The sequence below is a fragment of the Pseudopodoces humilis genome, chromosome 28 (assembly GCF_049639895.1).
Source record: "Pseudopodoces humilis isolate 2021_Gansu_Grassland_sample_001 chromosome 28, ASM4963989v1, whole genome shotgun sequence".
NCBI lineage: Eukaryota > Metazoa > Chordata > Aves > Passeriformes > Paridae > Pseudopodoces > Pseudopodoces humilis.
The window spans coordinates 4478712-4548459 of NC_142227.1; the positions used below are offsets into that span (position 1 = coordinate 4478712).

Here is a 69748-nt window from a genome sequence, read left to right on the forward strand (position 1 = left end):
GGGGTGCCCAGGGCTGTTTCCCTTGTCTCAGAGCACACGAGGAGCCCCATGGTTTTGCCAGCTCAGGTTGTGGTGGTGGCTGATTGTCTCTCCTCCTCTTGGCTGCACTTGGGATTTGACCCACAGAGCTGGATAAGGCAAAAAAAAACCAAACCCAAAAACCACAACCCCCCCAGCAAACAAACAGAAAACACGAAGCAGAGCAAGGAGCCAGACCCAGGGGGGAGGCAGCAGGGATGGATGGGCACGGCAGGGTCCCGTGGCCCAGATTCCCTTACCCTGTTTGCTGGGCACGGGGCCAGGCTGTGCCCCCCACCCTGCCTGGGGGTCCCCCAAGCAGCCCCCGCCTCCCCCTGTGGCTGCCAAGAGATTTCCAGGGTGAGGAAAGGAACAAAAGAGATGAAGGAAGAAACCGAGGGGATAAATGATGACTTTCCCGTGGTTGTGAGTTGGAACAGAACCATGATCCATGCAGAGAAATCTTCATCAACCAAAAACTCGTGGACAAAAAAAAGCACAGTTTGTCCCCTCCCGCTCCCACCCGACCTCCCCTCCCCCAATAATTATTACATTACTTCAAGAAAGAGTATATTTTTTTCATGCATAAATCAAATTCTCATCTTGTCTTTTTTTTTCTTTTTTTTTTTTGTCTTCTTTAAATTACATTTGAACACAGAACACATATAATAAATACTCTTGTACGACATGACTCAGAGAAAAGTAACACATCTGAACGCAAAGGTATCATCATTATTAGTTTTTCTTTTTTTTTCTTTTTTTTTTTAAAAGGACTTGTTTAAATATGAAATCTGTAAACTCCAAGGGTCCTTTTTTTTTTAATCTTTCTCTCTCTCTTTCTCTCTCTCTTTCTCTCTCTTTTTTTTTTTTTAAATCGTGAAACTATCCAGCTTTCATTTCCTTAACATTCAATATGTCTCCCATTGAACGCATCAAAGAAATAAGAACATGCCGTCTTCTGCAAAATTATAATTTAACAGTATAAAGCTTCAAGTCACAAATTCCAAAAACTAGCTAAGTAATTTTTTTTTTATCACATAAACTATACATTAAATATTTTGAGGTATTTCAGAGAACATTGTCAAAGGCTTGTAAGGTCTGTGCTGGGTGGCAATGAAGGCTTTCTCCTGCATAGAGAACGTCTTTGGTATCACAAGCCAGGTGGGGACTGGGGACAAGGGGGTGGCGTGGCCAGTAGACCAGGCAAGCCCTGGCCAAGGCAATAGTGTGGAGGGGTACAGGGGGGACAGGGAGGTGACAGGGAGCTGTCAGGGAGCTGACAGGCTCTGGCTGGCCCTCTCAGGCTGCCAGCAGAATGAGGAACTCTGTTGGGGTTGCCCTCACCAGAGGTGTTGGAATCCTGGAATCCTTTGGGACCCCCAAGGATCACCAAGTCCGGCTCCTGGTCCTGCACACGACAACCCCAAGAATCACACCAGGGTTGGCCCTGGGCAAGTTTGGTCCAACTCAAAGGAGCTGCCTTGGCCAGAGCCTGAACTGGGCAGGTATAATTCCACCCAAGTTTTCCCTAAACTGGGCATTCTGGGGATTGCTGGGGAAGAGCATCTCTGGCAGGTTCTCCTGCTGCCTCCTGCTGAAGCCAAGGGGCAGAATGGAGCAGACCTGGCTGCACACATCCTCCCCAGTGAGCCAAAAACGCTCCTCTGGGGACAGAGAAACAGCTCCTGCTGAAAGGATTCACAGCTCCAACCCGTTCCCTAAAGGAAGAGTTCGGAGAAAGCTCAGGGTGAGGCTTTCCTCTGCTCCTGCCTTTGTCTTTCCAAACAGAAATGCCACAAGCTGTGCTACCAAAAGTGGGAACTGAAACTCAAATCTGAGCTGAGTGAATCAAGAACACCCTGTGAGGAAACTCAACAATGTCACCTTGTGAGGAAACTCAACATTGTCACCTCGTGGGCTTTTGCAGGGTCCAGCACTGAAAGGCTGGAGGAGGACACGGAGCAAAGCCTTTCCTTGGGAGCAGTGTCCCTGGACAGCAGATCTGTGCTCCTGGGGCACGAGGGGCTGCATGGAGGGACCCTGGGAGCCAGGTGGGGGGACACAGGGACATCTGAGAGGGGGGACATGCTGGGGAACCAGCACCTTTCCCTCAGTGAGGGCCATGTTTTCAACTGGGACAAGGGTTGGGTTTTCTTTCCTTCATCCCAACACCCAGAGACTGCGAGAGCCGTGGGGATCTGTCCCTGTGGAGAGCTGAGGTAACGCTGAGTCTTTAGGATCAAAGCAGAGGAGCGAAGAAATGGCCACACACCTTTGGTACAAGAAAAAGGCACTCATCTACCACGCTGCCATCCCGGAGTCGCTCGCTCGCCTCCTCCCTCGCTCTCTGGGGACTCGACAGGGCTGGGGCTGGGGCTGGGGCTGGGCTGGCCGGGGGCTCTGGCTCGGGCTGGGGGGCTCTGGGCTGGCCCGGCCATGGGGAGCAGGGAAAGTGGCGTTTCCAGCACAGACCAGACAAGGCAACAAAATCTTTGGTATCAGACGTGATTTTCAAATCACAAAAATTGAAAACTCAAGTGAGGTAGCCTTTAGTCTCGGGTTCTCACTAGAAATGTCTTTGCATCCTTGAGGGCCTGTGGCATTTACTCTTTTTTTTATCCTTTTCTTTTCTTTTTTTTTCTTTTTTTTTCTTTTCCTTTTTTTTCGCTTTTTTTTTTTTTTTTTTTTTCCTGTTGTGTTTTTCACTTCCCAAACCAAGGCCCCCTTCCTGGCTTTTCAGCCCTTGAATACTACTCGATGGGGTTCAGGAATCCACCACCATCGTCACCACGTCACGACAAGACGAAGAAACAACATTAGGGGAAAAAATCAGTGGCGGGGAGCGGGGTCCTGGGGGGATGAGATTCCCGTTAGGTTTTGGGTTCTGGTTGGCAAAATACGCTGTGGCACCTGCCCCTTCCCGCTCTTCCCTCTCTCCATCCCTCTCTCCCGCCCTCTCTCCAGCAATGCATTGGTTCAGTTTGGTGTGACCGTGTCCAGCCTGACACCCCCCAGCCCCTCCACCGCCCACCTACCCCAGCAGCTCTTTGGTTCAAGACGTCTTCTGACCCTGCCTGCTCAGGGCTTCGTGTGCAGGGGTTTTTTCTTTCTCTCTTCATTCTTTTGTCCTTTCTTTTCTCTATTTTTTGGGGTGCTCTTTTTTTTTTTTTTTTGGTTTTGGATTTTTTTTTCTTTTTCTGAACACATACCCTTTTCTTTCCTTTTTTTTTTTTTTTCCTTCTTTTCCACAAGGTGCCTTCCTGTGACACAACTGATCACTCTCAAAGTAAAGTGAATCGAAGAAACCATAGCACTAGAACACAGATGGTACTTTTTACCCGCATAAATTCAAGAGTGTCCCGTTTTGGTTTGTTTTTTTTGGTTGGTGGTTGGTTTTCTTTTTCCCCAAGTGGTGGGGGAAGAGGGGGACCTTGCCTCCCCCTTCATCCCCAAGCCTCTCCCAGCCCTTCCCCATCCCCAGCGGCACCTCCAGCTCCTCCCGAGGACACCCTGGGCTGGCAAGGAGCCCTCGGGGGGCTGGGAGAGGGTTGATTGTAAGGGTTTGGCCTCGTGATTGCTTTTTTATATGGCACAAGTCACCATGGAGAGCTCGGAGGAAACGATCCCTTTTGAAGCTAAGTACCATTGCTCCAGAAATTCGCGTTTAAGGCAGGTTGTTAATTGGCACAAAAAAAAAAAAAATCTGGCGTCTTTTTGATAAGTTGCCGGTCTTTGTTGAGCTTGTTTGGTTGTGGTTTCTGTTGTTATTCCTTTTTTTTGGGGGGGGGGGGTTGGTTTTTTTTTCCCTTTCAATTTTTTCGGGGAGTTTTCCCCCTTCTCACACCCAGGGCTGGATTTTGCCACCAGATCCCTCGGATTTTTCTTTTCCCACCGTGCACCGACGTTGGTTCCCAGGAGGGAATTTTTTTGTTGTTGCTGTTGTTGCGTTTTTGGTTTCGTAATTTCTTTGGTAACAGAGATGAAGAGGGTGATGGGAGGGGGCAAGAGTGTGTGTCGAGGGGTGGATGGGGCGAGATGCAAAGCCAACAAATCTGCTTTGTCTGTGTCCATTCCTCAGCCAAAAAGTGAACCAGAAATCCAGAGGTTAAAGGTGGAGCCAGTCACCAGGAAAGATCAGATCCTTCGCTCCAAGTCTCTCCTCCTGTCTCCTTTCAAACAATTGTTATTTTTAAATACCCGATTTCTGTAGCTAAAATGTGCTTCTTTGACCTGCTGGGGCGCCCGGCGACGCGGAGCAGCTGGGGTCCCCTTGGGATGGGGTGCTCGGGTCCATGGAGGCAGGAGGGGACTCCTTCACCGCGGAGCTTCTCTGGGAGGGATCTGGGAGCGGGGTGCTCTCGTGGGTCGGGGGCTGTGAGTGCATGAGGGGCCTTGGGGTGTGGGTGCTCCTCAGAGTGCCTGGAGGGATCAGAGGAAAAAGGGAGGGGACAGGAATGTCCTCAGCCAGGTTTCCAAACCCCTCCAGAGGTGGAAGTGTCATGTGGTGCTGGCACAGAGGGTCTGGCTGCCTTGGGGAACCCACTGCACCTCAGCAGGGGAAAACCTCCAGCACCCAGAGACCTGGCAGGGCCCAGGAGCCCTCCAGGCACACTGGGAGCGCTTTCCTTGCTCAGTCCCCTTTGAACCGTGGCAGGTCTTGCCCTGGTCCAGCGGGGCTGTGCCAGAGCCCAGCCTGTGACAACAGTTCTTGTGTCACCCCCACCTCTACCCCTCCCCTGTGGGAGCCGTAAGGATGGCTGTGACTGAGATCAAGGCTGGTTCAGAGGTCAGAACAGGCCCCTCTCCCCAAAAACCTTCATGGGCAGGGGAAGACAAGGCTCTGTGATCCCCAAGGACCAGGGATGTTTCCTTCCAAACACAGCCTTGCTCCTCCCTCCATCCCACGCCACCCCTTGCTCCCCAGGGTTTCCTCTGAGCCCTCCCGGGGACAGAGGTGACCTGGTCACAAACCCTGTCCCTGCTCCACGAGCTGGCAGGACGTGGCAGCAGGACGTGGCAGCAGGAGGTGGCAGCAGGAGGTGGCCTGAGGCCCACGTCCATGGGTGACACCCAGCTGAGGGCTTGGGAGGCTGATGGACCCACCCCAAAAGCACCCACCCTGGTCAGGCCATGCGTGTGAGTCTGGGGTTGGCTTTGTCATGAGGGGGACATCCAGGAAGGGGCAGGGAGGGCTGGGGGACATCATGCTTTGGAGAAAGTGCTTGTAGACGACGAGGGGACCCCAGGGTTGGCACCTGGCTCCTCCTGCCAGCGGTTCATGCACCGCCGGCGGGCATTCATGAAGAAGTTGCTGACGGTGTTGAGCTCCAGGCCCAGCTGCTGGGAGATGGTCATCTGCATCTCCTTGGATGGGCGCTTGTTCTCCTTGAAGATGGCGATCAGGGTGCGGCGCTGCAGGTCCGTGAAGACCAGGCGCTGCTTCTTGGGCTGCAGGCTCCGGTCCTTCTGCTGCTCCTGCTCCTTGCGTTTGCAAGCTGGAGACGTTGAAAAGAGAGAACAGGGCTGTTAATTGGAGCTCCCCACCCTGGCCCTCTTGCAGGTTGCCCGGCTGCCTCCCAAAATCCAGGCCCTTCCCTCTGGGAAACTCGCTGGCTCGTGTCCCTCCACTCCCTCCTCTCCTCCCTGTCCCTCCTGAGAACCTGCTGGGAAGGGACAACGGCCTCTTGTGACACCAGTGTGACAAAAGCCTGGGGGAAGCCCAGAAAATCTCAGCATCTCCAGCTGGCCCTGGGACTAAAGACTGAGGAAAGCCCTGGACTGCTCTGCTCCCGGAGACTGGCCATTGGGATTCATCCCTAAATTTTGGGGGTTATTCATCGGCCTCCCTTAGCATGGTCTCACTCTCCTCATCACCTCTGCGGATCATCCTGGAGGACTCAGGGAACCGGTGTCTCTTGGCCACCACATCCAGCTGCCAGCTCAGAAATGCAGGGAAGAGCTGGGGACAGGGACATTAAGGATTGGTCACTCTGCAGCCTTAATCTCACAGCATCAGCTTGGAAGGGCTGATCACAGAGCCACCTGCCCTGGGGAGAGCTTTTCCTGCCTGAGTCACTGGAGGTCCCAGGAAATTCTGTGTCCCCTGTGTGCCTTTGCTACCGGATCCTCTGGCACATTTGTCAGCAATGAATTAAAAGCCTTCCCTACAGGTTTGGCTTGAGCCAAAGGTCGGCACAGAGGGGCTGTCATGTGGGGAAGCCAGGAAAGCCCCCCTGACTCTGCATGAGGGCAGAGGGGGAAGTCAGTAAAGTAAACAAATATATGAATTTTAATTGTGGGGATATCAAGCACACTGTTGGTGGAAGAGATGGGAAAAGGGGACCTTTGCTATGTTTTCCTGGAAAACCACAAAGTGGTGGAGGTGGCTGATCCAGCTCAAAGCAGGGCCGACCCTGAAGCTGTCAAGGTTTGATCTGTCTGCTCAGGGATTTGGCTGCTCAAGACTCAACCAGACATGGAGCTACAGGAACCTGAGATGCCCTGGGCGAGGCAGAGCATGGATCTGACCCTGCATGGCTGGGGACAAAGCATTTCCTCCTGGGAAGCTCAGAGAAGAAAGAGGAAACCGTGGGCTGAAGACTTCCCAAAGGAAGTCCTGCTCTTTCCCGGGGCAGCAGTGGTTTTCAGCTTTTGGGGTTTCTTGGTTCAGGTCTTCTGAAGGATTTTGCAGGGAAGGCATGGCTCCCTTGAGTCATTTGCTGTCTGGGTGGCAGATTCCACCTTGCTCCTCTCAGGCTCTGCGGGAGCTGCAGGGATCAAAGCAAGTTCCAAGCTCCAAGCACAGAGCTCGGAGGGGCTGGAGCCAAGGCTGAGATGCTGCAGGGATGGGACAGCACTGGACCTTGGGCTAAACCCCTTCCTGCTCTCCAAACACCTCCACAGCCAAAGGGGAGGTGGTGCATAGCCCAGGAGTAGTGGGAGGGTGTTTGGAGTAATTTCTTCCCCACTGGAAACAAGCAATCTCCTCCTCCTGTAGTTCCTCAGCTGCCTCCACTACAAGCCCTCTTCACATCACCTCGACCTGAGAGGAAGGATGATATCCACCCCTTCCCCTAGAGCTGGGGAAATCTGGAGCTCACTGGAGCAGACAATTTATCCAGCAGATTTAGCTGTGTGTCCCAGCTGCTGGGCTCTGTCCTGGCGCTGTCCCCACGTGGTGCTGGGAGCCACCAGCTCTGCTCCCACTGCACAGGGGACGGGAGGCACCGAGCTGGACACCACCAACCACTCTCAGTCCAAATCAGCCACCCCTGCTAAAGCCAGTGGAGAATCTTCCCCTCCCCTTCTCCCCCCCAGGAGGGTTTGGCTGCTCACCACCATCCTTAGGGACAGAGGGACAGTGAGTGATGCCAGGGGACCCTGTCCCAGGGGTACCTTACTCAAACAGCCAGCAGAGAATGTGGAAACCTACCCTATGACCATCAGATGCTTGCAAAAAGAACAAACAAAAAAAGCCTTTATAGAAAATTTGACTTTTTTTCCCCCAGACATGAATTTTTTAAAAAAACAAACCCAAAGCCCCCCCAAGCCAAACAACAAACAGAAAAATTCCCCCCACACTTGTGCCCCTTGCCCACCCTCCCCGCATCCTCCCGGCACCCGCGGCATGCTCAGCTCCTCCTGTGTCCAAGGTGGGCTCCTCACACTCCACCCACGGGGCTTTTGCCCTCCAGGATGGCACTTGCAATGCCTCCCATGTCCCCACGGGACCTGGGGATGACCCAGCTGTCACCCTGCCATTCCAGCCTCTCCTGTCTGCTGGCACCCATTCCCACCACAGTGCTGGACACCCAGCCCGAGATTCAGGCTTTCAGCTTTCCAACCTCCCTTTCCTTTTATAGGAGTGATTATTACAACCCAGTCTCCCATTAATAACTCTGAGCTCCGAGGCAAACACAAACCACCAGGGCCTTGCTGTAAAACTGGGCTCCTGCAGTAAAACCAGTGCCATTGTTCAGGCAGGTGACATCCCGCTCCTCAGCCCTGAGCCCCCTGCTATTTTGGGTTATTTTTGGTCTGCGCTGCTGCCGGCGGCCACATCCCACATTTCCTGTGCTCGTTTGTTTATTTATTAATTTCCCTTTCTGCTGACGCAGCCCAACACCCCTCTCCCCCAGCTCAATCTAATTACAGCTCCGCACAGCAGCGATCGATGGGGACGCTGCTCAGATCTATTTACGGCAGCCATCAACCCCTCAACGGAGGATCTTTTTCCCATTCCCCATCCCCTGGGCGCTGCTTTCCCAGGCAGGCTGGCGGTGGCTGTCCCCACGTCCCCGCAGGCAGCAGGGACGAGGGGCAGCGGGAGGCACGGCTCTGACTCCCACCCATATCAGCTGTGGGTGAGGTATTTTCTTTGTGCTTCAAAATCCCTTTTCCCCCACCCCAAGTTTTAAGATCCAAATAACCCAGTTTTGGTTTGATGTTGTTTTTCCATCGTGTCCTTCCCGGCGCTCTGGGCTGGGCTGGGGATGGGAACATTTCCACCCCGGCCTCTGCATCGTGTCCCCACAGGACAGGGTTTGTTCCTGGGCTTGTCCTGCTCCTCCTGGGGCACACAGGACCCTGGAAGTGGCAGGACTAACCATGGGAGAGATGGATTGATGTCTCCCACTGCTGGGGGATGCTCTGTTGGACAATGAGGGGTTAGGCTCACCCACAATGGGGATTTCTCCTCCCTCAACCCCTCCCCAGCTCATTTCATGCCCTCCAAACCCAACCAAGGAGCTCAGAAGTGACAAGGAGGGGACACCAGACGCAGAGGGACGGAGTGACGGCACGGATCCCTCCACACACCAGGCACACAATCCAAACAACCCCATCCCGGGGCAGCTCTGACCCCGCTGCAGAAAAAACACAAGGAGCAAAGACAAGGAGGAACCTCGGGCAGGGAAAGCAAGAGGAAAGAGCCTCAAAAGCAGAGGCATCCCACCCTCCCTGTGGAGGATTCTGCCGAGGGTTTCTGCCTCCCGGGAGCCTCATGTCAGAGGGAGCGCATTTTCCTTGACTTAACCTTGACAGCTCCGAGCGAAACATCTCCCAAATCATTTCAGAGGGGACATAATAGAGACAATCAAATGGCTGCTGCTCAGGAACTGCAATTATGCCTCGCAGCGTGAACCCCGCCAAGCATTTAACTAATACCTGATGGCTTTGCAGGCTCCCTCAGCCTGCCAGTCCCTGCTTTCTCTATTATACCAGCAAACCTCTGGTTTTCGGCCCCAGCGTGCTCTCCCTCTCCATTCACTTGCAATACAACCTGTAATTTTCTGCCCACTTTGCTTAAGTGCTGGTGATTTGTTGAAATCACAAAAGACAGCCAGGGGCTTTCAGAGCCAGCACACAGGCTGTAAGCAAGGTTAGGGGGGAAAAAATCAGCACAAAACCCACCAGTTTCTCTCTTTTTCTCCTTGTCAAATCATCTCCCAGGGGTGGAAGGGGACCGAGGAGCATTTATGGGCTCAGAGAGACGTGGAGGAAGGGATGGAGAGGGGGAAGCTGGATGTGGTTGGCCAGGTGGGGCCAGGTGTCCCTGGTGCAAAGGTGGGATGGGCTGATTCCACCAGCAGGCATGGGGTGGGAAATGGCCCTGAGCAAAGCTAGTTTCTCTCTGTGCCTTTGAGATGGGCCCAGCCCCTGGACTGCCTCAGTTTCCCCTTCTCCTTGAAGGGGCAGAGGGATCTGAAAGGAGGCTGTGGCCAGGTAGGGGTCAGACTCTTCTCCCAAGTAACAAATGACAGAAGGAAATGGCCTCAAGCTGCACCAGGGGAGGTTTAGATTGGATATGAGGGAAATTTTCCTCATGGGAAAGGTTGCCCAGCCCTGGCACAGGGTGCCCAGGGAAATGGTGGAGTCACCATCCCTGGAAGTGTTCAAAAAATGTGTGGATGTGGCACCTGGGGACACGTTTGAGCAGGGAACATGGGAGTGATGCTGTGTTGATGGCTGAACTTGATCTAAGAGGTCTTTTCCAGCCTTAACAGTTCCATGGCTCTGTGATGTCAGTCCCTTTCCCAGAGAAGGGGGCTGGGTGTCAGTGGTTCAGCTCCAACCCCGCTGTTCTGGTTTTGGGAACTTCAGCTCTGAGCAAACAGGAATGAGCCCAGAGCCTCACCCAGGGTCTGAATGAACCTCACGGCATCTGCTCCCCCAGAGCTGGAGCAGAGATCAGGGAGCTTTAACTCCAAACCAGCAATCCTCTGCTTCACAGTGGGGCTGGCTGGGTGCTGGGGCAACTGTGAGAGCTTGGTTTGACTTCTCTTGGCACTGCAGGAAAGGAGGCCAAAGAGATTTGTCACAGAAATTCAGATCTTCTCCAGCTGGGAGAACACAATGCTGACAGGACAGGCAGCGGTATTGAACAAAGGAAAAGCACTCAAAAAACAAACCTCAACTTTCTTTTTTTGCCTTTTTTTTTTTTTTTTTCTCCCCTGAAACCCCATTTGGTTCCAAACACAAACAGATGGGCACAGGGGATGTGATGTCAACCATGCAATGACAGGAGCAGGGCCTGCCCTGCAGTGCCCATTCCTGGGATCCTCCAGACCTCAGCAGCACATGAGAAAAAAAAAACACTTTTGGGGCTCCAAAACTCATGGGGAATTTTGTGTGCCATGATCCCAGAGCATCTGAGCCACTCTGTAATGAAAGAAAAGCCATCAGAAGCCATTCAGAGTGTGAGAGATGTGGTCAGGAGCTGTGATGTGTCTGCCTGGGTAGGACTGGCCTGACCCAGCCGGGGCTGGCAGCCCCACACGTGTCCCTCGGTGTCCCCATGGCACATGTCCCTCGGTGGGGCCAGGCTTCCCCTGCTGTCCCTGCAGCTCAGGCAGGACGAGGAGAGCCTCTGGTCATTGGTATGCAGCCAGAGCTGCAGGGGGAGCCTCTCCCCGAGCCCAGCAAATTAAATCTTCCTCTGAACGCTGCAAATGAGGAGATGAGATGAGATGAGACAAAGCGCTGCCGCCTGCACTTCCCTTCGCTTCCCTTCCACGCCGAGGATTCCGTGGCTCATCCCAGGGAGCAGCTCTGATCCAGCCCACCCCACACATTCCCCAGAACCCAGGGGCTCCCAGGGGTGGCATCTGGAGGGAAGGGACTGGAAAGGGAAGCACAATCCCTCCATCCTCTGCTCAGGTGACAAGGGTCCTTCCCAAGGCGGGGGGTCCCATCTCTTCCTGATTTGGGATCATCAGAGCTGTCCCAACACACAGAAGAGCCCCAAAGACACCTCATTTCCTCTCCTCCACTTCTCAAACTTGGCCTGTCCTTCCATGGGTGGCATTTTCAGCTTTCCCAGCACTGAAGCAGACGAGTTTGTCTGGTTTGAGGGCGGCTGAAGTGACACAAAGGAGCTGTGGCTGCTGCAGCCAGGCTTGGCTCCATCCCTCCACATTTGCCCTGGTTTTATTCTTGTCCTTTCCAGGTGAGCTGCTCTGGCCCTGGTGGCAGCCACCGAACCCCTCAGGGACACTGAGACAGTTTCACATGACTTAAAAAGGTGAGTTTGTTGTTAAAAGCATTTCCTTTCTGCAGAGGTTTCATTTTCCACTTGCTTTTCCAGACACCTTTGTGAAGGCAGACCTGGTACCCCGTTCCTCTCTCCCCGCCACCCAGGGGAACCGGATCAGCTCACAGCCCTGTTGGGGAGTCACTTCCCCCCATTTGTTCCATTTCCTCCTTTTCCAGGCCTTTTCTTGGACCAGGATCAGCTGCTTTTATTGTTCCGTGGAGACCACGGCCATGGGGAGCTGCTGCCTGGGACCGGAGCAGCTGCTCCAGTGAGCCAGGGCCGGGCAGGAGCCCTGGGAGTGCTGGCGGCTGCTGGGTTCTCCCGACTCCTCTCCCGAGTCAGCACCACTTAGCGTGACGAGAGCAAATTGGTGCTAATGAAGTGCCGGAGTCAGGCAGCAGCGGCAGCGCCCGGAGGGATGGCAGCGGAGCAGGGGATGAGGTGGGGATGCGGCTGGAAAACCTCCATCCCCTGAAATAAGTTTTCCTTGGAGTCAGCAGGACTTGCTTGTGCTCAGCATTGCTGCAAGAGCCCCAAGTACAGAATCTGGGGGGGAAAAGGGGAGTTTGGGGTTTGATTTGTGTCGCAGCTGCAGGAGGGGCTGGTGTTGGGTCAGACATTGGGGAAAGGTTCTTCCCCCCGAGGCTGCTGGCACTGCCCAGGCTCCCCAGGGAATGGGCCCGGCCCCAAGGCTGCCAGAGCTCCAGGAGCGTTTGGACAGCGCTCTCAGGGATGCTCAGGGTGGGCTTGTTGGGGGGTCTGGGCAGGGCCAGGGGCTGCACTGATCATCCCTGAGGGTCCTCTCCAGCTCAGGATGTTCCAGGATTCTGCCATTCTGTGAGAACAAGGTAATGCTGGACAAGGAGGCTGTGATGGGAATCTGGGGTGGCATCGCTGTGACACTCATGGCTGAGGGTCCTGTGCATTCCACTCTGTCCTCACCCCTTCACACAGGAGAGGAGCAGCAAGGATCTCCCTTTGGCATCAGGGATTCCCAGCAGTCTGTTCCTGCCTCCAGCTGCTCCTGCACCTGGAACTTGAGCAGGGACAATGAGCAAGTTCAGTGTCAGTGACAAGTCTTCCATCAGAGTGTGTTGGACCTGTGCTGGTCTCAGCAGAGGCGGTGTCCAGAGAGGGCCCAGAGCCATCATCAACCACAGAACATGTGCTGGAGAAAGGGAAAAAAGCAGTGGAGGGGAAAAACCCAAGAGTTCCCTCCATTTCCTGATTAAATCTGGTCCTGGGCGCATTTCTCAGTGTGAGATGGGAAGGTCCCTTGGGGCTTGGCCGAGTCAGTTCCCAGTGGGCTGCTGGATTTCTTCCTCTGTGGTGCAGGGAAAACCAGGACAGTCTGTAATCCTCAGGGTAGGGCACACAAGGTTTGTGTCTCCAGGACCCTCTGAAGGTGGGCAGGATGATCTGCACAGGGACATCGGCTGCTCTGGGTTATCCCTGAGCCCCAGCAGCGCATGGCAGGAGGGAGATGCAGACTGGAGCCCCTCCAAGGTGTGCCCTTCGAGGCTCTCCAGGGAGTTCCCAGCCCTCTGGCAGTCCTTGTCACAGCCTGGCTCCAGTGTGACCCCAAATCCCAGGTGTTCCCACCTGGCACAGAGCCAGCACAGGGGGCAGGTGCCCAGCCCAGCAGGGTCTGAGGAATCCCAGCCCTGAGCACAGACTGGGAGATGAACTCATGGAGAGCAGCCCTGGGGAGAAGGACTTGGTCTGTTGGTGGGTGAGAGGCTCAACCTGCCCCGGCCACGGGCACTGAGCCCAGGAACCCCCCTGTGCTGGGCTGAGCCCCCAGCGTGGGCAGCAGGGGAGGGGGGATTCTGCCCCTCTGCCCCTGTGCTCAGGTGAGACCCCACCTGCAGAGCTGCCCCAGCCCTGGGGAACAACATCAGGAGGACGTGGAGCTGCTGGAGCCAGTCCAGAGGAGGCCACGGAGCTGCTCCAAGGGCTGGAGCCCCTCTGCTCTGGAGCCAGGCTGGGAGAGCTGGGGGTGCTCACCTGGAGAAGAGAAGGCTCCAGGGAGAGCTCAGAGCCCCTTGCAGGGCCTAAAGGGGCTCCAGGAGAGCTGGAGAGGGACTGGGGACAAGGCCTGGAGGGACAGGACACAGGGAATGGCTCCCACTGCCAGAGGGCAGGGCTGGATGGGATATTGGGAAGGAATTGTTGGCTGGGAGGGTGGGCAGGCCCTGGCACAGGGTGCCCAGAGCAGCTGGGGCTGCCCCTGGATCCCTGGCAGTGCCCAAGGCCAGGCTGGACGGGGCTTGGAGCAGCCTGGGATGGTGGGAGGTGTCCCTGCCATGGCAGGGGTGGGATGGGATGAATTTAAGGTCCCTTCCCACCCAAACCATTCCATGATTCTGTGACAGCAGTGGGGACAAGACCCCGTTCTGCTGCTTGGGGCTGGGGGTGGCCCCTCAGGTGTGTCCCCACCCTCTGGCACAGGGTGACACCGGCGCCTCCCGGGCACGGGCTGGGGGTGAGTGGGGTCCCAGCCCCGAGGGGTCCCAGACCACCCCCCCGCCCTTTCAGAGCGCTGGTCCCGCCCGCTCCCCCCGCAGCCGGGAATGGTTTGTTCCGCCCCGCCCCCCCAGCCTCTCTGTGCCGTCTCCGCCGCTCTGGCGCCCCCCTGCGGATGGCCGGACGCACTCCCCCCGGGGCGGACACAGTGGTACAACCCGCCCCCTCCGGCTGCCCGATGGTCCGGCCCTTGCGCCCCCCTCTCTGAGCACCATGGGCCGGTCCGGCCGCTCCGCGCACACGGGATGGAGCGGTCCACCCGCGCCCCGGGGGGGGAGATGGACTGGGAAGCACCGGGAGCCGCGGGAATGGCACTGGCAGCCCGGAGAGGGAAGTTCCATGTGCCCCATCTCTGCCCTATAGCTCCCCATCACTGCCCATCGCTGCCCCATCCCTGTCCATCACTGCCCATTGCTGCCCATCACTGCCCATTGCTGCCCATCACTGCCCCATCACTGCCCCATCGCTGCCCCATCGCTGCCCCATCGCTGTCCATCACTGCCCATTGCTGTCCATCACTGCCCCATCGCTGCCCCATCGCTGCCCCATCGCTTCCCCATCCCTGCCCATCACTGCCCATCGCTGTCCATCACTGCCCATTGCTGCCCATCACTGCCCCATTGCTGCCCATCACTGCCCCATCGCTGCCCCATCGCTGCCCCATCCCTGTCCATCACTGCCCCATCACTGCCCCATCGCTGCCCCATCGCTGCCCCATCCCTGTCCATCACTGCCCCATCGCTGCCCCATCGCTGCCCCATCGCTGCCCCATCGCTCCCACACACATACGGGACAAGAAAGCCACCCAAAAGTCCCCACACAGCCACCACCCCGAGCCCCACCGGGACCCCGCTGTCCCCCCGGGATGTCCCCGGCTGTCCCCCCAAGCTCGTGGGGCGGCCGTGGCGTGGCCGGCGCTAAGCCAGTGACTCTTAATACACCGGGCCGGCGTTATTAGTTCAGCTCCCAAGGCATTTCCCGCAGTAATTGCACTGATCTGCCAGGGATTATGCGCTGCCACTGTAACGATGGATGATGTTTTAATTTGAGCTGGGCATCTCCAGGGAGAGCAGGGCAGGACCGAGACCCTCTGAGCTCTGGGGGGGACTCGGAGCCCTTTGAAAGTCCCAGCGTGGGGTGAAGGGGGGGTTTTAGGGTGAGGGGCAGCCGGAACCTGCAGCCAGCAATCGGTGCCCTGGCTGGGAGCTGAGCCAGCTCTCCAACCCAGCGTGGGACACCAGTGATCCCAGCTGGCTCCAGCTTCCCCTGCGTGGCTGGGGAGGGCCGTTCCCAGCTCTCAGATCGCTGCTGGGTGGGGGTGAATGATCGCTGCCCACCGGCTGCTGCTCCCGGCCCCGTCCTGCTGGGAGGGAAACCCACGGGCAAAGGGCTCCTGCCTCCTCCCGTCCAAAGGCGGCAGAGAAACTCCCTCCTCAACGTTACCTTTAAAAATTACCCCCACCCCGCGCTGTTCCTTCTGGTAAAGCAGCAATTAATCACGGCAAGGATGGGATAGATTTGTAATCAGCTCCCCCCTCCCACCGCCCCCATTTCGCAGCCCTGGGTGTTTTTCCTGGGCCGCCCCCCCGTTCCCCCGCCCCATTCCGGGTGGGGATGGGGCCAGCGCAGCCCATTGATCCTGCCCGGTCGATTTTATTGAAACTCCCACGAGTGGCTTTAACTGCGTGTTGGATATTGCTGGCACATCACTTTGATGGCGACGTGACCGGCGGGAGCTCGCCGGCAGGTTTGTGGGGAGGGCTGCGGGAAGGGGGATTCATCCCCAAGGAGCTGCCCCATCCCCTGCCCCATCCCCTGTTCCATCCCCTGCCCCATCCCCTGTTCCATCCCCTGTTCCATCCCCTGTTCCATCCCCTGCCCCATCCCCTGTTCCATCCCCTGTTCCATCCCCTGTTCCATCCCCTGCCCCATCCCCTGTTCCATCCCCTGCCCCATCCCCTGTTCCATCCCCTGTTCCACCCCCTGCCCCCTCCCCTCTTCCATCCCCTGTTCCATCCCCCCTTCCACCCCCTGCTCCATCCCCTGCCCCATCCCCTGTCCCACCCCCGGTTCCTCCCCCTGTCCCATCCCCTGCCCCATCCCCTGCCCCATCCCCTGTTCCATCCCCTGCCCCATCCCCTGTTCCATCCCCTGCCCCATCCCCTGTTCCATCCCCTGTTCCATCCCCTGCCCCATCCCCTGTTCCATCCCCTGTTCCATCCCCTGTTCCATCCCCTGCCCCATCCCCTGCCCCATTCCCCGGGCGGGAGCTGCCCGTCCCCAGGGCTTTCCCCCGAAGGTGGGACGGTGGAATGTGACAGCACAGCTCAGGGAAGGGGCTTGGGAGTGGTTTACAGGGAATTGTTTCTCTTGGGAAGTTGCTAGGAAGGGTTTGGGGGGTAAAATGTGTTGAGAAGGAAAGGAGAGAGTGAACGGGGGAATAGGGGGAAAGAGAGCAGAGAGAAATGAGTCAGAGGAAAAGGGAATAAAGTGAAGAAAGAGAGAGAAAAGAGAAGAAGAGGAACAGGAGAAGGAGATGCAGAAGAAGAAGGAAAAAGGGAAAGAAAAATAAATTAAAAAATTAGATAAAAGAAAAGGAAAAATACAAGGAAAAGAAAAAGAGAGATAGGGAAAGGGAAAGAAAAAGGAGGAAAAAATGAAAAGATAAAATAAAAAGAAGAGGGGGAGAGGGAGAAAAAGCAAAGATAAAGAAGAAAGAAAAAAGGAAAAAGAAAACAAGGATGAGGAAGAGCAAAAGGAGGAGAGGAGGGAGTGAGAGGACCCGCCAGGTGTCACAGCTCTGCCCGAGCCCAGTCCCCAGCAGCACCTTTGTTCCCCACCTTCCGTCCCCCTTTCCATTCCTGCCTCTTTTCTCCCGTTCTTGCACAACAGGAGACACTGCCGGGGGCTGTGACAGTGACACTGCTGGGGACTCCGCTGGGTGACAGTGACACTGCCAGGGGCTGTGACAGTGACACTGCCAGGGGGCTGTGACACTGCCAGGGGCTCTGCCAGGTGACAGTGACACTGCCAGGGGGCTGTGACAGTGACACTGCCAGGGGCTCTGCCAGGTGACAGTGACACTGCTGAGGGGCTGTGACAGTGACACTGCCAGGGGGCTGTGACACTGCCAGGGGCTCTGCCAGGTGACAATGACACTGCCAGGGGGCTGTGACAGTGACACTGCCGGGGGGCTGTGACAGTGACACTGCCAGGGGGCTGTGACAGTGACATTGCCGAGGGGCTGCTCCCTCCCACCATCGGCATTCCCGGAGTACCCGGACTGGGCTGCGGCACCGGGATAAATCCCTCATCCAGAGGAAGCACAAACCTTCCACAAACACCCTGAAAAATGCTGGGGTACAAGCATGAGGGGGGCGTCTGAGCCCCCAAATGCCCTAAATGTCCCTCCAGGGACCCTTTTCCCAAGGATGAAGGACCTGGCTCACCCCAGGTACCCACTGTGAGGAGACCACCTCACCACGGTGACAAAAACCAGAGAAATAAATAATCTCGGTATTTTCTTGGAGGTGTTCAAAGCAGAGGAATCACCAATTTGGGGTGGAAAAGGCTGTTATGGTTTTGGGGAGATGCTTTCAAATTTTTCCAGGAAAAGCAAACCGGTTTGGAATCATCTTTCCTCAAATAAACGCCCTGATTTTGATGATTTATTTTTCAGTTTCTGTTTTCTGGCTGCCCATTTGCGTGGGCAAGCGAGCGAGTGGCTTTGGGTGGTCCAGCTGGAGTCCAGTAGAGGAGCTCCTGTGGAAATGCCAGGAATGCCTTCCACTTGAGAAATGTCACCAAAATCCCTCAGTTTGGCCCCAAAAAGAGGATTAACGTCAGGCATCGATCCAGGCAGCCATTTCCAGAGGCCTTGGGGTGCCTCTGAAGCCTGGCAGGGCAGTGTCACCGTCACTGGCAGCGCAAATCCCTTTGGCATCGAGCATCACGTTCCAGCCAGGTGCTGCTGCATCCACAGAGGAAAACGGAGCGGATCCGTCCCCCATCCCGGGCCGGAATTTATCTGGGGGTGCCGCCCCAGGGCAAACAGGGGACCCTCGGAAAACGGGAAAAAATACGGGGTAGGGCCAGGTCTACGGAAAAATTGCAGGGCTGGGATGCTGTCACTGCATTCCCCGGCCCCGTGGCGGGGTCTGCGCTGCTCCGCAGTGGGAGCAGCTCCCCCGGAGCCGCTGAGATCTCTGTCAGCCCCTGATGCTATCGCCCGTCAGCAGCTCCCGGTGCATTTGCAATTTTATCCCTAATGGAGACACTTCGCTCATTACCTGCTCTTTATCGGCCGGGAGGAGCGTGACTCCCACAAAGGAGCCTCATCCCCCGCCCCAAAGGCTCCGGAGGGAATGCCAGAGCACCCCCGTCCCCACTGCTGCCCTGGGAAACTGAGGCCCGAGGGGGGTGGGGATGCTCAGCCCCTCACTCCGTGGCCAGGTCACAGCTCGTGTCCCTTCCCCGTGGTGGCACTTGCTGTGGCGAGGCTTTGGGACATTCCCAGGGGCCGAAGCCAACCTTGCCAGGGCACTCGGCTTCCCCAGCCTGTGGGGACTCCTCGGGGACGCCGTCACCTTGGCAGATCGCTGTGGCCCGAGGTGTTTCCCCTGCTGTTGCTCCATTTGGGGGTTTCACAGGGTCCCTGACAGCCAAACCGGACCCTTTGTGTTCCCGGCGGTGCCCTCAGAGCTGTGCCACACACCGAGCCCCCTCGGCACGAATATTTAGCGCTCGTTCCTAGAGCAGGAGAGCTCTGTTCTCCTCCAGCCTGGATGGGAGAGCAGCAGCCTCCCTTTGCTGCCTCTTCCTGCTGAGCCCCGAGCGCAGCAGAGCGGGGTTGGCACCCCTGGCCAAGGCAGCAGCAGCAGCAGCAAAAGCTGCAATTTGCTCTTCCCTCGGTTTTTGGTTTTTGGTTTTTTTGTCAAGATGTTGGGATTTTCCTCCCCCCTCTCAAATCAGGGAGAATGCAGCCAGTCCCACAGCAGCCCCTGTTTTCCCCTCCTGCTCCATTTTCCATCTCCTCCTCCCAAGACGGGCAAAGCTGAGCCACCCTCAGTCTGCCGGGGCTGACGAGGTTTCCCAAATCCCCAAATCTGAGCAACAGAAGGAATACGAGCAACCCACAACCCTGTGAAACACCTCAGACCCAACTTCTGACATGAAGTAACTTGAACCCCATGGAATGGCTTTAAAACCAGTTCTGAACCTCCTCTCCTTGCACTGCAGAAACCACCAGTGTTTGGAGTATTGGTGCAGATCCCTAATGGAATATATATATATATATATATATATATATATATGTATATAAATATGCTAAGATTGAGTTATTAAGGTCATTTTTGAAATCTCGCCTGTGTCCATACAAATATCTCCCAATTTTAATATTGAGTTTTTATTTTTTAAGTACCCTGGTCCCTCCTTGCAGCACCAGAGAATCCACATTGCCTCTTTGCTTTGTTATTTTTTAACAACACCAAATGTTTTAAAAATCCATTTCTCCTGTCCAAGCCCGTTTGGTTTACATCTTGCTGGATACAGAGATCTCCCTGTGTCATTTGAGGTATTAAGGAGATTTTTGAATTTCCATTAAATCAGCAAATTTTGCCGCTCAGTGGCCTCAGTCCTGCACGGAGCCAGGATTAAACACTCGGCTGCCAAAAGCTGCTGCTCGCCAGCACCTCCCTGCCCCAGCGCATTCCTGCATCACTCCCACACAGCATCGCTTCAGGATGAGGATGGATGGGCTGGAGGGGGAAATTTTGGACTCCGACTTCCCATTTGGGCCAGTTTTCAAAAGCAGGGGCTGGCCCCAAGCTCTCTGTGCAGGAGCAGGGCCATGGCCAAGTGCACATCCCCGCTGGTCACACCGAGTCCCAGCTTGATGGGACACATCCTGGCTTAATGGGACTCATCCTTTAAGCCTCAGCTTCCTGCTAAACTACAGGAATTTGGACATCTCAGCTCAAATCCAAAAAAGAAGCCAGGCCAGAGCCATGTGGGAATGTGGATATGGGGTGAGGGCAGATCAGAGCTGCCCAATGCCTCAGGGTGCCTCCCTCTGCCTGAACATTTCCAAAAACCTCAGGGAACCTCGGGAGACTCCTCCTGCCCAGCCAGGGAGGTGCTGGGGCTGAGAGGTGGCCGGACCACTTCTGTCAGAGCCAGGGAGGCAGCGATTCCCGCAGGGAACACGGCCTGTCCGAACACAGCAGCATCCCAAATTGCACCCCAAGCTCTGGAGCAGGAGGGCAGTTGGATTTCTGCACCCCCACCGAGCTGCCAAGCCGCAGTTCTTTCAAACGAGGCTCGGATGGAGTTTATTTTATTTTTAATCTTATTTTTGTGCTTGTGGTTCAAGTCAGCCATCAGCACCCTGCTCCAAGCCGTGACAGCCTCACACCAGGAGCCCCCGGTGGCTCCAGGAGGTTTCTGCAGAGATTTTTGTTTCCTTTGCACGCAGGTGATGCCCAGGGCAAGGCAGGACATTCCCAAAGCAGGAAAACAGGAGCCTGGGCCCTGTCTCTGGTCTTCTCCTGCCTTCACCATCCCTCTGCTTCTTCTGCTTTTTTGGCACCAAGTTGGGCACGAAATGCAGCAATGGGAGCACAGAGCTTCCTCCTCAGCTCCTCGCTGGGGCACGGCTGCCCCCCCAGAGCCACAGGCTCCCCGGGCCTGCAGCTGCCTCTGAGCAGAATGAGAAAATATTGGATTTGTTTTGTGAAGGGGAAAAAAAAATAAAAAAATAATAATAAAAAAAAATCCAATATTCTGTCTGAGATCCCAGACTCCGTGCCTGGTTATGGCAGGAAAATGCTGTAAATCTCCCCTTTCCCCACCAGCTGGGAGAGAAAAACCCATTCTCTTTTAATATTCTTATTTTTCTCCTGGTCTAAGCCCCATCATTTTGCAGTCAGCTCTGCAATCTCTTTGTTGAGCAGGGCTCAAACCTGCTCTCCCGGCTCCCCCGACCCCGGGAAGTCGCCTCGCACACCCTTCCCAGCAGCTCCCAGGCAGCGGCAATGAGATTTTAATAGATGTATTTTCAAATTAGTTCTGGGCCTTTCAAGACTTATCAGTTAAATGAGGTTTTTCAAATTGATTCAAAGGTCACTCCGAGAGTTTTCTCTTCTCTGTTATCTCTCCCTTATGGTTTCAGTGGCGATTGACAGGACAAGGAAAAAAATTATCACCCCCGTGTTGTACACCCAGAAAAAGATAAACCCAACAAAAAACCACCCAAAACGCGAACCCAAAATAAAAGGAGGCGGCGAGAAAAGCCCCAGGTGCGGCCCCCGGGGCCGGGGCGATGCGTGGGGGATTGGGGTTGGGGATTGGGGATTGGGGAGCAGCGTTTGGGGGAACAGAACCCCACGGGCGCGGGTGGGAGGCACCCGCGGAGAGGGGAGGTTGTTTCCAGCGGGGTGGGGGGAAGGAACCCCATTTAATGTTTAACCTGCAGGAGGTTTATTGGCCCCTTCTGACGCTCAGATTAGGAGCAAACAGAAAAACAGCCGCGGGCGGAGCGAGGCGGCCCCGCCGCGCTGATAAGGGCGCGGTGCGGGGAGCGGAGGGTGCGGGCAGTGGGGACACGGGACACGGGGGTCAGGCAATGGGGACACGGGACACGGGGGTCAGGCAATGGGGACACGGGGAGCTGCGGGACACACACGGGGAGCTGCGGGACACACACAGGAGGAGCCGCGGGACACGGCGCACGGACAGGAGCGGAGCGCAGCCGGGGGCGCCGCGGGGGTCGCTCCATGCGGGCGGCTCCGCACCGGCGGAAAAAGTCGCCTCTAATTCACGGAATCCCAGAACGGGTTGGATCGGAGGGGAACTTAAAGCTCATCTCGTTCCAACTCTATTAACGAGCTAAAAAAAACCCAAACCAACAACAACAAAAACAAACAAACAAACAAAAAAAAAGCAAAATAAAATTGCTATTGAAGGAAAAAAATTAAATCCAAGTTAAAAAAAACCAAACAAAAACAACCCAAATCAAAACAAAAAAAACGCTGTTTGGGTTTGTTTTGTTTTGGTTTTTTTTTCCCCAACGGGGACAAAGCTTTGCCTCCTTTCCCGAATCTTTCTCCGATTCCCTGCCTGGCAGATCTCTCGGGCCGGGAGGAGCCGCTGCCAGCCGGCACCCCCAAACTCTTGTTTTCCCCCATTTTACGGCGACAAAACCCGTTCGCTCCCGTTCCTCCAGAGCTCCCCGCGGCTGCGGAGCCTTTTTCCCGTCGCCTGCGGCCACGCGCGGATCGAAAGCAGCGAAAACGTCCGCGATTTTCCGCCGCTCTCCCGGGCCAGAGCCGGGCCGGGATCTCCCGGAGCCGCCCCGGTGCCCTCGGTGGCCGCGGGCCAGGAGGAGCTGTCGTTGGGCCAAAGTCGTTTGAAAGAGACTGAAATTAAAACAAAACTCGTGAAAAAAAATTAAATATATATATATTTCCCGATGTTTTATTCAGCGCCATTTTGTCCCTTTTTCTAGCACGTCTGTGTATTAATTCGCGGTATTAATTAGTGACATTAATTATTGGTGTTGTCAAAGCTCTCGGGCATTTGCCTTGGCCCAGCCCCGCGATCGTGCTCGCAGTTTCGGGCTGGTTTTGGGGTTTGTGTTGAATAACGACGCTTCGTGTTACGGCGGAGACGTGCTCGGGGAAGGGATTCATAGGAGGAGAGGAAGAATTTAAAAAGAAAGGAAAAGAAAGAAAAAAAGAAGGGGGGAAAAAAGGAAAAAAAGGTAAACAGGCGGGAAGAAAAAAGAGAAAGAAAAAGAAAGAGAAAGAAAAAAAGAGAAAGAGAAAGAGAAAGAGAGAGAGAGAGAAAGAAAGAGAGAAAGAGAGAAAGAGAGAAAGAAAGAGAGAGAGAAAGAGAGAAAGAGAGAAAGAGAGAAAGAGAGAAAGAGAGAAAGAGAGAGAGAGAGAGAGAGAAAGAGAGAAAGAGAGAAAGAGAGAAAGAGAGAAAGAGAATGAAAGAGAGAGAGAAAGAGAGAAAGAGAGAAAGAAAGAGAGAGAGAGGAAGAGAGAAAGACAGAAAGAGAGAAGAAGAAAGAAAGAGAGAAAGAAAGAAAGAAAGAAAGAAAGAAAGAAAGAAAGAAAGAAAGAAAGAAAGAAAGAAAGAAAGAAAATCCAAACAAAACGAACAAAATCAAGTTAAAACGAAAAAAAAAATTAAAATGGAGAACGAAAAAACGGCGGTGGAGGGTCCAAGTATTAATGGAAAAATAAAACGAAAGGTTGGAGAGGGAAAAGGAGAAGCGAATGGAAAAGCAGGAGGAACTGTCCGGCTCCGAGGGCTGCCCAGGCCCCTCCGGGCCAGCCGCACCCACCCACGGGCGTGAATTCCACGCACAGCCGGGAATAGCACGGGAGGAGAGGGATCCCCCGAGCGCCCCTTCGAGCCGGGGATGGAGACGGCGAGTGGGGAGCGCCGTGTCGCGAAAAGGACACAACGGTGCTGTCACCCTCCAGAGAAAGAATCGCCAGCGGATTTTCTGGTCCTGAGTGTCGGAACAAATCCGTGCTGGGGAGGGGGCTGGGACGGGAGCGCAGCCACAGCCACGCGAGGGTGGGGAGGGTGGGGATGGTGGGGAGGCGCCCACGCGGGGCTGGAAGCGCAGGAACGCCCCCACCTCCCACATCAGCCCTCGGGGAAGAAAGCGATGCTTTTTCCGCCCCCAGGGCACGAGGGGCCGGGGGTTAGCGGGTGGGGGTTAGACCCGTGCAGGGACTCCCAAAAGTGTCCCAGTGGGAGCTCTCCGTCACCCACGGGCCCCCGCGAGCCTCGTGGGGCGGTCACGAAGTTTGTGGAGATGAACGTGGAGCGGGCCCGGAGGTCGCAGAGATGAATGGCCCGAGGGGACGGGCTGGGCACCGCCAGCTGCTGCCCAGATGTTTCTCCGTGGGACCCCTCCTCTTTTGCGGAGCCCCTTGGGGCGAGCGGGGCCGGAGGGAGCTCGGGGAGGCCGGAGCTGCAGCCCCCTCATGTCCCAGCTGAATAATTAATGGTTCATCTGCGGAGGGGGCGGCGGGACGGGGGGAACTGGGGTGGAAAGAGGAGAAAAGCGGCGGGTGCCATTTCCAGGGGCCCGGCGTGGTCATCGATCCGCGGCTCAGTGACTCGGACTAATCCATCAGATGGACTCCGGCGGCCCCGGACCGGGACCAGGACTAGGATCAAAAATGCGAACAACTACAACAACAAAAAGAATAGGAATAAGAATAGGACCGGGATCAGAACCAGGACCAAGACCAGGAGCAGGACCAGAAACAGGAATAGAACCAGGAGCAGAAAGAGGAATAGGACCAGAAAGAGAAATAGGAATAGAACCAGGACAGAAACAGGAATAGGATCAGAACCAGGACCAGTCCTTGTCCCGGCCCCGTGTTGCCACACGTCGAACACTTTTTTTTTTCCCCCCACTTTTACCGGGAAGGAAAAATTCCGTTCGTTGCCCAGGTCCCTTCCCTGCTTGCCAGGGGGCGAAGGTTGCAATCATCCAGACCCCTCCAGCAGCCGGAAAAAATGAGCGGACTCATCCCGAGGCCTCGGGCTGGGCCGGGCTGGGGATTCACCTGCATCGATCGGGGGGCTCGGGCCCGGCTCCCCCCAGCGCGACCCCTTCCCCCGGCAGCCGGGCCGGGCTGAGCCTCGGGCTGGGGCGGAACCCAGGGCCGGGCCCGGGCGGGCGAGAGGGCGGCAGGAGAGAAACGAAAGCGGGACCCAGCAGGGCTCGGGGCCGGAACAAAGCGGCAGGACCGGGAGGGGCAGCTCGGCCGAGCCCCTCCACGAACCGCGTGGGGCGGCCCGGGCCCGCGTGGGGAGCGAGCGGAACACGGGAGGATTCACGGCGGGAGGTTGGGCTGGTGGTTGGTGGTTTTTTCCTGTTTTCGTGGAGAGCAAAAGAACAAACCCCGTTCCCCGGAAATCTGGGGGGTTAATGCCTGTAAATAATGGGGACATGGCGGCCTTGGCGCCGAGGGAAACGGCGCCGGGGAAGAAAAATCATTTTGGGGAGAATAAACCCCCCAGGGCGGCGAAGGAGCAAAGAGGTGACAGCAGGGACAGGGAACCTCCGAGCCGCTTCGGGGACAGGCATCCCTGACTCGGACCGGGGACAGGGATCTCTCGAGGCGGGCAGAGAAGAAGCTTCGCCCTGAGCTTCCCCCAGCTGCCGCCGCCTTTTTATCATCACCATCACGGTTATTTTTAATTATTATTGCTATTATTATTTTTGAATTATTCATTATTATTTCCAGTTCTGGAGAGTCAGAAACCCAAGCCCGCTGCTCAATTAGCCCCAACAACGGGGGCATTAAACGGCCGATCGCGGCAGTGTTTAAATCTTTATTTACCAGAACCTTGTAAAGCCAGGAACAATTTGCATTCTATTAACTGCTTTTCAATAGGGCATCGACTGGAACTAAAAGATGCCACTACCCTGCCCTAATTAAAGAGCAACTGAATTACACTAAATACATATGAACGCTGCTCTTCCCCATAAATAACGGCGGGTCCTCGTCGCTGGCTTTTCCCGTCCCCACGGGGAGCTCGGATTTCTTAAAAAATAAATTAAAAATCACTAACGTGTGTTTTGTCCACCACGGCTCGGCCCCGCGGAGCCAAGAGCTCCGCTGGTTTCCGGGGGGAGCGGCTCATGCCGGGGCTGGCGGGGAGCACCGGGCACGTCCCCGCTCGCAGCTGTCCCCTCTGTCCCACCCTCCGGCCCCTTCCCCCGCGACCCCCGCCCGCCCTCGGCACGGAAACCCCGCATTTCTCCAGCAAAGCCTCGGCCCAGCGCCTGCCCGAGACCGCGGGGAACGGCGCTGCGGGACCTCAGCACAACTGGGAACCGGAGGCACGGGGCAGGCGGGGCTCGTTCCTTCCGCCGAGAGCAGCCGGTGCCCGGAGGGAGCGGAGCGCGGCCCCGGTGCCGCAGCCCCGGCCCGGAGATTCCCCTGAGCGCGGCCCCGGTACCGAGAGGCGGCGGCCGAACCGACCGCGGAGGAGTTCCACGATACTGCCGGCTCCACGGGGCCGGTTCGGCGGCACCGAGAGGGAAATCCCCGAGGCAGGCGGGCGGGCGGAGGAGAACCGGCATTCTCGGCTCCCTCCACCCGCGATCCCGCATCTTCCGCGGGCAGCAGCAGGCCCGGGGAGGCGGGAATTCGCCTTAGGTATAACTCACCTTAAATATAAATCCCTTCCCTTCGGTCTTACAAACCGGCTCGGTAACACCGCCCGAGCCCGGCCCCAGTTCGCGATGGCAACCCCGGAATCCCTGAGGGTTCCCACGCGTGTTGGCAGCACCCCCTGACCCACCCGCCCGGAGGTGCGGGGCGGGCGGCCCGAGCCGTGCCGTGTCCTACCTGCCAGTCTGAGCGCCGACATCCTCTGAAATTCCGGCTCCTGCAACCATTTCCACATCCTGCGGAAAGTCTCCCGGCCGGACTTGAGCTTACTCCAGGGCTTGGGGTTCCGCAGCAGGTCCGAGAGGGTCCCCTGGGAGCGGCACAAGATCCTCTGCGCGAAGATGGCCTGCGGGATGCTGTACCGCTTCAGCTCGGCCGTGATCCGCTGAGCCACCTCCTTGGTGTTGATTTCCTCCACCTGGCCGGAGCCGCCGGGCTGGGAGCCGGGGCCGGGCGCGGGGCGCTCCCGCTCGCCCAGCAGCGAGGCTCCGGGCTGGCCGTGCGGGTGGCCGTGCGGGTGCATCCCGTTGAGCGGCGGCATCATGGCCGAGCTGGGCGCCGCCAGCCCCCGCGCCAGGTGCTCCTCGCCCCGGGACAGCATCGCGGCGTGAGAGTCGAAGCCGTTGGGCGAGAGCATCTTCTCGTTGGGCAAGTGGCCGGCGGGGCCGTAGGGGGCCAGCGGCTGCTGGGCGTTGTGGAGGCTGCCCAGCCCGTTGGGCAGCGGCGATAGGGGCTGCCCCATGGCCGGCATGTCCTTGGGGTAGTGGCTGTAGAGGTTGCCCATGGAGGCCAAGCTCCGCTCGTCGCGCATGAGGGTGAAGCTACCGCTGACGTTGCCGGCCAGGCGCTGGTGCGGGTGGTGGTGGTGGTGGTGGTGGTGCGGGTGGTGGAACTTCTCCGAGACGGTGGAGATGGGCGGCAGGTGCTGCAGGGGAGTCAGCGTGGTGTAGGTGCTGCTCAGGCTCATGCCGGAGGGCGACTCGCAGGACATGCTCATGGCGGGGTGCAGCGGGGCTCCCAGGCTGTGCTCGCCGCGGTAGTCGCCCCCCTCCAGGATGGAGGCCATGCCCGAGACCATGGCGGGCCGGCCGTGCGGCACCAGGTTGCGGTGCGAGCTCTGCCGCCCGTGCGCGGGGCTCAGCAGCTCGGCGGGCTGCGAGTGCGGGACTCCGTGCAGGCTGCCCAGGTTCTCCATCGCCAGTTCCATGGTGGCCGCCGGGGTCTGCCGCTGCCTCGCCCCCTCGCTCGCTCCCTTCCTCCCCCACCCCCCCGCCGCCGCCGCCGCCGCCGCCTCCTCCTCCTCCTCCTCCACCGCCGCCCCCCCTCCCCGCTCCGGCTGCCCGGATTAATTCAGACTCCGCGCCCGGGGATCGATGTCCGCGCCCCGCGGTCAGGCCGGCATGGTGCGCCCGCCGCCCGCCCTGCTCGGCGCGGGGCTCGGGGCGCGGGGCTCGGGGCGCGGGGCTGTGCGCGGGGCGCGGGGCTCGGAGCTCGGTGCGGGGCGGCTGCGGAGCCTCGGCCGCCGGCTCCCGCCTCCCGGCAGCCTCGCTCTGGCGCGCGGCGTGACGTCAGCGCCGCCCCGCCCCGCCCCCCCCGCCGGTCCGAGCCGCCCCCCCGCGCCTCTCCCGGTACCGCCGGGCGCGGGGAGCGCGGGGCCGCGCCCTCGGCCGGACCCCGGCAGGGGTCACCTTCCCCCCGCCCCGGGGTCACCCTCCCCGTACCGGGGGTCGCGCCCTCCCCGCCTCAGCCGGTACCCAGCGCGCGTCCGGCGGCGCTGCAGGTGGCGAGTGCCCACCTGCGCCCCCGCACATCTGGCCCACCCCAGGCCACTCCCTGTGCACACATCTGGCTGTGCCAGCCGCCCCTGGATGTGCCTGTCCCCAGCGTCCCCAGCACCCCGCTGCCTGCCCCGTTCTCCACCCCGTGGCCCTCCCGAGGGCCTGGTTGTCCCTGTCTGCCCCAAAAAACGCGGTCCCCGCAGCGCTGCCTTTCCCCACTCGTGTCCCTCCCATCACCAGCTCTCCCCTGCCCCGGGAATGGGGAGCCTTGGCACGGGGAGAGGAGGTGACAGGGACACGCCTGGGGCGACACACGGTGCTGCAGGGCCCTGAGCAACAGGGGAAGGAAGGAAGGAGGGGAAGGAAGGGTGGAAGGGTGGAAGGGTGGAAGGAAGGGTGGAAGGAAGGGTGGAAGGAAGGAAGGAAGGGAGGGAGGGAGGGAGGAAGGGAGGGAGGAAGGAAGGAGGAAAGGGAGGAAGAAAGGAAGGAAGGAAGGAAGGAAGGAAGGAGGGAAGGAAGGAAGGAAGGAAGGAAGGAAGGAAGGTAGGAAGGAAGGAAGGAAGGAAGGAAGGAAGGAAGGAAGGAAGGAAGGAAGGAAGGAAGGAAGGAAGGAAGGAAGGAAGGAAGGAAGGAAGGAAGGAAGGAAGGAAGGAAGGAAGGAAGGAAGGAAGGAAGGAAGGAAGGAAGGAAGGAAGGAAGGAAGGAAGGAAGGAAGGATAAACTGAAATGGAAAATGGAAAAGGCAAAGGGAAAATTGAAAATGAAATGGAAAAATGGAAAATGGAAAGAGAAAATTTAAAGGGGAAAGGGAAATGGAAAAGGAAAGGAGGGTGAGGAAGACTGGATGAAGAGCCAGCGTGAGCTGGCTTTAGGCCACCGGAGGGTTTGGTGCTCCGTGTCCTTCCAGACACATTTTCAGCTGCCCCCTGCCTCATTATCCCGAGCTGGGCTCCCCGCTCAATTCAGGCCTTTCCCGGCCGTGTCTGCTCATCCAGGTCGGCATGTGTTGGTTTCCCAAGCTTTATTGAACAGCCCAAAAAAATAAAAATAAAATCCATAGTTTCCTGCGGGTGGGGCCCGCCAGCCCTACGTGGGCTGCTCAGTTCCCGGCCAGGTTTCCACAGCCGAGGGACGTCCGGGAGGACCTGGGGGCTCCGGTGTGGGGTAGCAGCAGTGGGATAACAGGGCCCGGCCCTTCCGGGGATGTTCGTGGTGACCCACCCGACACCTGCTGCTCAGGGAGTAATTCAGCCAAATTTCACATCCCATCCAAAGTGAGTGATTTGAACACAAACCATCTGAAGCCACCCCAGCTCACCCCATCCCAACCTTCATCTGTTCCATCCATCGCATCCCATCCATCCCGCACTTTTCTATCCCATCTGACATCCTGTCTGGAAAGTCAATTAAGTGTCCAGTTCATTAAAATAGAGCCCCGAAAATTCCCGGGACGTGAGAGCAAGGGCAGGTGATGAACGAAGGAGGAGGGGGGGGTCCTCCCCTCAGCCCCTTTTCTGCCTCTCACTCCGCGATCCAGCCCGGGATATGGAAAGACTCCGGCCCCTCCCTTGGCCTCCCCCTCGGTTTGTGGCCCCCAGGAGGGCCCGCGGGACCCCCGAAACGGAGGGAGACACGTCCCGGGGGTTGTGCCGGGGATGCGAAGTGCCCGATGTCCAGCGGGGAGGGGGAAGCTGTCAGGCAGGAGCGGAGCCGGGCAGGGATGGACAGGACGGTCTCGAGTCCAGCAGAGATGAGCGGGGGGACCGAAGTCGAGGTGCGAGGGGCGGGCAGGGAGCCCCAGAGCCGGACAGGGATGGGCAGGAGTTGGCCCGGGGGGCAGCGATGGACAGGGAGGCCTGGGGGCAGGCAGAGGTGGACAGGAGAAGGCTCGGAGCTGGGCAGGGGAAGGCTCGGAGCCGGGCAGGGGTGGGCAGGAGAAGGCTCGGAGCTGGGCAGGGGAAGGCTCGGAGCCAGGCAGGGGGTCTGGAGCCGGAGGGTGCTGAGCGGCGGTGTCGGGGTGAGCGGCGAGGAGGAGGTGGGGAGCAAAGCAGGGATGAAGCAGCCGCGTCTGGAAGGGTTTCATTGAGTGTAATAATGGCGATAGCGCATCGACCGCCCATCGATGAATCTATCTCTGCAGCTGCCGTCCCGCAGAGTCGTGCCGGGTCCCGATGTCCCCCCCATCCCCAGCAGCGCCGGGCCCGCAGCACCGGAGCCCCCCGGGACGGGCGCTGGACTCTGCCCTCGGCCGAGCTTCACACCGAGCAAACAGCAAAAAAGAGAGAGACTTTTTAGTAATTAGTGCGACATAATTGAGTAATGCGGTATCCCCGCGCCCCCCTCCTGCCCCCCCCGGCCCTTCCCCGATCGATGCAATATCATTAGGGCGAGAGGCACCGAGACACGCGGGGCCGGGGCGCGGGGAGGCTGCGGGAGCTCCCCGGGCCGCCGTGCGGGGTCTGGCCCTGGGCCGAGCCGCTGCGCTCCGTGAGAGCCGCGGGGTTCGCTGCCTGCGCGGCGGCTCCGGCCGGGGAAAAGCCCCTCGGAGCGGCCAGAGGCTCTGGCGATGGGCCGGGACCCAACGCGGGGGAGAGGCCCCGGCTCCATTCGCCAGCTGGATGCTATTGATCCCTTCCCTCGCCACCTCTTTCTTCCTGAGCTCCCTCTCCCTATTTAATTCCCTTCCCTCTGCTCCTCCGCAGCCGCCCGGGCAGCGCTCCGAGCGGAGCCGGGCGGTGCGGGCACCCGGGGGCGCAGAGCGGTAAGTGCGGAGGGGGAGCGGGGACCCCCATCCCCCCACCCCCGCCACATCCCCGCAGGGAGGAGCAGAGAGGTGCGGAGCCCCCTCCCCAACCCCCCCCAGCTTCCCGGGATCCCCGGCCGTGCCCCGCTGCCCCCGGGCCGTGCGGGGCTCTTGGGGCGGCGGGGGCTGCGCAGCCCCAGAGCCGGGGGAGGCACCGAGCACTGCTGCCGGTACCCTGCCCGTCGGTGCTGCTGCGCAGCTCGAGGGCTGTTTTGAGCTCAAATCTGTTTTATTTTTATTTCCACCCCCCCACCCCACACACACACATTGCACTTAGGAACAGAGCGAAGGCACAAACGCCCCGGGCCAGGACAAGCCCCAACGGAGGGGCCGCACCTCGGGCGGTGCTGCCGCCGAGCAGGCACCGGGCACCGGCCAAAGAGTCCGGTTTTACCGGGCAAGGAAAGAAAAGGAGCCAAAACGCAGCTCCACGCACCCCGCCGGGAGCCAAAAAGTTCCTTAAAGTTCTTTAAGGCTTCAAAATAACAGCACCATTGCCTGACAGGTGAATTATTTAGTGCCTATAGATCCCTCGCAAACCCTTTCATTTCGGTTCCAAACCTTCCCCAGCCCAGCCTTTGCCTATGGATGTCTCGATTTTCCAACAATCAAGCGGGAGGCAAAGAGCGTGGCAATTCCTGCTAATCGATTTTCCATACAATGGGCCCCAGATGATGTTTTAAAATGTGAGAAACTAAAATGTGTTGGTTTAAATAAGACTTTTACAATCAATAGCTTTTTAAAAAAGAGTCTTTGATACCGGTTCTTGAAGGGGATTCAAACGCTTTCGCTTCCAAAACAAAACAAAGCAGGAAAAAAAACAGCCACGCCGGAAAAGTTCCGCCTGGATTTGGGGTCATTAAAGCGGGATACGGAGGAAGGCGCTCGGGGGGCGCAGCTCCGGCACCGCCGCCCCCCGGCCCCACCGTCCCGACCGCGCCCCCTCCTCGGGGCTCCGCTCCCCCCGGGCCGGCCGGGGGCTGGGGCAGCCCCGAGGTTCTGCCCCTTTCCCTCCCTGTCCTGCCTGTTCGGGTGCGATTTTCCCTTCCCCACTCTCCCGGCGGCGCCCAGTCGCGTTGCACTGTGGTTTGTTGCTCCCCGGGAGGGAATCCAGCCGGGAAAAAACTCCGTCCCTTTCCCCACCGACCTCTTCTTCTCTTTAAAATTCCGGCCCCCTCGGTCGATCGTCGAGATCTGCGCCCTCGCAGGCTTTTCTTTTTTTCGATTTTAAGACAGTTTTAGCTGCAAGATCAGGCCCTTTCCCCACCCCTCCCGATTTCTTTTCCTTTCCCTTTCCCTTTGGAGGGATATAATCTAATTTTTTTAATGCCCTACCCCTGTGAAAATTTTCCCTCTCTCTGCAGATTGGGCCCAGGAGTTGTTTAGGGGCAGGAGCAGAGCGGGGGTCGGGCCGGACCGTGCCCCCTCCCCCGCCCGGCTCCGCCGCCCGCCTTGTCCCGGTGCCGGTGGGTCGGGCCTGGGCCGCGCTGGGAGGGGGGAAAAGCAGCAGAAACGGGGGGAAGCGACTCGGGGGGGTCGGGAGGGAGGACTCGGGGGTGAACCGGCCCCTCCACGGCCTTTCCGGAGACTTTTCTCGTTTACCCGGAAACTTTGGGCGACCTCGTAACTCAGCGGGAGGCAGCGGCGGGGTCGCGGCGGCGGCGGGGAGTGGGGACGGGGGGGTTTCCATCCCATTTCGGCCGGGGGGGGGCAGTTTGAAGACAGATCGCGTCTCTTTTCGATGTAACCCCCACAGGTTTTCCCCGAACGAAGCGGCCCCGCGGAGCTGCGGCGCATCCCGGGCCGGGGCCGGGCGCCCCCGGGGTTCCGCACCCACCTCGGCCGGAGCCCCGGGCCCGGGTCCCCCCCGCTGCCCCCGCCCCGCGAGCACCACCGGGAGTCTCCGGGAGCCTCTTTCAGCCGCAATTTGTTTTCAAAAGTTCCCCGCAGAGCAGCACTGAACTTTACACCCTGGCAGCGGCGCGGAGAGGGCTCGACCCTGTCGGGGCTTTCGGGGGAAAAACGTGGACAAATCTCTGGGATTTCACCCAGCTGCGAGATAGAAAAATTATACAATCGAATTCCTATTTTATTTTTTTTCCCCCAATTTTTTCCTCTCCCTCCCGTTGTCTCTCTGCCTTTTCCCGGTCAGGCCCGGCCATCCCGAGCCGGGTTGGGGTGCGGGGGTCCCCCAGAGGGACTCGCACCACGAGCTCGCCCGTGCTCTATGGACGGGACCGCGGCTGTCCCCCACACCTCCGAAACGTCCCGGTTCCCCCTGCTCTGCCTTCTGCTCCTTCTGCATTTTGGAGACCTTCAAAGCCGAGTCTCCGAGCACCCCAAAAGCTCTCTGAGCCTCGGGGTGTCGGTGGCAGGAGCCGGGGCGGGGCCGGCGCCGGTAAAACATTGATGGAACGGGAGGAACCCGGTGCTTTCTGCCGTGCCGCATCCCGTGTGCCCCGACAGCACGCGAGATCACTTCATACACACTTATCTACAGTCTGTATATATCTTATACATACTAGATATAGAAAGCGAGAGGATTTATTTTATATAAATGCAATTTTTAAAATACATGTTATATATTTTTAATTTTTTTCCCCCTGTTTCTCTGTTTCCCGCAGATATTTTTCTGTCTCTTCAAGCTCCTTCACCTGGCTCGGGAGAAGCCGTCTCTGCGTTTTCACTGAGATCGCGCTTTGGACACTTTTCTCGCCGCTGCCGAGGGCAGAGGGAAGGCAGGGCCTGATGCGATCTGCAGAGGGGCCCGGCCCCCCCAGTGCAACAGGTACCGGGGAACCCCCCCGGGGCTGCGGGAAGAGCCGTGGGAGGCAGCGGTGGGGGCAGGAGGGGAAAATGGGAAATGAATCTGGAATGGGGACAAGCAGGGACGGAGACAGGCACTGGTGAGGGTGAGGGGAAACGGGAGACAGGGAAGGGGACAAGGCGAGGATGTTGACACGGCGGGGAGGGGGATGAGAAAAACGGGAAACGATGCAGGGGTCCTGACGGGATGATGGGCGTGAGAAAGGGAAGGGGACAAGGCGGGGATGGGGATGAGGGAAAACAGAAACTGAAGCAATCCGCGGGGACGAGGCAGGGACCCGCAGCTGCCCTGGGGGACGGGCAGGTGTCCCCTGCAGCTTGGGATGGCCAAGGCTCGCCCCTCGCCCGCCCGGACTTGCTTGGAACACGGAGCGCTGGTCTCCAAAATAATCCCGAGTGGTCTCCAAAATAATCCCGAGTGGCTCAGAGCCCGCCGGGGCCGCTCCCCACTCTCGGAGCAGCCAGAGGCGAGACCCGCCCGAGGGAAATGCGAATCCACGGCCCCCGAACCCACCCCTCACCAAAGCCCCCCGTGGCAGATGGCACCCGAGAGCCGGCCGGGCTGGGGCACGAGGTGCTGGCACCCCTTTCCCCGCGACCTCCTCCCTCCCGCAGCAGTAATTGCTGCTGTATTTATCCAAACTAGGGGGGGTGCCAGAGAAAGACTTCGAAGAGTAATTTTCCGGGAATTCTCCTCGGTGTAATTGTCTTGATAATAAATCCAGACGCTTAGCCTGTGTATGAATTGCTTTTTACCATTTTCATTTATTATTGAACACAGTGGGGAGAGGGGGAAAACTCAACAGGGCTCTTTCTTGTGAGAGAGAAGGGGAGAAGGGGCTGAGGAGACAATTTCTCTGCAGATCCGGGAAACCTGGATGTGTTCATCATCCTGCTCTCTGCTTTGCTGGGTTTTTTCTCCCCTTAATACTTAGCCCGTTTCCCCACCCCCCACTTTTTTGGGGGTTATTGAAAACTAATTAAATAACCCGTTAGCTAACACGTTAAATTAAGATCCACTCTTGGATTTAATGATGTCTCCGGAAGAATTGACAGAAATGTGAAGACAGACTGTCAATAGATTCCTTCCCCTGGTTAAAGTGTATAAATGTGATTAAAGCAGATCTCCAAGCAGGGTGTCCCGACACACGGGGATGGAGCCAGCAGGGCACCTGTGAGCTCTGGAAGGAAACATCTCCTCAAGTGGGTGCTGAGTGGGGAGATTGATGGTAGGACAAGATTGCTGCTCCCTGGAGGTTTAGAAACCACCCCGAGCCATGATTTGGGCTGGAGGGAGACCCTGGGGAAAGCTGTGGGGAGAGGGGAAGCGTCTCACACACATCCCGTGCTGTGCAGTGCAGCACCAGAGCTGCTCCTTCATCCCCGGCCCTCGCAGAGCTCCAGGGCAGCCTCGTGCCAGCAGCACGGACACGGAGCTGAGCCCAGCCGTGCAAACAGCCGGCGTGGTGAGCACACACCCATGGCTTTCTGCCTAAGCTCTCAGGTAAAGGTTACCTTAGCATCCAGGCTGGAAAAAATCAATGGCTGATACAGCATGAGACTCAGAGAGACAACATACATCTATCACTTAGGGATTCGATGGGCTTAGAATAGTCTTGTCAACAAATGATTGTTTAAACAGAATATCTCAACTGTTTATGGCACCCTTAATCCATACATCTGAGCACCACTGGAACATGTCGGGAGCATGGATTGCTCTGTGGAAACCTCTGTCGTTAGGTCCAGGGCGGCAGAACACTTAAGCATGTGCTTAAGTCTCTTAGACTTCAAATTAATCATGTACTTAAGTGTTTTGCTCGGCCAGGCCTGGCTTAAGAACGGGGAAATACCTGTCATTATGTTAATGGATGAAGTTTTTGTTTCCTGCTCTTCATTTGTAAAGGGCTGTGCACACACGTGTGCTCTGGACACGGAGGCTCCTGGCTGATTTATCCAGTGTGCAAACAGAGCCGGTGTCACCCGGCTTTCCAGGTTATTCCACAGCTCTTCCTTCTCCCCTGGGCGCTGGAGTCCTTCACGTGGCATTTCAGGGAGACCTCGGGTCAGTGGGAAGGGGGGTGGTGAAACCCCCCAGGGGCTGTGAGTTAAATTGTGTGGAGAGGAGCAGATGGAGAGGGTTGCAAAAACAGCTACAGGAGAGCAGAGAGGAAAGAGAGGCTGGAAAAGCACCACAGACCTGGAGCTACGTGAGTAGGGAGAGAGAAGTTCCAGATCCAACCACCCTGGAGATCTTCTGTGGAGACCTGCAGCCCCCCAGCACCGGGAAATGCGACACCTGGGCAGAGGCAACTGCTGAGCCCCTTGGTCCCTGCATGGGTGGCTCGGCTGTGACGTGGGGAGCCTGGGAAGTGGTGGAGCCACTGTCCCTGAAAGTGTTCAAAAAACCTGTGCAGATGTGCTCAGGACCATGGTTTAGTGCTGGGCCTGGCAGGGCTGGGTTAATGGCTGGACTCGATGATCTTAGAGAGCTTTTCCAACTGAAATGACTCCATGAAATGCCAGCATTGCCACTCCCCCCCTGCATCCACCACCTGGCCAGCCTGGCTTGGAGGTCTCCTGCCAGGGGGGATCTCTGGGCTCTGCTTCTCAACTCTTGTCTCATGTCAATCACAAAAAAAAACTCATTACCTTTGGAAGGTGAAGCTTCTGTTTCCTCCCCCAGGCTTCCAAGTGAGTTTCAAAGGAGCCTCTCAGGTGTTCAGGGGCTTTGCAAGGGACCAGGAGCTTTTAGAAACAGCACCGGAAGAATAAGACCTGCAATGTTTCTCTGAACCTGTAGAATGAATTTTCTTTTCTGCAAAGCTAATGATCTCACACTGTCAAGGGTGTCTCCCTCCTTCCCACTCGTGGCCCTCCTCTTCCTTCCTCTTCTTGATGCTCTCAGAGAATCCCAGAATAGTTTAGAGTGGGAGCTCATCCAGTTCCACCCCTGCCATGGGCAGGGACACCTTCCACCATCCCAGGCTGCTCCAAGCCCCGTCCAGCCTGGCCTTGGACACTGCCAGGGATCCAGGGACAGCCACAGCTGCTCTGGGCACCCTGTGCCAGGGCCTGCCCACCCTCCCAGCCAACAATTCCTTCCCAATATCCCATCCAGCCCTGCCCTCTGGCAGTGGGAGCCATTCCCTGTGTCCTGTCCCTCCAGGCCTTGTCCCCAGTCCCTCTCCAGCTCTCCTGGAGCCCCTTTAGGCCCTGCAAGGGGCTCTGAGGTCTCTTCAGAACACCCCCAAGAGTTAAGCCAAGCCCCTGGTTAATGCTGGTCTCACTGGAGGGGACTGGGGTAATTCTGTCCCAAGATGTCCCCTCCCTCCCTTCCTACAAAATCCTTGTCCCAAGCTCAAACCCAGCGAGTTCCTGAGCCCCTGGGGACCTTCCCCACCCCCTCATGAAAGCTGGACTGGTGTTTTTGGAAGTGGAGAGGAGGCTGGGGCAGGGGTCCTGCCCACTGTGGGGACACCATGAAGGGCTCGAGCCGGGGATCAAAGCCAGCCCCAGCCCCTGGAACCCAGCAGCTGCTGGAGCTGTTCACACCTGGAGAGCCGGGAAAAGGTGGCCAGGAGCACTGGGGAGCATCCCCCCTGCCTGGATGCTGCAGCTGAGGATCAGCCCTGAAGGTTTCTGTGGCTGGGAGGACCGGGAATATTTTCCTGAGACGCCGCTCAGCTCTCGGGGCCAGTGCAGAGCCTGTCAGATATCGAGCAGGGCCGTCAATGCTGCAGCTCTAAGTGAAAGCAAAAATCAGTTAATGGTCTTGCCAAGCCCTGCTCTGGGCCTGGGGAGTCCTTGCAGAACCTGGGGCAGGTGATTTGTGAGGGGCTGCTCAGTAAAGTGATCATTCAGCAGCCATTACCGTGTGTATAAAACAAAATATCCCAAAAATCCCAGTGGGAAGTGGGAAATCACTGCCCTGATTTGAGGATTGCTGCTGTTCATCAGAGCCTGTAAGTACCTGCTTAAACCCCAGGGGAATTTGGAGAAGGGGTTTGGGATCTGACAGGATCTTCCTTTTGTGAGGATTTATGGGAATTTTAATGTATTTGTGTAGGGAAAAAACCCGAGAAATTGAAAAAAGAAATCCCAACAATTACAGATATTGTCAATCAAGGCAGGGGGTTCTGACAGGCTGTAGAGTAGCAGCTAAATTTAAGTTTGGGCCGTTTTTCAAATTTCCTTTTAGTGTAAATTAATCATGATTTTAAAACAAAAATAAAATCACACAGGGCTGGAAGAGGAAAACGATTCCTTTGGAAATGCTGAAGTGGGATAATCTGATGACTCCTTTTCACGTGACCAATGAAATGTTTGAAAAGGAAGATTTCAGGAAGTAGTGGCTCCTTTTGGAAGAACAATTTCTTTTGCTAAAGTGACATTTTTCTGGTTTTCCAAACTTTTGGAGTATCCCTGATCTCTGCTTTGTGTGGAAAGGCTTCAGATGCTCCCAGGGACAGAACCTTACATCAACAGGGTTCTCAATTTGTCCTCCAAGGTTTGTGTCCTGCCCTTCCTCTGGGTGAAAATAAAACAGTGCAGGACAAGAAAATTCCAAAAGGGAACTCAGAGGAGGAGAAAATTGCAGCAGCAGAGTCAGGAGGAGTCCCCACAACAATGGAAAGGGGAATTTAACCCTGCCTGGATGCCTGGGTGTAAAGTCTGAGTAACTGCACCTGCCTTGGTCTGAGTTATGCTCAGCTCTTCCAGATGAAAAACTACTGGAATTTTTAATCTACATTAAGATAGTAATTTATCTTTCAGTATAATAATATATCTTTAAAATAGGAGAATAATCTATCTTTAAGATGGGGTAATAACACTCATGTCCTCTGATGCTTCTTCCTTGGGCTGAAGGTCAGCTGAGGGTCCATAAAGCTGCCCACAGTGTCCAGGGGTTGGATCAAAGCCCATCCAGGTGGATTTCTTGTCTCCATTGCAAGCCAGACTCTGCCCACATGTGAGGCAGGCCCTTGTTGACTCACCTTTCCAGCAGAAAAAAGCTTCTCCCCCCAGTCTGACCAGGAACTGTTCTGATGCAGAGCCCCAGAGCTGAGTGTTGAACCCCAGAATTAATCCAAGGGGTGACCCAGGGAACAGCTGGCCCAGTGACAGTGTGGAGTCACCAGTGTGGGGGATCCTGGGATTTACTGGAGCCACAGAAGTTGTGCTGATGGCTGAGGGACGGGATCAGAACTTCCCTGAGCCAGCTCTGAGCTCATTTTCCATCTGTGAGCATCTCTGGGTGTGAGCTGCCTCTTGTGGGAGCTGATAAAGGGGTTGGGTTTGATGGCCCCAGAGAAATGTGGCTTCTCCCAGCTTTTGTGGGAGCCCACCTGCACTTGTGGGAATGAAACCGCTTCCCATGGGTGTCTCCCAAGAGGAAACATCCACTTGGGAGCACTTGTGGCCCAGTATTGACCCCTCTGCCCTCTGGCTGTGTCAGAGAATCACAAAACAAGGGTTGTAAGCTCTGGTAAGAAGAGTTTGGGCTCGAAACGCGACCCCTTGCAGGGCCTGCAGTGAAAGACACACACGAGGTGCCTCCCTCTGGAGCGGGATGGAGCCAGAGCAGCATCGATACCTGCACAGCAAATACTCTGCAGCACCTCCCCAGCCCTGATCTGCATCTGATGGAGGAACAGCAAACCCTGGGCACTGCTTTTAGGATGAGCTGCCAAGACGACGCTCTTGGGGAGGCCATGGGAGCCAGAGCTCCGAGCCTGCCGTGGCCTGGGATTTGCCTAATGAAGGGCTCTTTGGGAGGAGGGATGGACCTTGTCTACACACAAAATTGCAAGCCAAAATTGGTCTTGTGTAGACACTCTTAAATCATTTTAAAGCAGGTTGGTATTGGTTTGTATAATTCGATTCCTTTACCAAAGCGAAGCGAAATCGATGCAAATGGGGTTTACATTGATCCCAGTACATCCGCACAAAGGTTTTGCCCCAGTTTAATGAAATCAGTTTAAAAAGACACCTTTAGCTAACCTGGCATAACTTTGTGTCCAGCCAAGGTGAGGGAGAAGGGAGGACAGGAGTGAGATGTGCCCTAAAAAGAGGCGGTGATGGGGAGCGCGCGGGCAGCGGAGCCCTGGTGCAGAGGCTGCGGTGGAGAGGAGTGATAAGGAATGGGTCAATAGAGTTTTCTCAAAGATTTTTTTTTTAAAGAAAGGTTAAATGTGAGGTGCTATCGATTTCCCTTTTCTCCTCGTCCCTCCTCTCTCCACCCCCCAGCCCCTTCCCTTCCTCCCTGCCCTTTCCCCACCTCCCCGCCGCCCGGAGCCAGCCTTGCAGGAGGACTCGCAGCCCAAAGTGGCCAAGTGACCAGGGAGGACCACGGCTCGGCCGCGGCACTGGCCAATGGCCATCCCAAGGAGCCCCCGTTGCTTAGCAACCCGCGGCGGAGAGAGGCAGGGAGCGCAAAAAGATGGATTTTCAGATTGCAGCAGCCAAGCAGATCAATTCTGCAACATGGGCTACAGTGGCCAAGCGGAATCTCTCTTGCTCCCAGCAGGTATTGATCCAGCCATGCTATAGGCATTGAATGAGCTCTAATAAGTCCTGAGTAAACAGGAACAAGGACTTAAGTGATAGCCCAGCAGTCAAACATCAACTCCCTTTGTCTTCTTCTTCCTCCTCTTCTTCTTTTTTTTTTTTTTTAATTGCTGAAGGGTTTGCGAGAAAAGGACAATAAACTTTATTGATAGAAAAATAGAGTCAGAATATCACTTCCTTCGCAGCCTGGGAGGGTTTGGAGGGGAAAAAAGTCCCCGCCTTGAAATTCCAGCTTGGCTTTGAAGAGCAGTGACCTGTGGACACACGGTGAATGCGGCTCCCAGCTTCCCTGAGCGTCCCTGGCATGGCCACAACTCAATGGCAAGGTCTTTCAAAGGGAATTTTTATGGAATCCCTGACTGGTTTGGGTTGGGAGGGACAACAGAGCTCATCCAGCTCCATCCCTGTGCCATGGTGACCTTCCACTAAACCAGGTGGCTCCAAGCCCCATCCAACCTGGCCTTGGACATTTCCAGGGATGGGGCACAGAGGTCATCATGGAAAACACGGAGCTTTTCCAGGGACAGAGTCATGTTCCAGAGCTGCTCATCTGAAGCAGACGTGGATGTGAGCACATCCAGGAGTTGGGACTTCAGGTGCAATCTCCTCCAGATCTCCAGGGGTGGAAAGGGGAGGTTAAACCTCCTGGCAAAGAGATCCAACCCAGGCCTAGGGAAGGGGAGCAGGGAAATGACCCCTTTGGAGATGCCAGGGCAGGCAGCAAAGCTGGCAAAGAGCTGGAAGGACTTGTCCAGAGCTGTGGGATGCTCAGGAAAAGGAAGCACAGAGCTGTCCTTGGCTGTGAGAGGCTTTGTTGGCTGAAGGGAGATGCCCAGGCTGGGAGTGGAACCAGGCAAGGAGGAGTCTGGATTGACTGAGGACTCTGAGGTCAAAGAAAGGAGCCCATGATGGCATTTTGGGGGACATCACCAAGTCTGAAGGACCTGACTGTAAAGGAAATGTGTGGCTGAGACCAAGGAAAAGTCCAAAATAACTCAAGTGACAAAAACTTGACTTGGCAAGTCCCAGACACTGGGAAAAGTGTCTTGAATGGTTTGACAAAGCCTCTCAATTGCTTGGACTTTTCCAGCTGCCCTCTAGTCAGGGCTGCAGTACCTGCAGAGTGACTGCCCAAGAGCCTGGAGGACAAACACCCCATGGCCACGTCAAAACCTGCTGCCCTGTCCCTGCCCCTGTCCCTGTCCCTGCCCCTGTCCCTGCCCCTGTCCCTGTTCCTGTCCCTGTCCCTGTTCCTGTCCCTGCCCCTGTCCCTGTCCCTGTCCCTGTCCCTGTCCCTGTCCCTGTCCCTGTCCCTGTCCCTGTCCCTGTTCCTGTCCCTGTCCCTGTCCCTGTCCCTGTCCCTGTCCCTGTCCCTGTCCCTGTCCCCCCTCCACTGCCCCTGTGCCTTCTCCCCCCGTATCTCCACCCCCTTTTCCTTCCCCACCCTTCCCCTCCCTGCACTGAGGAGCCCCCCAGGCTCAGGATTCTCCATCCACTGCTCCTGTGCCTCAGCTTTATCTGAGGAGTTTTACCTTCTCAATTTCCTTAAACATCCTAAATTTCCACCTCCATCTCCGTGCACAGGGAAGGCTCCAGCCCTGCTGTTCCCCAGCTGAGGAGCTGCTGCTGACACGGGGAGGAGCAGGATCCCATCCCAAGGGCTGGATGCTGCTCTCCCTCCCGACTCGCGGGTGGCACCAATGAAACCCCTGGAGCCGCTCCAGGTTTATCCCGGTGGAACCGGGAGCACCGGCCAGGGCTGTCTGAAGCGATTACGGGATGGGGAAATGAGAGCTCTGTGCTCCCGACTTCTCCCAGCCCACATTTCAGCGGCTTCATCGTAACAGGGCTGATAATTAATTGATCTGATATTAAGGTGGCTGCTGCCTGTGCTCCCAGCCGCAGCTCAGCTCCGCTTCCAGGAGTGAGTCTGTGAATCCTGAGAGGTGGGAGGGAGCCAAAGGGAGCTCTGGGCAGTGCAGGAGTGTGTGGTGCCCATGTGAGGTGTGGGGCTCGGTTACTCTGGGGTGGGAGAAGGAGCAAATAGCCGAGCACTTGCCCATCCCCAAAGATATTTGCCATTTTCCACGATGAGGGAAGATTTGGTCTCTTTTTCTGAAGGTTTCTGCATTTCAAAGTAATATCAGAAGGGCTTGAAGCTTAATCTGTGTTACCCAGGAGGCTGCAGGAATCAGGCAAAAGGAGGAAAAATCGAATCAATCCCGCAGTATGAATTTATTCCCAGGGGGGTCCAAGGCACCAATATTTTCCCTCCCTCCATTAAAGAGGTAACACCAGCCCCACACAGCAGCCCCTCGTGTGTCAGCGCAGGAGCTGGAACAGGGAACACGGGACAAAACCCACTGGAGGTTAAATGGCATCACCTGGAGGGCTGCAAGGAGAACTCCTGATGGCACCAAGCGGCTCCTTTTGTTTGGCAGGGCCTTCCTGCAGCCCTCAGCTCTGCGTGGAGCTGGAGACTGGAGGGGCAGGGAGAGGGGCAGGGATGCTGCAGGGGGGTGGCTGCTGAGCTGGAGATGTGGGAGGACCAGAACAGAATCACAGAGTCACACAATCATTAATGTTTATAATGGAAAGGGTTTCCAAGAGCTTTGAATCCAATCCAATCACGTACCCGGCACTGCCACGTCCACCTGAGGTCCCTGTGGGGCTGGGATCCACCTCGTGTGGTGCTCTGTGGCTGAGCCTCAGCTCCCTTGGGAGCTAGAGTCCTGCCAGAGGGACTCAGCCTGACCACACATCCAGGGAAGGCAGAGGGGTGCAGGGTCCTGGGAAGATCCTGCTCGAGTTGAAGATTTAAACACTTCACCCTGAGGAGGAGCCCACAGGGGACCCCACCAGGGCTGGGCACGGCCAGGCAGGGGAGTCCCCAGAGTCTCAGGGCTCGGGTCCTGCCACCAGAGCTGTGTCCCTGGGGCTGTGATCCAGCCCCAGACACCAGCTGGGGAAAACACAAACCACCCATTGTCTGCACAACAGAACCAGCTGGAGCTTCATCTCCTCAGCCCCTGACAGCAGTGGGGAGCTCCTGGTGTCCCATGGGGTGTGGGTGTCCTCTCCTGGCATGAGCTGTGCTGGGGAGGTGCTCCCAGGTCCCACCTGCTGCAGGTAATGGCCTGGGGCGATGTGAACCACTCCACAGTGCCTGCTGCTGCCTGCTTTGCTCTGGGATTCTTCTCCCTGAGCCCTGGCTTTGGCCTCTCCCTCCTGGACAGGATCAGCACAGAAACACCGAGGGAACCTGGTGAAATTTCCCTTCCTGTCCTGGGAAAAGCTCCTTCTGCAGCCACAGGAGAGGGATGGATCCTTCCCTCCACGCTGCAAGGGCTGGGCCAGGATCTGGCAATGGTTTCACACTGCCAGAGGGCAGGGCTGGATGGGATATTGGGAAGGAATTGTTGGCTGGGAGGGTGGGCAGGCCCTGGCACAGGGTGCCCAGAGCAGCTGTGGCTGCCCCTGGATCCCTGGCAGTGCCCAAGGCCAGGTTGGACGGGGCTTGGAGCAGCCTGGGATGGTGGGAGGTGTCCCTGCCACGGCAGGGGTGGCACTGGATGGGCTTTAAGGTCCCTTCCAACCCAGTTCTGTGATTCTGTGAGTCCGTGATTTCCTTTTTCATACAGTGAGAAAAACTCCTTTTCACTCATGGCACTCAAAGCTCAGGCTTTTCCTTCACAGGTCCAATTCAGAGCATCCTCAGGAGCTGCATGAAACCACATTAAATCCAGCCAAGCACCAAACTGGGTGCTGCAGTGGAGCTGCAGTCAGAGCTCTGTGGTCTTTGCTGAGTTTTGGGGAGGGCAGCAGGGCTGGGAGTGGCTGGGACCATCAGCCCTGGGTATTTATGGCTCTGAGTGCAGGGCTCCAACCAGCGCTATCAGCTTCCCACCACAGTGCGCCCAATCGTTTGAAATTTAAAACAAAATGTAAAACAAGGAATAATGGTAACAAAAAAGGCTTAATTAATTGAAGTAAATTGCATCACAATAGTGATTTCTCAGTAACTTGGCTAAGTGCCCCATTATTCTGATTTCACTCAGCATTCATGGATACTAAATAAATCACGGGCCCTGCACTTACAGCCTGTGCAGAGGGGCAGGGGGATGGAGGTCCTGCTGTCTCCTCCTCCTCCTCTCCATCGATACCCCAGCACTTCCCGAGGAGCGTCCACCTTAAATGGCAGCCAGAGGAACGAACATCAGAAGGAATTCATTGTACAGCAGGGCTTGGGGGGGGGGGGGGGAATTTTATTTTTTTTTTATTTTTTTTAATCTCTGCAAAAATTTTTCCCTGGAGATTCACCAGAAGGGTTTTCCCCATGTTGTTTCCTCTCAGTGCTGCCCTGGTCTGGTTATCAATATCCTATTACTGCCAGTTTATTTGAAATTATTTCTTTTCTCACTGCTTGAGCTGCCTGGCTGCTCCCAGCAGCGATGGGCTGGCACCTTCCTGGGCATCGTTGGGTGTGCTGGAAGGGACCAGAGCACCTGGTGGGTGCCCAAGACCACGGTGAGGGCCGGGAACAGCAGCTGGGTGACTCTCAGCAAGCATTTGCTCATGGCTTTGCTGTTCCTGCCTATATCCACGGTTATCCAGGGCTTTGGGAGCAGCCTGGAGCAGCTTTGAGCCGATGAACGGCTGCTTTGGGTGGTTTGATGGGACACCGAGCGCGAAAGATGCCCCTAAAGCGGAGATGAGGAGGAGGCTGGAGCCCATCCCTGCAGGCACAGCCGCTGGAGCGAGGTTCTGCATCCCGGCATTCCCGGCATGGACACATCGGGGCACCACGGGCTTTGTTCTCCCACCCTCGCTAATCACTGCTGCATGTACCAAGCCTGAGCAGCCCAGAGGCGTCTTCTCCAGGAGCCTGACGATGGTAAAACCCCTCCGAGGTGCTGCAGCCCCATCCCTCCTCCCCGCCGGAGCGAGGCTTGGTACGGCCAGCATTGATCCGATCGCCGCTCGATGGGATCAGCAGCAGGGAGGCTCCGGGGGGGACAGAGCCTGCCACAAAGAGGCTTCCTCAGCCTGTGGCTCAGTGGGATCCCGCTCCGGGACGGGCTCCCAGGATCTCCTCAGTGTCCCCATCTGCTGCGTGGTCCCCGGCAGCTGCCACTGTCCCCTCTGTGCCATGGAGGAGGTGACGTGGTGCAGCCGGGACTGCCGCCTTAGCCCTTTTTTCCTTCTCTCTTCTCCTCAAAAACACCATCCCCTCTCTCCTCTCAAGCGTCCCTGGAGGCCCCAGCCCCAAATCCCAGCCAGGGCCAGCCCAGCCACCTCCCCACTGTGCAATTCCTATGGAGCGGCCACTGCTGCGAGGGGCCGAGGAATCGATAAATCAATGGCAATCAAGATCCCAAGGTGCAATCATAATTAATGTTCATCCCTGATGGATCATGTCACGGTTCCGCCGCGCTCACGTGAGCCGGGATGATAGAACGGACTGTTTAATGGTGCTTTTGGAGACCCCCTCCCATCCCCAGGGTGTCCCCTCTCCGGCAGGAGGGACAGAGGTGACACCCCAGGGGTCCAAAGAGCCATTTGGAGAGCACGGTGGAGCCTCGGAGGGGTCTGGATGTGGCGGTCACAGGGTGTTTGTGCTCAGGGTGGGGGACAGCAGCGCTCTGGCTGGGGGGGGTGGGTGCCACTGGGAGATGTGGGGAGCTCCTTCCCCAGCTCGGCGCTCCCAGAACAGCTCCCAGCTCTGTCCAGCCCAAATCCCCGCGGCTGTCACAAACCCCGGGGAAACCAGAGTCGGATCAATCCATCAGTGCGCAGCGGTGGTGAAACAGCTCTGTGCTCACCTCGGCCCAGTTAAACCATCATTCCCGAGAGATCCCCTCGTGTCCGCCGGGCCCGGCGGTGCCCACGGCTCGGGAGCCGCTCCCGTCTCTGCCGCGCTCGGATCGCGCTGGAGCTTCCTTCGGCTTTTCTGCTTGGGAGCCCCGGGAAGCGCCGCTGGTTTCCTCCCGAGGTGCGGGCGGAGCGGGGGAAGCAGGGGGATGCCCTGCTGGTGTTTGGCTCCCGTTTCGTGGCTCTGCTGCCCGGCGATCCCTGCCCGCGGCGGCGGCAGCGGGAGCAGCCCCGATGGACGCTTCCCCCTCCAGGGATCGGGGATGGCACCGGCTCCAATCCCTGAGCCCGTGTGGGTCCTGGCTGCTTCCTCAGCACCCTCCACAATCAGCTGGAGAGGTGCAGCGGCCGGGGCTCAGCTCCATCCCTCCCATCCCACAGGGATTCAGCCCCATCCGAGCCCCCTGGAAAACTCAGAGCCCTCCGCAGCTGCAGACCTTTGCCCGCAGCCTTCCACTGAGAGCTGCGTGGAGGCCAAAATTCCTCCTTTCCCACTTTTGAGGGGCTCTCGGGGGTGCATGGGCGGGGGGCGCTGTCCGGGGCCATTCCAGAGGGTGCAGAAGTTGGGAAGTGCAGCAGCAGCAGCGGGGCCTGGCGGGAACCCACGAAGCAGAGCCGGGTATCGATTTCCCATTGATCCCATGCAACCACATTCTGCAGCGGCTGCTGTCCTACATTTCAATCCCACACCTTCTCCTCTGACTTTAATGGGCTTCATCACAGCCCAAAGCTTTATTTAACCAAGAGGGGAGGGAACGGCAGGCGGCTGCCAGAAATCAGAGCAGCCGGGTCCCCGGGGTCTGCCGGGCACAACGGGACCCGCTGGATCCCTCCCAGCTCCCAGGACAAATTGTCTGGGTGTTTTAGGGGATGTGGGTGCCCCCACACCCCCACAGCCCTGAGGTGCTCCGGGTGTCGGGGACAGCACCCGGCTTTCCGGCGGCGCTGTCACCTCCCGGTCTCTGCTCAGCCCGTCCCGGCTGTACCTGCCCAGCTCCATCTCCCAAACAAAGAGCTCCAGCCGCTGCCGAGGGGCAAAGTGAAGCCCCACCTTAGCGGGGATCTGCATAATAACGAGTGCAGGAGCGCTGCCGCCACCCCACAGCCCAGATGTGAGGCTCCAGACGACACGTACACCCAGCGACAGCTGGAAGATGAATATGGAGGAGCTGGGTCCGGTTAGGGATGCCTGAGTCTTCCATGGGCGTTCCTTGAGTATCCGTCAATGCAAATCGATGTTCGGTGGTCCAGAGGGCTGGGATGCAGCTCCTGTGAGCAGCCCGGGGGGCTGGAAGCAGGGAGACAGCGCAGACAGAGCAGGAGAGGAGCAGCTGGGCATGGGCTCACCCCTGGGAGCTGGGATGGAGAGGACAGGAGCTTTGGTCTGGCCAAACCCTCCTGGAGAGATGGGAGAAGGAACCAGTGGCACGGAGGGATGGATGGTGCTCCAGACCTGCTCAGGCAGACGGCCCTGGTAGAGACAGGGCAATGTCCTTGCCATTCCTCCTCCTTCTCCAGGTTTTCCTGAACTGTGTGAGTGCCAGGCTGGTGAATTCCCCCAACACCATTCCAGCAATCCAAAAATATCTCTCCAGGGGCTGCCAGGTGAGCCATGGCTGGGAGCAGGAAGAGATGCAGGATTTGAGGGCAAGAAGGGTGGAGGACCTGAGGGCAGGAAGACCAGGGAGCAGGTTGGATGTGGGACCTGGGAGCAGGAAAAAAGGAGGAACTGGGATGAGGAAGAATGGAGGACCTGGGAACAGAAGGGATGGAGGACCTGGGCACTGGGAAAAGCCCCAAAACCCTTCAGGCTTTCCTGGTGGCAGCAGATTCACAGCCCAGCTCCACAGACCCCTTTCAGGTCTCCTCTCAAGGAGCCTCTTAGTGCTGATTTCAATGGGAGAAACTCAAAGCCAAAGTCAGCCTCTCCCAAAGAGAGAGAGATCCCATCCTCCCCCTGTTCCAAGGCAGCTCCCAGCCCATGCTCCTGCTCCCTCCCTGGGGCAGAATATGGATGCCGTGTTTATTTTTGATTTATGCCAAGCTGAAAAAGAAATACATTTTCTTCAATTATTAACCAGTGAGGTGTGAGAGGGGGGCATGAGCTGGAATTAACTCTGTGACCTTTGGGGGTGGGGTTCTGGCTCCCTGCCTCCCTCCACTCCTGAGCCCAGCCCGTGTTCCCAATCCTCTCTGCAGAAACGGGGCTGCTCCCGTGAGCAGGTGTCCCCAAGGCTGCTGAGGGTGTTTAGATGATGGGGTCAGTGTAGGACACAGGCAGCCAGCCCAGGCCATGGGGACATCCAGAGTCATCCTGGTGTTCACATCCACCTGAGCCCAAACCAGGTCAAGGCTGTGGATCCGCCTGCCCTGCTCGGCTCCATCCCACCACACCTTCCTCAGTGCCTCTGGTCACACAGGATCACTTGGAAAAGACCTCTGAGATCATCGAGTCCCAGCTGTGCCTGATCCCCACCTTGTCACCAGCCCAGAGCCCTGAGTGCCATATCCAGGCCTTCCTTGGACACCTCCAGGGATAAGGATGCCGCCACCTCCTTGGACAGTTCCAAGGCCTGAACGCCCTTTCCATGAAGAAATTCCTCCTGATGTTCAACCTGAGCCTCCCCTGGCCCAGCCTGAGGCCGTTCCCTCTCCTCCTGTCCCTGTTCCCTGGGAGCAGAGCCCGACCCCCCCCGGCTGTCCCCTCCTGGCAGGGACTTGTGCAGAGCCAGAAGGGCCCCCTGAGCCTCCTTTGCTCCAGGCTGAGCCCCTTTCCAGCTCCCTCAGCCCCTCCTGGGGCTCCAGACCCTTCCCCAGCTCTGTTCCCTTCCCTGGACACACTCCAGCCCCTCGATGTCTCTCTTGCAGTGTGGGGTCAGTAGTGGGTGCAGAGCTCGAGGTTTGTCCTCAGCAATCCTGAGGGACAATCCCTGCCCTGGTTTTGATACGAGCCAGGTGCCATTGGCCTTCCTGGCCACCTTGGCCATGCCCAGGTCCTTGGACAGCGTGGGACACCCCAACCCCACCTCAGCTCCTACACAGCCACTCTCCTATAGAGAGACACAGCAGGGTCGGGTCCCCCACAGCTTCTCACGCTCCTTTGGGTGCCCCTGGTGGGCTCCCAGCCAGGACAGAGAACACATTTCCCTCCCTCCTCTGGCTCTTGGCTTCTGCTCTTGGCATCGGGTGGACGCCCAGTTTTGGGTGACTTCTTTGGCCAGAAGGCAAGAGAGGAGATTTTTGGACTGTTCCTCCACCCTCCTCCCTCGAAAACACCCCCTGAGCCAAGGCCCAAGGCCAGAGCTCACCCTGTCTCCCTGAGACGGGCGGGGAGGCCCCGAGCCCGGCAGGACAAGGCCAAGTTGGCCTTGGGAAGTTGGAGCATCTCCGGCGCAGGCGCGTTCTGGGCTCCCTGCCCCCTCCTGTGCCGCTCCCTCCCCGAAAGCAGCACTGCGGCAGCAGCACCAGCAAACTGATCAAGGCGAGAGGACTGATCAATAGGTGTATTGAGCACTGTTCAAGGTACGGTGATTTTTGCAGATTCAGTGCTAACCTCAGGCCGGAGCCCCGAGCTGCCTCTTCCCCCCTGGCACCGTCACCCCAGCTCTGGCTGGGCCACCCTCTTCCAGCACGTGTCCCTCCTGGGGACAGCCAGCCCGCTCCAGGAGGAAGCAGAGACCTCACAGGCTCGAGGTGCTGGTGGCACTTGCAGCTGGAGGGAGAGGGGACAGCTCCCAGGGACATTTCTTCACAGTGGGTTCATGGCAGAGTCTTGGGGACAGCCTCGTTCAGGGGTTCAGGCACTCTTAGGCAGGTACATCCAAGCTGTGCATTCCCAGGGATGGGGAGGGAGGTGCTGGGGTCATTGTGGTGGTGGGAAGAGAACAACAACCTCAGGCTCTCCTTGACCAGAGCCTGAGAAAGGAGATTCTGCCCCTCTGCCCCTGTGCTCAGGTGAGACCCCACCTGCAGAGCTGCCCCAGCCCTGGGGAACAACATCAGGAGGACGTGGAGCTGCTGGAGCCAGTCCAGAGGAGGCCACGGAGCTGCTCCAAGGGCTGGAGCCCCTCTGCTCTGGAGCCAGGCTGGGAGAGCTGGGGGTGCTCACCTGGAGAAGAGAAGGCTCCAGGGAGAGCTCAGAGCCCCTTGCAGGGCCTAAAGGGGCTCCAGGAGAGCTGGAGAGGGACTGGGGACAAGGCCTGGAGGGACAGGACACAGGGAATGGCTCCCACTGCCAGAGGGCAGGGCTGGATGGGATATTGGGCAGGAATTGTTGGCTGGGAGGGTGGGCAGGCCCTGGCACAGGGTGCCCAGAGCAGCTGTGGCTGCCCCTGGATCCCTGGCAGTGTCCAAGGCCAGGCTGGACGGGGCTTGGAGCAGCCTGGGATGGTGGAAGTTGTCCCTGCCATGGCAGGGGTGGGACTGATGGGCCCCCAAACCATCCTGGGATTCTCTGAGAACCATCCACAGCTCATGGGCTGAACCCAAGGCAATGATGCGAGGGGGGAACCCTCCCCCAGCTCAAAGTTCCGGCAGTGCTTGGATGGAAAATGTGGGATGATCACAGACACACCCCATGCTCCATGGCAGGGCAGGAGATGTCTCTGGAAGGGACCTCTGGAGCCCTGGCTGGCTGTGCCTGGGCTGCAGCCCCTGGAGAAGCCCAAGGGATGCGCTCCTGGCTCCCGGCCACGGCCCCGCTCAGCATCACCCGCACTCAGGTTTTGATGGAAAAGGATTTTCACATTTAGCATCCCCCAGCTCGCTGACAGCCACGAGGGGAGGGATGGGGAAGGGAGATAGCCCGGAGAGGCTGATAAGGTGCTGGGAAAGATAACACAGAAATTGAACAGAACTTTATGTGAAGAGCTGCTGCTTTAAACCTGTCCCAGCCCCTTCGCTACCGAGCACGCAGGGACATTGCACCTTGTGAGGTAAAAATAGCACATTTAATGAAGCTGGGAAAACGTCAATTGTATTTGGTTGGAATTGCAGAGACCTCATTTCCATGTTCCCCGTGAAAACGCTTCAGCTTTGGAACAGATATGAAAACTCCACACGTTGATCTGCAAAATGAGCTTTGAGCCAGAAAAGCAGCAGGAACCAAACACAAAACCTTGTCCCACACCCCCAGGTTTGACCATTATCACTCTCACACAGCTCAGGGGTTCAGGTTTTGGTCACCTAGGAGGAAAAAAGCAGCACATTTCAAACCTGCTAAATTTGTGATAGAAATTTGCCGTCTAAGCTGAATTCTGCTCCAAAACTGAGGGCGTTTCGGAGTGAATGTTGCAGGGAATGGGAGATCATCCAGGCTGCAAATGCGCTTAGGGGGAAAAGGATGGAACCATTGGCCTCTCAGATTCTGTCTTTGATTTAGGAGGAAGGGAAATGTCTGTCTCTGGAGAGGAAGGAAATGTCTTTGCTCACTTTAACCTGGAGGGAAGGACGTGTCCTGGCCCCTGTCCCAGTGCCACTCCAGGACGGTGCTGGTATGGATTTTCGAGGGAGGAGAGCGGTGGGGAGAGGGGGATGCCACTGGTGCCATTTCATTTCACTCTGCAGCACTTGGCTCCAACGGGCCCATCCGTCACTCTCCTCGTTAGGGAAAATCTATTCTAAAAACCTTTAATTTTTATTTTAATGTCTAATAGAGCTCGGTGGTAATTTTCACTTTAAATAACGATTACACATTTTGAAGTACAAGGTGTGCCTGAGTGTCCCTGCCAGGAGTGAGCAGTGGGGCCTGCTGCTCCCTTCCCTCTGGGCAGGACCCAGTGATGGTGCCCAGGGCTCCACAAGTGCAATTCCCTTAAGTTGGTCCTTTTTATATTTAGGAGGCATTTGGGGTAAACTTTTCACTGGGAAGTGCTGAGGCAGCTCCTGGGCTGAGGTGGTGACACAAACTCTGCTCACACAGGGGCTTTGGGAAGAAGCAGCTCCAAAACCCAGAGCGAGATGTGGCACCTCCCAGGCAGAGCTGGTGGGTTCCTAGAAGCACCCTGAGAAGAAAAGGTGCACGACAAAAGGGGCTCAGCCCCTGAGGTTTCTCACTCTGTTCCCATCTCTCGTCTTCCCTGCTCTCTGCTGATCCCTTCCCCTGCCATTTCCCATCTCACTGGCCCCAAAATGTGACCCAGGAGCCACCCCCGTGCACCTGGAGAGGCTGGGCTGCCTCTGCAATGTCCCTGGAAAAGTCCTCTGCTAGAGGGTGGGATTTCCCACGGGAGCTGCCAGGGGGATTGTCTTGCTGGGAGCATCATCTGCCAAGCCAGGATCTCCCTGCCCAGCCAGGAGCTTGCAGATCCCAAGGAAAACACGGGGAAGAGCTGATCTCTGCTGAGGAAGCTGCACATTTTGTGCAGCCCAGCAGAGCCCTTGCAGGGACTGCAAGCTTGGCTGGAGCTGGAGCAGAGCACTCAGGGCGAGCTGGGAGAGTCAAACACTCACTGAGCAACAGCTGGGCTGGAGCTGGGACATCCACTGGGATTTGGGCAGGGCTGGAAATGCTCCTCGAGCACAGGAACTGCTCCGGAGCCTTTCCTCAACCTCTTGTTTTCATCTGCTGAGCCACTCTCCAGCCCAGAGCTCCACCCAGCCCAGAGCTCCACCCAGACCTCAGCTCCACCCAGACCTCAGCTCCACCCAGACCTCAGCTCCACCCAGCTCAGCTTCACACATCCTTCAGTTCCATCCATTCCTCAACTCCATCCATCCCTGACCTCCATCCATCCCTGACTTCCACCTGTCCCTCAGCTTCATCCATCCCTGACCTCCATTCATCCTCAGCTCCACCCTGCCCTGAGCTCCCTCCATCTCCATCCATCTCCATCCATCCTTGAGCTCCATCCGTCCCTCAGCTTCATCCAGCCCTTGGCCCATCCAGCCTTGAGCTCCATCAAGCTCTCAGTTCCATCCAGCTCCATCCATCCCTGACCTCCATTCATCCTGAGCTCCACCCAACCCTGAGCTCCATCCATCCCTGACCTCCAACCACCTCTGAACTCCATCCAGCTCTCAGGTCCATCCATCCATCCATCCATCCATCCATCCATCCATCCATCATCCATCATCCATCCATCCATCCATCCATCCATCATCCATCATCCATCCATCCATCCATCCATCCATCCATCCATCATCCATCATCCATCCATCCATCCATCCATCCATCATCCATCATCCATCCATCCATCCATCCATCATCCATCATCCATCCATCCATCCATCCATCATCCATCATCCATCCATCCATCCATCCATCCATCCATCCATCCATCCATCCATCCATCCATCCATCCCTCCATCCAACCATCCATCCATCCCTCCATCCATCCATCCATCCATCATCCATCATCCATCCATCCATCCATCCATCCATCCATCCATCCATCCATCATCCATCCATCCATCCATCCATCCATCCATCCATCCATCATCCATCATCCATCCATCCATCCATCCATCCATCCATCATCCATCCATCCATCCATCCATCCATCCATCCATCCATCATCCATCCATCCATCCATCCATCCATCCATCCATCCATCATCCATCCATCCATCATCCATCCATCATCCATCATCCATCATCCATCATCCATCATCCATCCATCATCCATCATCCATCCATCCATTCATCCATCCATCCAGCCAGCCAGCCATCCATCCATCCACTCATCCATCCCTCAGTTCCATCAATCCTTCAGCTCCATCCAGCCCCCAGCTCCCTCCATCCCAGCTCCAGCCACCCTCCTCCACATCACCTCATGACACAAGGTCTCAGCCCACCGAGCAGGGCTGCCTCGAGCTTCTCAGAGCTCCCAGCAGACAAACTCTGCTCCCTGTCCCCTGCACCCATCCAGCCCCATGGATTCCCACTTTCCCTGGCAGATTCCAGCTCCTCCTTGGCCTGCCCGGTACCCAGAGGATGCTCAGGGAGGGTCCGTGGAGGCCTCACAAACCCACCCAAGCAACAAACAGAGAAAGAGATGCAAGGATGGAAAATTCCCCTTCATAATTAATAAATGAAGAATATTGTTGTTAATCGATGTAGCTGTGAAGAGAATATCGATCCCAGCCTCATGCTATTTTTTGTGCGGCTTAGATTTTTACACCTCATTTAGAGGCAGGTCTCTCTGGGGACCTCTTAACACCAAAAGATATTTGCAGGAGTCCAAAGTAGAAGGGAAGAAAAGGGGGGAAAAAGATTAATTATTACCAGAGCTGGAGAATTATGTGTGCGTCCCATTGTGGCCAACTGCAGCACGGATTTGAATATTTGATTAATAGCAATTCGAGCCAGGGTTGATAACTTATCTCCACACTGGGTATTTAATAAACAAGTGGGAGCCGTTAGAAACATTTTTAATATTAATCCCAGGAAATTATGCTGATGAAGGCCAACCCTTTGCCTATCAGGACTATGCAAGGAGGATTCCCTGCTTGCCTCATTCCATCTTTGGGTGGTTTAAATCTCTCTGCGCCTCAATTTTCCTTTTCCAGGTTGGATACACGCAGAGTTGGAAGTGGTTAGAGCACCGAGCAAGGAACTCTCATTTAAACCTTTAAGGAGCAGCCAGGGAGAGATGGTTGGGATGAGCAGAGGGAGCAGCAGGATCGGGGAGCTGCTGGGGCGTTCTGCAAAGTCTCAGTGCAAGGATGGGTTCACTCCAGGAGGGATTTCAGTGCAGCTGCTGCTTCCTGGCTCTGGGATGAGGCAGAGCAGGAGCTCTGTGTCCCTGTACCAAACCACATCTGCTGGGGACATGGTCCAGCCTTCTCAAGTGTTGAGAACAGGTCAAAGAGCTGAGGAGTGGTGACATTCCTGAAAACTCTGGCAAAATCCACATGGGAGGCACCAGGAGGTCCTGGGACAAAGCTCCTCAGGGACACAACAGCTTGTCCTGGCTCCCAGGAGATGTTCCTCCAGCAAACCATGCTGGGGATGTGCAGCCCACCAAGGCTGGAGGGTGATCCCAGCTGGAGCATGGGATGCACAGAGTGCTGGGAGTTGGGAAAATGAACCATGAAACCTCCTGATGGCTGTCAGGGATCCCTCCTGCTGCCAGGCTTCATGAGATGGTTGGAGAGGGGAGAAATTAACCCCTAAACAGGAGGATGGTGACAGATCCTGCTCCACACAGGTCCTGCCAGTGCCAGCTGGAGTCTGGGTCTGGAGGATTTTCAGACCAGACTGGTAAATTTAGGTCAAATTTCAGCCAAGTAAGGAGGGGAAAATGTGCAAGGGAAAAAAAAATATCAGAAAACACCAAATGTTTGGCTTTCCACTGTCACAAAACATTCCTGAGAGTAAACATAAAATCCTCAAAAAGGGGAGGCTGAGCCTGCCTGAGGTGGATTAGACTCAGCATTGAGGCATGATGTAAGGGGGCAATCAGCAGGAGGAGGGGGAGTCTCCTTGGCAAGGCAAAAGAAGATTTTTAAGTCCCTTCCACACCAAACCATTCCATGATTCTGTGAAAGCAGCAGCCCCCAGGCTGTTATGGGTTCCCCACAGTATGTGCTGGAGGTGGCAAAAGGCATTCTTGCTCAAAAAACCCCTGAGGTACAAGCTGGGACATGGGGAGGACGGCAAGGGATGAAGGAATGTGACAGGAGCCACCAGCACGTCCCAGCCCTGACAGAACACTCCCAAAACGAGTCACTGCCACCTTCCCTGGCTCTGCTTTGGGGACAGCTGTGCCACCTCTGTCCGTGGGAGCCTCGGGACAGGGAGGGGCGGAGAGGAGCGGGGCTGCAGGACCGGGATGTGCTCCCTCCTCCCCGCTCCGGCAGGGCTCACGCATCCATCTCCTCCTTCGGCCGTGATAGGCCCTGGTGCTGCAGATCCATGCAGATCAATGCAAAATTAATTAGAGTAATCAACTCAGCTGTACCACAGAGATCATACAGGCAGGGTTTTAGGTGACTAATTGGTGGAAGCTGACAGCCAGTGTCCCCGGTGTCTTAGAGGTATTAACACTTTTTTCTCTGTAGATTAATTACCTTTTTCCACCTTTCACTTGATGGGCCTGTCCATGCCGTGCTGTTTGGGGGGAGCAGAGATGGAGGCCGGGCCTGAGGAGTGCAGTGATCTGGATTTGGGAGCAGGCAAGCCCAGGTTCCATTGCAGGGCACAGCTTTGGCACCAGCAGCCGGATTTTAGGGTGAGGATGGATGTCCCTGTCCCCTGCTGAACCTCCTGGCCATGGCAAAGCCCCACTCGTGCACATTTACAAGGGGCCACTGTCCTCTGCCTGTCCCAACACATCCGTGGACGCTCCACCTCCCTCCTCTTCTGCCTGGGATTGGGGTTCACACCACTGGAACATCTTTTGGCCAAGGCTGATGCCCACACTGCTGGTCTGAAGATGTTTCACAGGTACATGAGGAGGTTAAAAGGTGGATTTGTTCAAATACCAACATGGGGGCTCTGGATAGAGACCTAATGAGTCTCTGATGCTGCTGGAATACGAGCTGGGAGCCAGGCAGAGGCTCTTAATAGCCAGGGTAATTAATCACCACCAGTTATCCACTGCCAGAGATGGGTGTTCCATCACCTGCACTCTAAGTTGCCACTGGGCATCTTCCTGCTGAGAGTGCCCTGGCTCAGATGGAAATTACGGCACGAGAGAGAGGGGGACAAAATCAAATCCTCCAATCCTGTGTCCATTTTCTGAGCCTCTCACTGCAAGAGACACTGAGGGGCTGGAGCGTGTCCAGGGAAGGGAACAGAGCTGGGAAGGGTCTGGAGCCCCAGGAGGGGCTGAGGGAGCTGGAAAGGGGCTCAGCCTGGAGAAAAGGAGGCTCAGGGGGCCCTTCTGGCTCTGCACAACTCCCTGCCAGGAGGGGACAGCCGGGGGGGGTCGGGCTCTGCTCCCAGGGAACAGGGACAGGAGGAGAGGGAACGGCCTCAGGCTGGGCCAGGGGAGGCTCAGGGTGGATATTGGGAAAAAGTCTTCACTCAAAGTGTGGTCAGGCACTGGCACAGACTGCCCAGGGCAGTGAGGGAGTCCCCACCCCTGGCAGTGCTCAGGAAGCAGAGGAGATGGGACACTTTGCCATACGGCTCAGGGGGCAGGGAAGTATTTGCTCAAAGGCTGATTTTGGAAGAATTTTCCAGCCTCAGTGATTCTCTTGTTCTGTGATTCCACAAAGGTCCCTTGGGATGCTCCTGGTGACCTTCACCCCTCTGAGCCTGGGGAGCAAGGGGAAATCTCCCCTTGGCTTTGACAGACAAGGGGCCAAAGCACAGGTGAGTAACCAAAGATAATTCCTGCCTTAGTGAAACACATCACAGGCACTGCTTGGACATGGAGGAAGGCAGCAGAGTCCTCCTCCTGCCCAGGATCTCAGCACTGAAACCCCACGAGTTGAGCCTGGGGTGTCACCTGTCACTGGAATCACCAGAGAGGTGCTGGAGGGACTCTCTGCCAGTCCAGGTCTGCAGTGGCTTTCCCAGCCAAGTCTTCAGCTGCCCCAAAGAGAAGGTGTTAAATCCAGACCAGTCACCAGACTGAGGCCACCAGAGAAGGATCTGCACCCTCAGAGAGCCATTTGTCCCCTCTGACGGCCGCTGTCCGATAGCCAGGATGGATGGTGCTCTCGAGGAGGACAGATGTCCCCACCCAGCTGCCACCGTCCCCTCGCACTCGTCCCACTCAGGGGTGGGAGATGGATCCTGTCACCATTGATCCAGGGCTCAGTCCCAGAGCAGCTTTTATTGGCAGGGATAACAGAGAGGGCAGCGGGAAGTGCCAGTCAGGGAAGCGAAAGTCTCCGAGCCCAGGAGGTTCACGGGCACAGCACTGGTGAAATGCAGCTGCTTTTTGGATGAGCATGAGAGTGGAGTCAGCAGAAGTGATATTTGTTACAGGAACATCCCAACAGGGACAGGACCTGCTCCGAGGAGCTCTGCAGCATGGACAGGCAATGGATTTAAACTGAAAGAAAATAGGGATAGATGGGATATCAGAAGAAATTCTGCCCATGAGGGCAGTGAGGCCCTGGCACAGATTGCCCAGAGCAGCTGTGGCTGTCCCTGGATCCCTGGAAGTGTCCAAGGCCAGGTTGGACAGGGCTTGGAGCACCCTGGGACACTGGGAGGTGTCCCTGCCCATGGCAGGGGGTGGCACTGGATGGGCTTTGAGGTCCCTCCTACCCCAAACCACTCCGTGATTCTGTCCTGACAGACTGGGTGACCTGCAGAGCCAGTGACCAGTGACCCTGGGGTAGAGCCAACACCTGACTCCAAAGCTCAGCAGTATCCAACTCACATCAAAACCTTCACCCTCTCTTGTGTTTACCTTTCTTGAAATAAAAAAGCAAAATGCCTGTACCTTTCCTGCAAGATAAAAGGCAAATTTCCAAGAAAGGTGCCTCTTTTTCCACGCAGCTTCAGTCAGGCCCCTTCAAAACCCAAACGTCCAGGTGTGGTGGCTTCCCTTGGGTTGGGTTTGGGTGGTGGAAGGGGTCATGCAAAGAGGTCAACACTGCAGCACTCCCGGTCCCCCTGCCCCAGCAGGACCCGATACCGCAGGACAGGGTGGGCAGAAGCTGCTCGTGCCTGTCCACGTTCCCTGTCTTGGTTCCCTGGTGGCACCGGGCAGGTCACAGCACCCCGTGGGCTCCCTCAGACACCAACCCACACCCCATCCCCGAGTGAGAATTCTCTCCTGGCTCCTGCCGTGACCCTGCCGCCGCCTCGCAGGCAGGCAGAGGGCTGCAGGAGGGGCATTATTCCCTCCTCAGCTCCCAGCACTTTAGAGTGCTTTCATCCCTGAAAGCTTCGGCGGGGAAGAAAGGAGAGTGGCCTGAGCCCCGGCAGCACCGTAAGTGCTTTCCTTTTTTAACAAAGCCCCGGCGAGGGGGAGGACGGAGCGAGGGCTGAGCGGCCCCGCAGCAGAACCAGGCACGGCTCCTCCCACCGTGGGTTATCGGGATTTGCCCATCCTTAAAAATAAATCTTCCCCAGTTTCCTTTTACATGGCCTTTCAAGCCGTATCCCCCAGGTCCTCGTGGAGGGTAATGAACGCACAAGGCAGGGCTTAGAGCTGCCTGAATTATTCATCGGGGATAATATTTGTGGCCCTTTCCTTCTCGTGGTGAATCAATGGAGAATTTATGGGTGAGGATCCCCACTGCTGGGGGGCCACTGGCTGTGGGGACAGCAATATTTGCCAAAAAATGGGGGATTCATCACCCTTTCCATGGCCTTCAGCACAGAGATCCCAACCCCAGGCACAGCCACAGACATTTTGTTGGTTGTTGGCCAAAGTCAAGCCTGGCCTTGCCTGGGGAGGAGCAGAAGCACAGGGGGAGGATGGTCCATGTGCGAGGGGTGACTTCAGACCCCCCCAGCAACACCTGAAGCACGGGGGTAGCGCAGGGACACCACGGACACACAGAGGTCACCCGGCAGAGCAGGTGGATCTGAGGTGTCTCCTCACACCCCCCCTGGCTCCTTTAGGAAATTTGGCTTGGTGGCCTGGAGCAGGGGCTTCACTTTGTGAGGAAACTTCTGGAGAAACTGAAAGCAGGATGGTGCTCCCGGGGCGGCTCCGGACACAGTGCAGCCACTCCAGAGCTTTAGGGGACTGCTGAGTGGGAAACCAAGGAAAGCTCCAGCAGAGGACCTGGACCCTCTTCCCACCTTTCCTGCTGGTTCTGAGTTCTCCCTTAACCCAGAGCAGGGCAAGGGGAAATCCCATTTCTGCATCTGCATGGGCAGCTAATGTTGCCATGAGCCCTCCTTCCCTTCCTTTCCCTTCCTTTCCCTTCCTTTCCCTTCCCTTCCCTTCCCTGCCCATCCCTGCCCATCCCATCGTGGTTTTGAGAGTTTCTTTTTGAGGGAATTGCAGTTTTAAACCTGAACTGAGCACTTTTGCAGAGTCCATCCCCTCTTCCTGCTTTTTCCCCTGCCAGGGATGAGGCTCCCACCAGCAGCACACCTGAGCAGGGGGTGGAAGCTCCATGGATGGTTCTCCTTGCACAGTCACCGAGGAGCTCTGGGGAAAAGCCCTTTCTCAGCTGCTTCTGGGATGGGAAGAGCCGTGCTCAGAGCAGAGGGGCCTCACAAGGGATTGACAGCAGCTGGCTCAGAGTGGGCAGAAACAACTCCCTGGTTTGGGTTTAAAGAACAGATCATGGAATCATGGAATGGTTTGGTTTGGAAGGGACCTTAAAGCCCATCTTATTCCACCCCCTGCCACAGACAGGGACACCTTCTGCTGGACCAGGCTGTCCAACCTGGCCTTGGACATTTCCAGGGGTGGGGCAAGATCAGGTCATGCTCAGCCAGGTGCAAACTGACCATGGGGGATCTGAGATCAGCTTTTACTGCAGCAGCGATTCCTGAGATGTAAAACTCACCTTTTGGATCTGAGATTTTCACCTGCACCCCCTCCACCCAAACAAAACCCCCCAAGAGAGCTTCACAAACCTCCAAACCTCCCCACACAGCCCCCCTCAATCCCAGCAGTGGTGGGGCTGAACCCGGCGTCTCATCCTTTGTCATCCACCACCTCCAGGTGACAGCGAGAAGGTGGCTCTGGCTTGTCAGGGTGGCACAGTGTCATGCAGGCGATGGCCTGGGGCTGGCCCACGGGAAGAAGAAGAGCCCTAATGCAGTTTTGACAAGGAGGCCATCAGTTAAGTGCTCTGTGTGGATATTTCCCCCTCTCTCTATTGTTTATTATTGGAAGTTACAAGTAGCTAAAGACCTCCCCAATTATCTGGGAGCCACTTAAGAGCAATTGAGCACCTGTCACCCACTGAATGGGCTGCCTCACCCTAATGACAGGAGAGGAGAAAAGATGCAGGTCAGCAGCGCCGGGATGCCGGCAATTTACAGCCGAGCAGGGCCAGCTCCCGAGACAGGGAAAAAACACCCCAAGAGGTGGGAGGAGGAAAGGAACCGGGATGAGGCTCCCCAGGGCTCCCTGGGCACGGGTGGGACACTCGGTGACCGCAGCTCGAGGGTGAGCTCGGACGGGGGAGCTCTGCAGCATCCCCGGGGGTGCGGAGCAGGTCCTGCCAATCCTGCTCAGTCCTGGGAACAGGAAAGAAAAAGCTCCCAGGAATCATCCATCAACCAGCATGACCAAAAATCACCTGTGCTTCTTTCCCTGCTTGGGGAGCTACACCAGGCTTTGGTTCTGGCTTCTGGGAGGGCTGGAGGTGCCTCAAACAGAGCCTGAACCTACAGGACTGTGGCTGCATTTCCCATATGAGGCCACTTCAGACAGCTTTAAACATGAAAAGCTTTGCTTTTGAGGCATCATTTGGATTAGATCCATTACCATTTCTATGTAATATAAATGTATCAAGTGGGTCAATTGTATAGAATGGAGTGAAAAAAATCTGACACGACGCCAGCCAAAGCAGAGGTGATGTATCCCCGCCATGAATGAGAAAATATGTGTGTAAAATATCCTAAAAATCATGTTGTAAGAAGGAGGCTGCACTCAGCTCCCTGGAACAAAGCCTGAACCCATCCTCTCCCCTCGGGCTGTGCCTCAGGAGCACCTGGGAACCACCTTCCCTGGAGGAGCAGAGGTTTTTCTCCTGAGAGAAGAAAGCTGCCCATGCACAAACACCCTCTCCCACAGACAGCTCTGGATTTGTGGAGCAGGGATGTGGGGAGGGGCCGGTGGAGTCTCCAGCAGTGATCCTCTACCCTGAGAGTGTGCCCGGGAAGTGGGGGGCTGGGAAGGGGGGAGAAGGTGCCAACCTGGAAAAGTTCATCGATAGAAACATAAAATTAAAATAATTTGCGTCAATTCTGCTGAGTGGCTGTTAGGCTTAATTGTTATTGACTCGTCACTGTAATTATTAAGGCTTACACAGAGCTGGGCTGGCAAAGGAGGTGGGTTTAGGACCCCACCACACTCAGAGTGTCCCCCCACATCCCTGGAGTGCGACAGGGACGTGTTGGCTCCTTGGTTCTTGGAAAGAGCCCCCAAAAGTCAGCAGAGGAGCAAAGGGTGGAATTTGGCCCATTTTTGGCAGGAAGAAGGGGGAAGATGGAGAAGGGATGAAGGAGGGGAAAACCAAAGGCAGATGGGAGGAATGGGGATGACTGAGGAGGCTCCAGAGAGACCCCGTGGATGCTGCCAGGCTGCTGGCTCGGTGTGGGGTTGGGTGATTTCCTCCCCTCCTTCCCCGGCCTTTGTTTCTGCTGCCAGCACAGACCCCAAGCAGCAGAGGAGGCTGATCAATAGGAACACGGTGTTTGCATGGATCATACATGCCAAGAGCACGTTCCCGGATCAATGCCGAGGTCTCGCAGAAGGAGAGGAAGGGAGGGGAGAGCAAACCCACCCTGGCAGGATGAGCCTCGCCACAGGATGTTCCGTTTCCATGGCGATGGGATGTTCTCCCGCCACCCCGGCCCATCCTCTGCGCCGTGCTGGGGACCCCTCTCAGCCCCCCAAGGCAGGGCAGCCATCCCAATGGGATCTCCCCCTGGGGAGGGGCTCCCGCTGCCCCCAGGGCCTCAGGAGTGGGGCTCGAAGCCCCTCAGGCCGGTCCTGCAGCTCACACCAAGTGACAATGAGGTGTCACCATCACACATCCAGCAGTGGAGAAGATCCTCGTCCTGTTTTTGTCACTCCCACAGGCCACAGCTGAAACCACAGCTCCCAACAGCCCATGGGCCCGTGTGGCTCCCGGCTCCACCTCCCTACCTGCCTCCTTCCCCCGGGGCTCCCAGAATTAATTGGATCCTGTCTTTAAATGTTCTGGCAATGAAAGGCATTGGAGAAAAGTGATCAGAAACCTGAACAGAACCAGAGCTTGCCCAGCCAAGGATGGACATCCCCTGGTTTGTCTCCATGCAAAGAAAGACCCCCTGAGCCACAAATCCTCCTGAAGCCCCCCAGAGCAGCCCCTGGGGGCTTGCCCAGGCCACGGGACCCCGGGATTTTCTGGCCCACCTTCTCCACCGTGTTTCACTCGTGCCTGGCTGCGCAGAGAGGAGGAGGTTGGCGCTGCAGCAGAGCCAGCCAATAATTCCCAGCCAATAAAGTTATCTAAGGGTAATCATTAAGCCCTTACGAGCAATGCAGCTCGTGTGGAGCTGGGGGAGAGCACGAGCGAGGCGCTGCTGCAAATGTCCTTGCAGCCAGCGGCTGACCTTGGCCAGGCACCGCCACACCGCTGCTCCAGAATCCCTCCCAGTTCGGGGATGGGACATCACTGCAGTGAAGGTTCCCTTGGCAGGACTCAAAGGGCTCGTGGTGGCCACAGTGGCAAACTGTGTGTGTCCCTCCTGCAGTGAGGAAAGGGAACAGGGCAGTGGGAAGAGGGTGGAGATGGTTGGAAGTGGGCCAGGCTGGAAGGACTCAGAGTCACAACTGGGGCTGGGAGAAGAGCTCTGGAATATCACCTGCACATTCCTGAAGGTGGGCAGCTGTCCTCCCCACTTCTCCTGGGACAACTGTTGATGAGAAGCTGCCCCAGACATGAATGTTGGCCCCCAGGAACCCCCCTGTGCTGGGCTGAGCCCCCAGCGTGGGCAGCAGGGGAGGGGAGATTCTGCCCCTCTGCCCCTGTGCTCAGGTGAGACCCCACCTGCAGAGCTGCCCCAGCCCTGGGGAACAACATCAGGAGGACGTGGAGCTGCTGGAGCCAGTCCAGAGGAGGCCACGGAGCTGCTCCAAGGGCTGGAGCCCCTCTGCTCTGGAGCCAGGCTGGGAGAGCTGGGGGTGCTCACCTGGAGAAGAGAAGGCTCCAGGGAGAGCTCAGAGCCCCTTGCAGGGCCTAAAGGGGCTCCAGGAGAGCTGGAGAGGGACTGGGGACAAGGCCTGGAGGGACAGGACACAGGGAATGGCTCCCACTGCCAGAGGGCAGGGCTGGATGGGATATTGGGAAGGAATTGTTGGCTGGGAGGGTGGGCAGGCCCTGGCACAGGGTGCCCAGAGCAGCTGTGGCTGCCCCTGGATCCCTGGCAGTGTCCAAGGCCAGGCTGGACGGGGCTTGGAGCAGCCTGGGGTGGTGGGAGGTGTCCCTGCCATGGCAGGGGTGGCACTGGATGGGCTTCAAGTTCCCTTCCAAACCAGTTCTGGGATTCTGGAACTTGGTGCAATCTCACCCTTGGAGCACCAGAGCTGTTTCCCAAAGCAGCAGTCTGGGTGTTGGCAGCCCCTGGGCAGAGATGCCATTGAAGTGTCTCTGACAGGATTTGCACCACCTTGACCCCTGCTACTGTGTAAAACATTTTTTTTTAATCAGCCAGGAAGCAAATTAAAAAAGTTGGCTGTGCAGGAATTAGGCCTTTTGGCTGATAGTTTGGGAAGCATCTGTCTCCATTGCCTGCAAATTAGTCTTCCACAAGAGAGTAATCAGATGTTTAATGCCGCTGCAAATGAAATCACCCATCACTAACTGTTCAAACCAAGAGGTCTGTAAAGGACCAGCCCAACAAATCTCCCTGGATGAGGGCAGGAGGAGCTGGGCAGGGGCTGGTGCCACACTTTTGGGATGGGGGCAACCTGAGAGCTGTGCTCTGATCATGAGGCTCCACCTGACTGGAGAGCCTGTGGGGGGATGGCTCTGCTTTGGGGCTTTTGGAGAAACCCCAAAAAACCAGAGAAACAGGCCAGAAAAATACAGGTTTGTGAAGGATGAGGGGCTGGTGAGGCGAGGTCTCAGAACATGCAGATCTCCCAGGAATTGTCTTCCAGTTTGCTAAGGCAGCATCTCCCCAGTCCCATGGGTTCTGCTGCCCCTTCACCTCGGGGCTGGCCATGGGAATCACTCTGGAGAGGCAGCACTGGCCTCATCCTCCTCCTCCTCCTCCTCCTCCTCACAACCCCCTGCCCACCCATCACACTGTCCTGGAGCTCTGTGGTGGCCCCACTGCACCCAAAGGCTCAGGTGATGGAAGGGACACCTGGGACAGGGAATGAGCTGGGATGTCCTGGGACAAACATCCCAGCTGGTGCAGCAGGAGAATCGCTGAGGTTTGAAGGCTGAGTGACAGGCTGGTGGTTTGGAGCTGGGTAAAACAAGGGTCAAAGTGCCTTTTCCCCTACTTTTGTTCTCTCCAAACTCCTGGCCAGTGAATTCCTGGGAAAGAAAACCAAACCAAGTGTTGAACTCACCAGCAGCCGTGGGAGAGGGGGAGGTGCAGATGTTGCCAGCTGTGCCCTGCCTTGCTGGGGAAGTCCCCAGCACAGGAGCTGTGTGCAACCTCCTAAAACAGGATTTTTAGGATATTATCTACACATATTTTCTCATTCATGATGGGAATTCACCACTTCATTTATTGATTGTTTTTTTTCCACACCATTCACCCACAGGTGCCTCTGGCCCACAGCACCTGTAAAGATACAGAAAGAAAGCCCAGGGAATTTTGGTCTCAGGCTGCCACCAACACAAACACATGACAAACACAGAGAGCCAGGGAGACATTTACCCCTGTGAAAGAGGTCAGCACAGAGGTTATGGAGCATCTGAGCCCTGGGGAGCTGCCTATCCACAGGGCTGCATTCCACCCTTAAAGAGTAATCCCTTAAAAATGACTTTTGTGCCGGAGAAGGGAAGGAGAAGGAGGGAGTGTGAGACCCTGTGTGTTGGAGAAGAAAGTTCTTTGTTGCCTAGAGCTTGTTAAATCCATACATTGAAGAGAAGAATAAATAAAAAATCAAATCTCTACTTCTGAAAAGCGTTTCTGTGGGGAGCTGCTTCCCTGAATCTTCCAGCCCTGGCCTGTGTCAATAAATCAATAGCTGATGCAGGTTGGCTGCAATCGGCTGCAGGAGAGCAGGCGAGTGATGGATGGACAGGAGAGAGGCGAATCTAAGAGATAGGGCAGAGGTGATGCTCACCTTGAGCTTTATTGTTTGCCACTGACAGACAAGGTGGTGTGGAGGCATTAACGGGAGTGCTGAGGGTGGGAGTGGCAGAGGAGCCCCAACACCCCTCCCCAGAGCCCTCCCCAGGAGCCTCCGTGTCCCTCCTCTGCCTCCTGCCCCGTGCTCTCCTCTGCCACACAAATGGTTAAGCCGAGGTGAGGAGAAGCTGAAGGATGCTCTGCGTGGCTGGGAGGGAGGGATGGCCCCAGCCCCTGCCCAGGGGCTCCCACAAGGAGCTCTCCAGAGCAGGGGCACCTCGCTGCTCCTGCGGGGTAAGGAGAGAAATGTGGGATTGTCTCAGCTGATCCCAGTTCAGCATCAGAACTGGGACAACTGCACCAGGGAAAGAAGGACCAGGTCTCCCGGTTTGGAGTTTGATTCAGGCAGCACAGAACAAACCCAGCCCTCTCCCACAGCCCAGCACCAGGATCAGGCCAGAGCATGCTGCCCTTCCATGAGCCTGACTCATGAGGTGAAGTCTGTCCTTCTGCCACCCTCCTCCTGCCCCACAGGTCTGCTCCTCCCCTCCTGAACTCAGGGAGAGCTTTGGGACCCTCCCTGTCCTCTGGGACTGTTGCCAGAGGGAAGCTGGTGAGAAAAGTGACTCTTGTCACTCTGAACCCTTCTCCTCAACTTCAGCTCCATGAGTTACTCCACTGAGGCTGCAGTGGCCTCATGCAACTGCACTCAGGGGTTATTCCAGCCCCTCCAAATGCATTCAGGGAGTTCCTAAACACAAGCAAGCACAGAGAGAAAAGGATTCCTTTTGGTTTGCCCTGAGCCTGTCCTCAGAGAGAGTTGGAAATCTCCACATTCTCTTAAGAAAACAAGGAAATAACCATCTCCTCTCTTCTCCAGGCTGATCTCAATCTCTAGAGCTTCCCTTAATGTCCCAGCCAATCCCACCCCTGGTGCCTCCCCTTGCTCAGCTCCCAGGGCAGGAGCAGATGGGTTATCAAGTATGGATTGACACAGGACTAAAATGATTGACACAGGACTAAAATGATCTGTTCTGATTTCTCTTCTGCTCCTCTCTTAATCATTGCTAACCTCCCATTTGCCTTCTTGTCTGCAGCTGAGCACTGAGATGACATTTCCAGAGAATTCCCCACATTAACTCCAAGAGCTCTTCCCTGAGCAGCAGCCAATTTGGAGCCCACAGAGGTGGTTTAAGGTTGTTTTCTTCATGTTCATGTCTTTGCATTTATCAGCCTTGTATTTCATCTGCCCTTTTACTGCCCGGCCTCCTCACATACTTGGATCCCTCTGCAAAGCTTCCCAGTCATTCTTTGCAGCAACTTCCATGAAAATTCCTGCCTCCCCACCCAGCTTTATCCCTGAATTTTCTGGGTTTTATTTAGGACTGTGTGGATCAGAGTGGGTCCCAGAACTGATCCCTGCAGACCTCACATGGAATTCCTCCGTGAGGGTTGGTATCCAGGCACCACAGGTCATGTTCCTGGTCCCAGGTTCTCCAGGAGAAGCAAACCCAGGACGCTGCACAGGAAGGGGTTTACTTTTGGAGAACATGGAGGAAGCAACGGGTGCTGTAAGATAAACAGGAATGTGGTCCTTCACCCAGCAAGAGCCTTCTGCCATGGTGGGGTTGTCTTCAAGCCCTTGTTCTGTCCTGCATGTGCACATCTGTTCTGAGGTCTGTCTGTCCAGTCTGTCCATCCCCTGGCCTGGGATCCCATGGAAGCAATTCTGGCCTGGGATCCTGCAGAGCTGGATTTTCATAGAATGAGAGAATTCCAGACTCCTTTGGGTCTGATGGGACCTTAAAGATGATCTAGTTCCAGCCACATGCCATGGACAGGAATGACACCCACTGGGCACCACTGTTTTCTCCTGGGATGGCTGCAGGGATGGATCTCAGGGCAAGGTTCTTCCCCCCGAGGCTGCTGGCACTGCCCAGGCTCCCCAGGGAATGGGCCCGGCCCCAAGGCTGCCAGAGCTCCAGGAGCGTTTGGACAGCGCTCTCAGGGATGCTCAGGGTGGGCTTGTTGGGGGGTCTGGGCAGGGCTGGACTGGATCCTTGGGGGTCCCTTCCCATCAGGATATTCCAGGATTCTGTGACTCCCAGCCGAGCCATGGAGATGCTGCATCACCTCCCCTTGGCTTTCAGCCTCGTGTCCCAAAGGCTGCAGCAGACCCACAACCACCTCAATCTGCCCAGTAACCTTCCCCTGTGCACCCCTCGACAAGGGGAGAAGCAGGGGAATCCAAGCTCACTTTGTTCCTTCCTCCAGTTCACTCTTGGTTTCATCCAAAACAGCTGGAAAACAATAGCCAAAAATAACCAGGCTGGCAGGGAGGGCTGGAGGACACTGCTATGGCAACACGATCACTCCCTGCCCTGCTGTGGAGGCAGAGCTGCAGATTTGTCTCTGGTGCCGAGAAGATTGGCTCAGCCCCAGCCCCAGGCATGCCCTGAGCCAGTCTCTCTTTGGGTGGGCAAACTGGCACCTCACCCACTGGGCCCTGCTGGGCTGGTGGAGGGCAGCCAGGAACAAATAAAACCTGGGGGCTGCAAGGGTTTGGAAAAGAGCAGAGCTGTGGTTTCCGTGCTGGGTCTCCCCCTCCATCCATGCAAAGGTTTCATGAGCACGGCCACAACAAGGCAGAGATGCTTCGAAATAAAAATAACCCAGCCAAGGGCAGCCAGAGAGTGCTCTTAGGGCAACGGCATGGGCTGGATGCGAGAGGATGAGATGTTTAAAAGGTTTGAAAGCAAACCTAAAGCCAGATCAAAAAGACAGGCACTGCATGGTGTAAAAACCCCTCAGGCTTCTCCAGATCACTTCAGACTCCTCAAGGAGATTGTGGCTTGAGGCTGAAGTAAATGACATGGGGAGATTTGGGCTGTCCAACCACCCTTGCTCACACAGCAGCTGTGACCCCTCTGGGTCCTGGGCCAGCCCCATCCCCTTCGCACTCTGGGGAAGCCAAGACCTCTCTCACGAGCTTCTCCCCCGAGCTGGATGAAGAGATTTATGCTGGTTTGGGATTTCATGCTGTGGGTGCCTCGTTAAGATCATCTTGGTCTTTACCCAAATCCTCCTGAGTTCATCTGAAATGCACCTTCAAAGCAGCACCTGCACTGTCAGCTCTGCTGTCCCCTTCCAACCTGCCATTTATTGCTGAGGACAGAATTTCAGGAGGTTTTAACATCCCAAAATCTGCAGGTGGGACACATTTTTGGGTCACACCCTGCTTCCTTCAGGATCCTTCAGAGCAGACAAGCCACATCCAACCCTTCTGCTGAGGACCAGGGTCACCAGCCCACACACGGGGCTGAGTGGGAGCAGGAACCTCCACAGGTTCCAGAGTTGTAAGAAAAAAAATCATCTTCAGCCCTTAAAATAATCATCTTATTTTTTTTCCCCTGAAGCTACAGCTCGTCAACATCTCCCATGAAATAAACCCAGGGAAGATACAATTAGATTAAACCCGAGTAACTTCTTCACTTACTCAGGAGCATTACAGGCACCTTACACATGGAAATTAAGTACCATTTGAAACATCCTGCATTGGCAGGTCAAAGTATTTAATTTCAGCTTTTAAATAGCATTTCCTTCCGGAGCTTTCCCTCACCCACTTCATTCGGCTGAAGTCAACACAGTTCCTGGTGTTTGTCTGATGAAGGACTTGTCACACCACAGGTTCCATTTCTGCTCATCTTTGCTTAGATTTTCACATCAGCTTTCCTCCAAGAGAGCAGCCAGGCTCCTGCCTCAGCAGCTACTGAAAGCC

The 69748-nt window shown here is 56.6% G+C and overlaps 1 protein-coding gene across 1 annotated transcript; it reads right to left on the bottom strand.

The window, feature by feature from the left end:
- Positions 1-5220: 5220 nt before the first annotated feature.
- ONECUT3 (one cut homeobox 3) lies at positions 5221-27493 on the bottom strand. Its single transcript, XM_005531338.2, has 2 exons — positions 26464-27493; positions 5221-5513 (listed from the first exon to the last, which is right to left on the bottom strand). The coding sequence occupies exons 1-2, from the start codon at positions 27491-27493 to the stop codon at positions 5221-5223; spliced, it is 1323 nt and encodes a 440-aa protein (XP_005531395.1).
- Between the last annotated feature and the right edge of the window lie 42255 nt (positions 27494-69748).

Bases quoted from the DNA above. Each gene is read 5' to 3' on its own strand.
- ONECUT3 (XM_005531338.2), bottom strand. From the start codon at position 27,493: ATGGAACTGGCGATGGAGAACCTGGGCAGCCTGCACGGAGTCCCGCAC. The intron at 5,514-26,463 runs GTAGGACACGGC...CAACGTCTCCAG, and splicing joins GTCGGCGCTCAGACTGGCAG to CTTGCAAACGCAAGGAGCAG.